General features: G+C 40.9%; 4 protein-coding genes and 4 long non-coding RNA genes across 9 annotated transcripts; all 8 read left to right on the plus strand.

Annotated features, from left to right (window-relative positions):
- Positions 1-1,362: 1,362 nt before the first annotated feature.
- On the plus strand, positions 1,363-5,239 carry LOC117497646 (E3 ubiquitin-protein ligase TRIM7-like). The gene is made up of 3 exons (XM_034149647.1): positions 1,363-1,412; positions 3,547-3,651; positions 4,814-5,239. The coding sequence occupies exons 1-3, from the start codon at positions 1,363-1,365 to the stop codon at positions 5,151-5,153; spliced, it is 495 nt and encodes a 164-aa protein (XP_034005538.1). The 3' UTR covers positions 5,154-5,239.
- A 3,914-nt stretch (positions 5,240-9,153) lies between these two features.
- LOC117497654 (protein NLRC3-like) lies at positions 9,154-30,291 on the plus strand (the record flags this gene model as incomplete). The annotated part of the gene is made up of 3 exons (XM_034149656.1): positions 9,154-10,460; positions 29,649-29,807; positions 30,276-30,291. Coding segments are annotated over 3 exons (1,482 nt in total), but the record flags the coding sequence as incomplete, so codon positions are not given.
- Positions 13,731-18,109, plus strand: LOC117495286 (NACHT, LRR and PYD domains-containing protein 12-like). 2 transcript variants are annotated; one of them, XM_034146460.1, is made up of 5 exons: positions 13,731-14,404; positions 14,799-14,972; positions 15,390-15,433; positions 15,593-15,620; positions 17,548-18,109. In XM_034146460.1, the coding sequence occupies exons 1-4, from the start codon at positions 14,220-14,222 to the stop codon at positions 15,604-15,606; spliced, it is 417 nt and encodes a 138-aa protein (XP_034002351.1). In that variant the 5' UTR covers positions 13,731-14,219; the 3' UTR covers positions 15,607-15,620; positions 17,548-18,109. The 2 variants fall into 2 exon arrangements, with proteins under 2 accessions (XP_034002351.1, XP_034002361.1); XM_034146470.1 differs by having other exon boundaries at positions 17,551-18,109.
- Positions 23,335-26,782, plus strand: LOC117495299. Its single transcript, XR_004557171.1, has 3 exons — positions 23,335-23,496; positions 23,889-24,023; positions 26,725-26,782. It is a non-coding gene; the product is annotated as an uncharacterized LOC117495299 (long non-coding RNA).
- A 1,146-nt stretch (positions 30,292-31,437) lies between the features above and the next one.
- Positions 31,438-39,065, plus strand: LOC117495295. The gene is made up of 4 exons (XR_004557170.1): positions 31,438-31,592; positions 36,109-36,152; positions 36,312-36,339; positions 38,504-39,065. It is a non-coding gene; the product is annotated as an uncharacterized LOC117495295 (long non-coding RNA).
- Positions 39,066-43,356: 4,291 nt separating this feature from the next.
- LOC117495305 lies at positions 43,357-46,806 on the plus strand. Its single transcript, XR_004557172.1, has 3 exons — positions 43,357-43,517; positions 43,934-44,068; positions 46,749-46,806. It is a non-coding gene; the product is annotated as an uncharacterized LOC117495305 (long non-coding RNA).
- A 270-nt stretch (positions 46,807-47,076) lies between these two features.
- LOC117497661 (protein NLRC3-like) lies at positions 47,077-54,389 on the plus strand. The gene is made up of 4 exons (XM_034149666.1): positions 47,077-47,093; positions 47,160-49,001; positions 49,699-49,844; positions 54,370-54,389. Exons 1-4 carry the CDS (start codon positions 47,077-47,079, stop codon positions 54,387-54,389), a joined length of 2,025 nt encoding a protein of 674 aa, XP_034005557.1.
- Positions 54,390-56,301: 1,912 nt separating this feature from the next.
- On the plus strand, positions 56,302-57,321 carry LOC117495310. Its single transcript, XR_004557173.1, has 3 exons — positions 56,302-56,416; positions 56,835-56,878; positions 57,040-57,321. It is a non-coding gene; the product is annotated as an uncharacterized LOC117495310 (long non-coding RNA).
- The last annotated feature ends 14,170 nt before the right edge of the window (positions 57,322-71,491 follow it).

Here is a 71,491-nt window from a genome sequence, read left to right on the forward strand (position 1 = left end):
TCAAAACCCAGCTTAATTGCACTCGGTTTACTATAATTTCTAAAAAGGGAAGAACATTACGTTACATCTGAGGTAGGCTATCCTGTACGTCTGGTGACGGGCACACCTCGGTGTGCAACTATACGTTTCTGTGATTAAAAAAGCTTGCATGGTCTAAAATCAATTATGGATAATAACTTTTAACAGTAGTAGGCTGCAACAAGGGTTAACACAGATTCAGCTTTAGGTGCCTTACATACCATATAGAGTAAAAAGGAAGCCATATAACTAGTTTTAATATTCATTATGATTATGACGAATCTTCGTCTTATTATGTTTTTTTGGCGTCCACCTTAATGTCTGACCACTTCTTTTTTATTTCAGCGACAGTGCGACCCTGTGCTGATGCAGAGTTGACAGCATCTGCCACATGCTGCCACTCTGTTGCCTTTTTGGCATTCGTTACGCCAATACTATGGCCACCAAACAAAATGTTTTGCCTTGTCTCTACTTCTCCGACAAGGAATTCAACTTCACAATTTGTGAAGTTTCTTTTCTTGCCTCTTTTTTCTGTCTTTGCCATGTTCATTTTTGCCTGAAATCGGTTTGATGAATATTCATTATGGGCGTATCAACGACTATTTATGGGCAAATATGGGTGTGACGGGAAGCCCGCAAAAGCTGCGCCGCATTTCGAGTTGATTGTGATTTCTAAAGGGAAACAGGCGTAGGAAGTGCCGTACGCACTTCCCTCGCCGGTACGCAATGTTTAGTGAATCGGAAAATGTCGGAACATTTCTGTACCTATTTTTTTGCTTTGTACTACGTAAGCAACCTTCCCACGTGAATCCTACGCAAGGCTTTATAAATGAGGCCCCAGAAGAGGATTCAGTTTTTATAATCTAATATATGAAACTGTTCTTTATTGAAATCATGTGAGCAGTTTGTAAAGGGAAAACGCAGCAGAGTACAGCAAGCTAACATTATCTGAGGATATTTCAATATGCAATTATATTATCATTGTATCTGTGTATAAAATGGTTTTAAAGAGCAAGAATGTTGATCATCTAAACTGTTTAATGAAACCCAGTAGAGTACATTAACAAAGTGTAATTGAACTCTTGCTTCTTGTCATCATCAGCAATAGTAAATAATCTACTAGTGAGATCATCCTCACTCTCTACATGTTGGACTTCAATGAATTTTAAAAACAGAAACCCAAAATCACGACTCAAAAACTCTACAAATCTTTAATCAGGTGAACAGTCATAGATCAAAAGCTGCTCTTTAGATGAACTAATGATGTTTAAAACTTGTTGTTTCCACAGACAGAGAGCAGGGTCTCCAGTCCCCAGCTGGCTGTCTCTGAAGAGTGACCGGTCTATGTGGGAACCTCCATACTTCAGTAATGAACCTGGACCCTCAGACACAGAGTAAGAGTTTCTACTGTAACCTGACCTGAAGAGGATTCAGCATTTTGTATCTGATCATCTAAACTAGGGGTGGGGAACCTTTTTCCTCTCAAGGGCCATTTCAATTTTTTCAACATCCTCCGAGGGCCGTACAAATTATTGACCTCTGCTTAGATCTATGGATACATCTCTCAACACGATATGAAACAGAACTGGAAGCAGATTTATTTTTCTTTATGGATATTTTACAAATCACTCCCCTTTCAAACTGTATTCTTGTTTATTAATAACAACTTTTTTTTACTGTCATATAGTATTTTATACCTGTTTACTTTATTCTCTTATTTTTTTATAATAACTGTAATGATCATATAAAGATGTGCTTTTACCTCACTGGTTGTAGAAAAAGCTTCTTATATTCGTTAGCATAGCTAGCTAACCAGATGCTAATAACAACAAAGTTATTGACTGTATGATCAGTGTGACAGATGAACAGATCTCCACTGGGCTTTCAACTAAAGACACAGCCACGCAAACACTGCGGCATGTGTACGGCTCCTTATGGGTACTGACATTTATAGAAGTGCCGGAGCGGCGTTCTGGTGCTCTCCTTCAGCATGTGTCAGACGAAACATATACCACGTGATTAGAGATGGGCGAGTCCTGATTCATCCGGATCATTAACCCGGATCCTAGAAATGAGCTGGTCGTGACGAGTCTCCCCTCTCCATTAACCCGAGTCCTTGAGTCCCACACTTGGTGTGACGTACAAATTAAAACTATAAATTGCGTCACTCGCTACTCTCTTTATAACATGTAAAATCACATTACAACGTACCCCAGTCCATCTGCCTACCCTTTAGCAAGTAGGATAGCTGCCTGCCAGAAGTGATCGTTTGGCTCAGGGGAGGGGACGCGGATCAGTGAAACTTCCTGCAGACTCGTGGGGACTCAGAGGAGCCGACGGCTCCTAACCGTAATAGCATAGCAGATCCAGCGATCCATACTCGTCATGTGCACGAGCATAGCCCCTCCTCCAGCACCCGGCTCCCGCGCTATCAACAGCAGACTCGCAGACTCGCAGATTCGCAAATCCCGACTCGCTGCAACACACAGCAGAGCAGACTCGTGCGGACTCGGAGCCGTATATAGCAGCAGATCCAGAGATCCAGCAGACTCGTCCTCATGCACGAGTCAACAGCAGACTCAGATTCGCCAAATCGCAAAATAACCCTTTTTTTTGTGATCAACATTTTTTATTAAAGCAAAATACACTGTGTAGCGGAGGTTAATATAACGTCAGTTTAATAGATAGATAGATAGATAGTACTTTATTGATCCCAAATTGGGAAATTGTTGTTGTTACAGCAGCATAAAAGGCATTTTACAATAAAACAAAACTACAAAATATACAAGAATAGAAAGAAAAATAAAATAAAATATAAAATATACATGTCGAAATAGAAAATATACATGCAGATATTATATATATATATATATACAAATATATATATATATTCCAAATATATGGAATAATAATATGCTCGTGAAATGCATCAACTTTTCGGTTTCACCGATAGGATTTCTACGGTCTTGGTGATGCTGACTCATATGACTCGTATGATCCGGATCTCTTCAATGACTGACTCAGAAGACCCTGAGTCCGTAAAAGGATCCGGATTTGCCATCTCTACACGTGATGACACGTTAGGCTCGTGTTGTGTTCAAGGACCCTGACCGTGGACAGGAAAAACAGGCACTCGTTTGTTTAATTTTTTTGCGGTCTAGATTTCTTAAATTTCTTTCTTTTTTGCGTGTGTTTATAAATGACCTCGAGGGCCGTACCAAATGGTCTCGCGGGCCGTATACGGCCGGAGGTTCCCCACCCCTAATCTAACCTGTTTAATGAAACCCAGTAGAGAACATTAACAAAGTGTAATTGAACTCTTGCTTCTTGTCATCATCAGCAATAGTAAATAATCTACTAGTGAGATCATCCTCACTCTCTACATGTTGGACTTGAATGAATTTTAAAAACAGAAACCCAAAATCACGACTCAAAAACTCTACAAATCTTTAATCAGGTGAACAGTCATAGATCAAAAGCTGCTCTTTAGATGAACTAATGATGTTTTAAAACTTGTTGTTTCCACAGACAGAGAGCAGGGTCTCCAGTCCCCAGCTGTCTGTCTCTGAAGAGTGACCGGTCTATGTGGGAACCTCCATTCTTCAGAAATGAACCTGGACCCTCAGACACAAAGTAAGAGTCTCTCCTGTAACCTGACCTGAAGAGGATTCAGTTTTTATAATCTAATATATGAAACTGATCTTTAATGAAATCATGTGAGCAGTTTGTAAAGGGAACACGCAGCAGAGTACAGCAAGCTAACATTATCTGAGGATATTTCAATATGCAATTATATCATCATTGTATCTGTGTATAAAATGGTTTTAAAGAGCAAGAATGTTGATAAATTCTGATTTAAAAAAAGAATGATATCGTCCAAAACATTATTTAACTACTTGGGCATGTCTATGATATGTCTTTTTAAGATGTTTATTAATAATAGTGATAACCTGGTGAGCTGGTTGTGTTTAGCATTAGCAGATAAAACAGAGTTTTGTGATATCACATGTAGAGTCAAGACAAAGACCCAGATCTGTGCCTGGCAACAGGAAGGAAGTTAAGATGTTAAATTCATATCACCTGCGTATTCGTGCAGCGAGAAACATTTCAACTTGAGTGTAAAGTTAGTGACGCTCTGTTACAGAAACCTGTCAGAGTTGAGATTGAGCTCCTGTGGTCTCTGACGGTCTGAGGGGAATCAGAGAGGAGAACAGAGCTCTACAGCAGCTCATATTCAATCAGGGTTATTCATGTTCCTGTATAAACCAGAGACTGTCTGTGGTGCTAACAATATAGACACTGCTGTACTTATGACTACATGAAGTTACTCTGAGTGAGGATGGAGCAGCTAATGTTAGCCTAGCTTTAATCAAACCCATCTCTTTAGAAAAAAACATTTTAAAATGTGTTCATGCTCATTGTGTTGGAGACAGACCTGACAAAGCATTAACTCAGGCTTTTTACACATCAGTTTCATTCTGTTGTTATTTAGGCATCCTTTCCATATGTTTATTGCTATGAATTCACAGCAGATTCTATGTTGGGTTTATAAAGCACCAGGTTCATACAGCTGTGTGTAGATACAGGGAACATGTGCTCCTCTGGGTCAGGAATCCAGACAGGATGCTCTCTGGTTTTATGATCATGTGAACTGTAAGCTATCTACCTGATCACAAGGGTATATTATATAGACCTTTTTTATATATCAAACTAGAATCTTCCCCCTTGTTGTACCTTTGGTGAGAATCAGCTCCACTAATGTAAAGTGCTATAAAGGATGTGTTCATCTCCACAGAGGGAAGAGGAAGAGTGGTGTTCCTGTGGAGGAGCAGCTGTCCAGCTGTGCGCTGTGTCAGGACGTCCTGAAGGATCCAGTCTCTACCAGCTGTGGACACTGGTTCTGCAGACAGTGCATCACCTCATACTGGGAGCAGAGACCTCCATCAGGAGACCCCTCCTGTCCCCAGTGTGGGAAAAGATCCAGAACCAGAGCTGGCCTGCAGACAGCCAGTCAGACCAGCTCTGTACGAGGTAAGAGGCCGAACTCATGCAGCGTCTTATTCTTCTTCCTGGTTCCTTTGCTTTTTTTTATTAGGTATTCTGTTGAAGAGCATAGACATTACAATGTTTATTAAACATTTAAACTTTTTTTAAATTAGTTTTATTTAGGGCTGTCAGTCGATTAAAATAGTTAATCGTGATTAATCGCAAATTAATCGCACATTTTTTATCTGTTCTAAATGTACCTTAGAGGGATATTTTTCAAGTTTTTAATTCTCTTATCAACATATGAGTGGACAAATATGCTTTATATGTTTGTTTATTATCATTTGAACAATGACAAATATTCTCATGAATATTAAACACAACAACCTGAACATTACAAATATTCACCTCAATTCAACCTGGAACCTCTCTCATACAATACAAAGTGTGTGTGTGTGTGTGTGTGTGTGTGTGTGTGTGTGTGTGTGTGTGTGTGTGTGTGTGTGTGTGTGTGTGTGTGTGTGTGTGTGTGTGTGGTGTGTGTGTGTGTGTGTGTGTGTGTGTGTGTTGTGTGTGTGTGTGTGTGTGTGTGTGTGTTGTGTGTGTGTGTGTGTGTGTGTGTGTGTGTGTGTGTGTGTGTGTGTGTGTGTGTGTGTGTGTGTTGTGTGTGTGTGTGTGTGTGTGTGTGTGTGTGTGTGTGTGTGTGTGTGTGTGTGTGTGTGTGTGTGTGTGTGTGTGTGTGTGTGTGTGTGTGTGTGTGTGGTGTGTGTGTGTGTGTGTGTGTGTGGAGACACTGTGATGGATCGTTGGAGCTATGTGCAGCTCAAGGCATATATGCTCGAACGGGGAGCTGCCTGGACGCTGCAATCATGTTGCGCGCACTATCCGTGCTGAGTGTGCTGACTTCTCGTACAATGTCCCACTGTCTGGCTACCTGCATCAAGTCAAGTGCTCTGCGCAGTTGTCGGCGAAATGTCGCTCCTCTGTTTTCATTGAAAACAGCTCCTTATATCCGTTAGCGCAGCTAGCTAGCACCAGATGCTAACAACAACAACAACACGTAAGGTGTGCCTCGCTCGCGCCACACATACACACACCCTCCCGGTCCTCCCGATAGACAGTCCGGGCCTGCCGGTGAGCGTGGAAGTGTGGTCTGCCACAAGCGGGCGGCAGGAGCGGGGCTGTCAGCATCAGCTTGTAGATTCAGGGGTGGGCATTTTACGGCCCGCGGGCCACATCCGGCCCGTTGGCCGGCCTTGGCCGGCCCGTGTGAGGTTGATCATAAATTATAACATAATGAAAAAAAACAGCAACCTTTTCAAAATAAAAGCAACACAGTTGTATTGCTTGCATGGCGTAAATACTTTTCTAACTGTGTTGCTTTTATTTTGAAAAGGGCGCTGCTGTTTTTTTAATTTATTTACGTAAACGCTTATGCCGTGAACAGCTACGAGTGATGCTGGCCGGCTAGTCCTCGAAATGTCCGCTAAGGAAAAAAAAAGAAAGATCGATACTGAATGCCGCGTTTTCAACAAGACATGGACCGCTAAGTATTTATTTACAGAAGTGAAAGGTAAAGCTGTGTGTTTAGTTTGTGGTGCGCAGGTCGCTGTGTTCAAGGAGTACAATTTGAGTCGCCACTATGCTACCAAACACGCAGATAAATACAAGAACCTGTCTGAGGAAGAGTGGGCAAAGGGGTCGGATGCTTTGCTAGCTAAGCTGCAAAGCCAACAACACATTTTCACAAAACATTCCACATCCAGAGATGCAGCTGTCAAGACGAGTTATGTCTTAAAAGTTAACCGTTTTCGGAGGGAGAGTTCATTAAGGAGTGTTTGTTGGACACTAATATGCCCGGAGAAAAAGGAGGCATTTGAGAAAGTGCCGCTTTCCCGACGCACTGTTACGAGGAGAATTGAGGACATCGCGGGAAATCTGGAGCTTCAGCTGCAGAACAGAGCGGTCAACTTTGACTTTTTTTCCTTGGCTTTGGATGAGAGCTGCGATGTACGTGACACTGCCCAGCTACTCATCTTCCTACGTGGGATAACTACAGACTTCAAAATCACGGAGGAGCTGGCAGCCATGCAGTCAATGAAAGGGACAACAGCGAGTGATTTGTTCACGGAGGTAAATGCATGTGTGTAAAAAAGTTGGGACTGAAATGGGACAAGCTGGCAGGCGTGACAACGGATGGTTGTCCAAATCTGACAGGGAAAAATGTTGGACTATTGAAGAGAATGCAGGATAAAGTGACAGAAATTAACCCTGAGCAGAAATAGGTATTTTTGCATTGCATTATACATCAGGAAGTGTTGTGTAAGTCAGTGTTAAAAATTAACCATGTTGTTGATGTTGTAACTAAAATAGTTAACTTCATCAGGGCAAGAGCATTGAATCACAGACAGTTTGTTGCACTTTTGGGGAAAGTGAGACTGAACATCGTGACATACCCTACCATGCAGCTGTCAGGTGGCTCAGCCTGGGCAAAGTGCTGAAAAGAGTATGGGACCTGAGAGAAGAGATTCAAGACTTCTGTGTGAAGAAAGGAAACGACATCCCACAGCTTTCAGATGCAGACTGGATGGCAGACCTTGGTTTTGCTGTAGATGTGACTGCACTGAGTGAACTAAATGTCAAACTGCAAGGCAAGGGCCTTTTTGTGCATGACATGTACAGTGCAGTGAAGGCTTTCATGAGAAAGCTGCAGCTTCTCTCAAGCCAAATGGAGGACAACATTCTCACGCACTTGCCAACACTGAAGGAAGCCACACCATCAGCTGATCACCTCCAGAGGTACTCATCCATGTTAGAAGCACTGCATGGTGACTTTTCAAGGCGATTTAAAGACTTCAAAACAGTTGAGAATGAAATGAACATGATCTTTTCCCCATTTACATGCCATGTGGATGATGCCCCCAGTGATGTTCAGCTTGAACTCATTGACCTGCAGTCTGACACACTTCTGTCAGAGCACTTTAGGTCAGTCTCACTGCCTGAGTTTTACTCTTCCCTGAAAGAGGAGAACTTTCCACACATCAGGAGACGTGCTCAGAAGATGATGGTCCTCTTTGGATCTACCTACATATGTGAACAGACATTCTCAGTGATGAAGTTCAACAAATCCAGATACAGATCCTCTATCACTGATGATCACCTCTCAGCTGTCCTTCGCATATCCACCTCAGACATTGAACCAGATTTCCGTGCACTTGTTCAAGCCCAAGACAGACTGGATTTTTCTCACTGAACAAGTCAAATGAACTGAAAAACAAAAATCAAAAGCACTCATTTCTTTTTGTATAAAGCTGATTCATTTCTTATCTTTAACATACTGTAAAACACCTTTTCAGTATTGGTATATTGAGCAGAATTAAGTTCAACTTATTATTGATTCGGCCCCCCAACACAGCTCGAGTTTCTGAAGTGGCCCCTTGTAAAAAATAATTGCCCACCCCTGTTGTAGATGGTATTTTAAACTCGATGCGCTCTGAAACTACGGGGCGCCCGAGGACAAAAAATACACATGCGTTAATTTTTTTTTGCGTTAATTGCGTTGTTAACGCGTTAACTTGACAGCCCTAGTTTTATTGCTAGATTCTCAAAAGCATTTCCTGATTCTCTCCTGTTTCTTCTCTTTCAGCAGATAGTGGTCTGCAGGAGGTTTTAGATGAACATAGGCTCAGTCTGAGGAGGAGATGTGAACGTGTGACTGAAGGAACTGATCAAAGTCAAACCCTCCTCAACAGGATCTTCACTGAGCTCTACATCACACAAGGCCTGAGTGAAGAGGTTAATACCCAACATGAGGTGAGGCAGCTGGAGACATCTTCCAAGAAAGAGACCCTCCATGAAACTCCAATCAAGTGCCAGGACATCTTTAAAGCCTTACCTGACCAACAGACTCTCATCAGAGCGGTCCTGACCAACGGAGTCGCTGGAGTTGGAAAAACCTTCTCAGTGCAGAAGTTCACTCTGGACTGGGCCGAGGGTTTGGAAAACCAAGATGTCAGTCTGGTGATCCCGCTCTCCTTCAGGGAGCTGAACCTGATCAAAGGGGAGCAGTACAGTCTTCTCAGGCTGCTCCATGTTTTCCATCCAACCTTACAGAAGGTCACAGCAGAGCAGCTGGCTGTCTGCAAAGTGCTGCTCATCTTTGACGGCCTGGATGAAAGCAGACTTTCTCTGGACTTCAGAAACAATGAGGTTGTGTCTGATGTCTCTCAGCAGTCCTCAGTCAACGTGCTGCTGACAAACCTCATCAGGGGGAAGCTGCTTCCCTCGGCTCTCGTCTGGATAACTTCCAGACCTGCAGCGGCCAATCAGATCCCTCCTGAGTGTGTGGACAGGGTAACAGAAGTACGAGGCTTCACTGACGCCCAGAAGGAGGAGTACTTCAGGAGGAGATCGAGTGATGAAGACCTGTCCAGCAGAATCATCTCTCACATCAAGAGCTCCAGGAGCCTCCACATCATGTGTCTGATCCCAGTCTTCTGCTGGATCACTGCTGCAGTTCTGGAGCACATGTTGACTACAGACCAGAGAGGAGAGCTGCCCCAGACCCTCACTGACATGTACTCACACTTCCTGCTGGTCCAGACCAAGAGGAAGAAGCAGAAGTATGAAGAGGGACATGAGACGAGTCCACAGCAGCTGACGGAGGCTGACAGGGAGGTTCTTCTGAAGCTGGGGAGGCTGGCGTTTGAACATCTGGAGAAAAGAAACATCATGTTCTACCAAGAAGACCTGCAGCGCTGTGGCCTTGATGTCACCGAGGCCTTGGTGCACTCAGGAGTTTGTACACAGATCTTCAAAAGAGAGAGAGTGATCTTCCGGAAAACAGTCTACTGCTTTGTTCATCTGAGCGTTCAGGAGTTTCTGGCTGCAGTCTACATGTTGCACTGTTACACCAACAGGAACACAGAGGTACTGAAGGACTTCCTGAAGAAAGACTGGCCCTATGAGAACAGTAACAGCAGTGATCAGGAGTACCCATCCCTGGATGTCTTTCTAAAAGGAGCCATGGAGAAATCCCTCAGAAGTAGAAATGGCCATCTGGACCTGTTTGTCCGCTTTCTCCACGGCCTCTCTCTGGAGTCCAACCAGAGACTGTTAGGAGGCCTGCTGGGTCGCACAGACACCAGTCCAGAAGTCATCCAGAGAGCCATCAGCAACCTGAAGGACAAGAGAACAAAAATCTCTCCTGAGAGGAGCATCACCATCTTCCACTGTCTGACAGAGATGAAGGACCACTCAGTGCATCAGGAGATCACAGAGTTCCTGAAGTCAGGGAACAGATCAAAGAAACTCTCTGAGATCCACTGCTCTGCTCTGGCCTACATGCTGCAGATGTCAGAGGAGGTTCTGGATGAGTTTGACCTGAGTCAGTACAAAACATCAGCTGAGGGGAAACAGAGACTGATTCCAGCTGTGAGGAACTGCAGGAAGGCCAAGTAAGTCCAGATGTGATTCACTTTATAAACTAATGTGGATCAGGAGTTTAATTATTCAAATAAACACGATAACATTTCTGCTGTTTAAATACTGAGAGGCGACATGTCAAACACATGAAGGACTTTAGAGGTTCCTCAGCATGTGATCACACCACACAGCAGGACTTACAGTTATCAGTTATTATTACTTTCTAGTAGTTTCTTTATCATTAAACACACACGATTTGATCACAATGTGTTAGAGTTTAAAATCAGATCTATATAATCTCCCACCAATAACAGAGTTATGTCTTAATGCTCATATAGTGAGAACATCTGATGGTATTCAGTTTAAAATATTGAAACTTTATTGGTTTGTTAACTGTGTTTGTGTGCGCAGTACATTTCCAGATGCTCAGAGAAGACAAAACATCCATCATTCACATCCAAATATTAATTAACATTTAAATATGTACATCTCTAATATTGTCAATTGATTTATTTAATTTCTGTTTCTTTGGTAACAGTCAGTGACAGCAGGAGCGCAGACATGTGATCAGATCACACTGACAACACATTACACTCTATTATTATATATTATATAAAATGGAAAAACAGCAAATCTCAATCAGAACATTTCAAATATTTATTCATCAAATGCTTCAAGTTAATATGTTTCCTCTTTTTAACACATGTTGTAATATATGTGTTATTATAGACTGACTAACTGTAGACTCTCAAAGACTCACCGTGAAGTCGTGGCCTCAGCTCTGAAGTCTGACCCCTCCCATCTGAGAGATCTGGACCTGAGTCGGAACGCTCTGAAGGATCCAGGAGTGGAGCTGCTGATATCTGGACTAAAGAGTCCAAACTGCAGACTGGAGACTCTCAGGTCAGTTCACTGACTGAACTTCATCTGTTTGTATTTATGATTTTCTGAATTTGAACAAATACATTTAAATTATTTGTTCCACTTTTGCTAATGACTGCATATTGATCAGAGTAACAGAGAGAAGGTGAATGTGTGAGGGAGAGAGTTTGAGCTTCCACAGACTCACTCTGTGCTCCATGAGTCAGTGGAGATGCTGTCAGTACTGATGAGCTGTGAGGGAGATGAAGGAGTTGATAAACATCTGATCAAAGTTAAAGTTCCAGATTATCAGTGGATTGTTTCTAAATCATCTCTGACATTAAAACCCTGTTTAACTCTGATCAGATTATTAAACCTGGAGTTATTTCAAACAGGAACATTGTTTTCTAAAGTTACATCATGTTTTCTTTATTCAGTCTGTGGAGCTGCAGTTTGTCAGAGATCAGCTGGTCAGCTCTGATCTCAGCTCTGAAGTCCAACTTTCATCTGAGAGATCTGGACCTGGGTAAGAACGATCTGCAGGATTCAGGAGTGGAGCTGCTGAGAGATCTTCTGGAGGGTCCAGACTGCAGACTGCAGACTCTCGGGTCAGTTCACTGACTCTCTGTTACTGCTGGAGATCTCATGTTTCATTAGATATTCATCCTGATTCTTCTACATCATTAACTTACATCCATTCAGTTGTAAATGTTGTTTTATTCATATTTTCATTTGTAGCTACTAAAGTAAGAACTGCAGACTTAGATGTTGTCTGATTCTTGAAGGAACTGGAATAGATGTTAGTTGTAAAAAGTAAATCTAGGTTTTTAATATTTAGTAAACAATAACGTCTGAATAAAGTTCATCTGAAGTAATATTAGTTTTACATTAATAAAGTTTACTTTCTGAAGAAGACATTTTGTTTTTGTTGCCATTCATTTAAATGTTGAGTAACATCTGATTATAAACTGATTTGTATCTTCATCATGTTTTCTTTATTCAGACTGAGGAACTGCAGGTTGTCAGAGATCAGCTGTTCTGCTCTGATCTCAGCTCTGAAGTCCAACATCCATCTGAGAGATCTGGACCTGAGTCTCAACGCTCTGAAGGATTCAGGAGTGGAGCTGCTGAGAGATCTTCTGGAGGGTCCAGACTGCAGACTGCAGACTCTCAAGTCAGTTCACTGACTCTCTGTTACTGCTGGAGATCTCATGTTTCATTAGATATTCATCCTGATTCTTCTACATCATTAACTTACATCCATTCAGTTGTAAATGTTCTTTTGTTCAAATGTGTATTTCTCTAAATGTAGTCTGCAGTCATAACAGTTGATTGTTGCCTAAAGAAACTCTTATTCTTCCTGTTAGTTGTTAAAGTAAATGTATGTTTTCTTTAGTAAATGGTCTGAATAAAGAAGATCCTCTGAACTCATATTAGTTTTACATAAAGTTTACTTTCTGACATAGAAATGTTTATGTTCCCAATCGTTTAGATGTGAACAGAAGGCTGATATAAAGATGATCCGGTCACTGTTATTCAGGGGAAAGTTCATTGATTAGGACGCAGTAATGATGAGCTGCACATTTCAGACTTGAACATCTCATTGGATTAAAGACTGATCTTTATCCTCATCATGTTTTCTTTATTCAGACTGGAGCGCTGCAGTTTGTCAGAGATCAGCTGTTCTGCTCTGGCCTCAGCTCTGAAGTCCAACATCCATCTGAGAGATCTGAACCTGAGTCACAACGCTCTGAAGGATTCAGGAGTGGAGCTGCTGAGAGATCTTCTGGAGGGTCCAGACTGCAGACTGCAGACTCTCAGGTCAGTTCACTGACTCTCTGTTACTGCTGGAGATCTCATGTTTCATTAGATATTCATCCTGATTCTTCTACATCATTAACTTACATCCATTCAGTTGTAAATGTTCTTTTGTTCAAATGTGTATTTCTCTAAATGTCGTCTGCAGTCATAACAGTTGATTGTTTCCTAAAGAAACTCTTATTCTTCCTGTTAGTTGTTAAAGTAAATGTATGTTTTCTTTAGTAAATGGTCTGAATAAAGAAGATCCTCTGAACTAATATTAGTTTTACATAAAGTTTACTTTCTGACATAGAAATGTTTATGTTCCCAATCATTTAGATGTGAACAGAAGGCTGATATAAAGATGATCCGGTCACTGTTATTCAGGGGAAAGTTCATTGATTAGGACGCAGTAATGATGAGCTGCACATTTCAGACTTGAACATCTCATTGGATTAAAGACTGATCTTTATCCTCATCATGTTTTCTTTATTCAGACTGAGGGACTGCTACTTGTCAGAGATCAGCTGTTCTGCTCTGATCTCAGCTCTGAAGTCCAACATCCATCTGAGAGATCTGGACCTGAGTTACAACAGAGAGATGAAGGATTCAGGAGTGGAGCTGCTGAGAGATCTTCTGGAGGGTCCAGACTGCAGACTGCAGACTCTCAAGTCAGTTCACTGACTCTCTGTTACTGCTGGAGATCTCATGTTTCATTAGATATTCATCCTGATTCTTCTACATCATTAACTTACATCCATTCAGTTGTAAATGTTGTTTTGTTCAAATGTGTATTTCTCTAAATGTAGTCTGCAGTCATAACAGTTGATTGTTTCCTAAAGAAACTATTATTCTTCCTGTTAGTTGTTAAAGTAAATGTATGTTTTCTTTAGTAAATGGTCTGAATAAAGAAGATCCTCTGAACGAATATTAGTTTTACATAAAGTTTACTTTCTGACATAGAAATGTTTATGTTCCCAATCGTTTAGATGTGAACAGAAGGCTGATATAAAGATGATCCGGTCACTGTTATTCAGGGAAAAGTTCATTGATTAGGACGCAGTAATGATGAGCTGCACATTTCAGACTTGAACATCTCATTGGATTAAAGACTGATCTTTATCCTCATCATGTTTTCTTTATTCAGACTGGAGCGCTGCAGGTTGTCAGAGATCAGCTGTTCTGCTCTGATCTCAGCTCTGAAGTCCAACATCCATCTGAGACATCTGGACCTGAGTCTCAACGCTCTGAAGGATTCAGGAGTGGAGCTGAGAGATCTTCTGGAGGGTCCAGACTGCAGACTGCAGACTCTCGGGTCAGTTCACTGACTCTCTGTTACTGCTGGAGATCTCATGTTTCATTAGATATTCATCCTGATTCTTCTACATCATTAACTTACATCCATTCAGTTGTAAATGTTCTTTTATTCATATTTTCATTTGTAGCTACTAAAGTAAGAACTGCAGACTTAGATGTTGTCTGATTCTTGAAGGAACTGGAATAGATGTTAGTTGTAAAAATAAATCTATGTTTTTAATATTTAGTAAACGATAACGTCTGAATAAAGTTCATCTGAAGTAATATTAGTTTTACATTAATAAAGTTTACTTTCTGAAGAAGACATTTTGTTTTTGTTCCCATTCATTTAAATGTTGAGTAACATCTGATTATAAACTGATTTGTATCCTCATCATGTTTTCTTTATTCAGTCTGAGTGAATGCAGGTTGTCAGAGATCAGCTGTTCTGCTCTGGCCTCAGCTCTGAAGTCCAACATCCATCTGAGAGATCTGGACCTGAGTTACAACAGAAAGATGCAGGATTCAGATGAGAAGCTGCTGAGAGATCTTCTGGAGAGTCCAGACTGCAGACTGAAGACCCTCAGGTCAGTAAGGGGTCTCTGCTGGTTCAGCAGTATTGTATGAACCACAGGGAGGTGTTTCTCTCACTGGGGAAACAGATCAGTGATGTTACCCACTGACTGCAGGCTCTCTCATTCTTCCATCAACTATAGAAGGCCAGCTGAACATGCAAAGCCACACTTTAGTAATCCACTCTCTAACAGACGGGGTTTTACAGAAGAGTGGGAAAGGTGGTCTGTTCTTATGGGATGTTTTTAGTTCCTTGACTAATGACTGTTACTTCCTGTCATGCAGCTGAGAGCTGTGGCAGGACGTCGTAGTGTTTGCAGAGAAGATATGATGGGATGTAAAGCATGAGATCAGGACTCTGAAGCTGACTCAAAGAACTAACACTTATTTAAACTGGATCTAAAGCTGTTGGATTGTGTTCATCTCTACAGGATCGGAGGACGAGAGCCGATCAGAGCCACGATCCAGAAGACCTGTGAGTACTGAAACCATATCCTCCATTCATCAAGATACTAAACTCTTTAATGGAGCATGACCTCAGAGGAAAACAACACTCTTCTTTCTCTCTTCATCATTCTGTCTGTTTCTCTTAGTTTTATTATCATCATTATTCTCTCTCTCTCTCTCGTCTCAGGTGACAGGAAGTGAAGACACACAGAAAGGTGAGAGGTCGTGCCAAGTGAAGTTTATTTATTGAGGTTTCACCATGGAATAAATGTAGTTATAGTTCAGGGATTCCAGACAAACCCATGAACCCTAAAACGTGTAATTAAAATGTGTGTTTTATATTACATACATATTACATTATATTACATGCAGAGCCTTTCTGTTCAATTAAAACCCAAGGAGATAAACATTTTCAAGGTTAGGTGTTTACAAATGCTTGCTGTTTAATAACCAAATAACAATTACAACAAAAAGCGAGTCAGAAATGTTTGTAAATACATGAAAACACCCAAAAAAATTGGATAAAAAAAATCAGAAACACAGGAGAGCTCCGACATAAAGACGGTACGACTCAGTTCCTAAAGTCTGACTCCATTATTACTTTGTTTGGTGACGTTTCATTATTCTAGATCTTACTGATTATAATTATCCATATTTCTTTTAATAAAGTCCTATGAATAATATATTTTCCCTTTTATCGTATTTTCGACTTCATCCAGATCTCAGGTTCCAGCATCACGTGATTTTTGGTGCAGATACTTGAATTTGGAGTTTTCATGATGTGTCTAATGTCAAAGTAGCGCGCCGTTACTGAATAAGGCATACAGTACATTACATTACATGACATGTCATTTGTCAGGTTGTGGTTAAAAGATCAAAGGGTGGCCAGTGTTTCCCCCCCCCAAAAGGCAAAGGTCCCTTAACCTATTCGGGTGGCCCAAGCATCAAATAAGAAAATACATGCGAGTTCATGGCTACTGTAGACAACATTCTTGTTGCTCTGTGTTGCGTTGTTAATGAGTGAGACACACCGGAGTTGAGGATCTGTGGGGTTTATTCTCCCAAAAATATAATTTACAATTTAGGCATTTAGCAGACGCCTTATTCCAAAGCGACTTACAATGACCAATTACAGGGACATTCTCCCTGGAGTAACTGAGGGCTGAGTGCCTTACTCAAGGGCACACTAGTAGTGGTGTTCCAGGCGTGATTTGAACTCGCAACCTTCTGATCATCAGCCCACCTCACTATCCATTAGACCACCAAAATAAAATCTCATGAACATTTTTTTTTTATGGGATCCAGTTGTGGCGGACTATTTAATTGTGGCGACCCGCCACAAATAAATCAATGTATGGGAAACACTGGTGGCTGAACACGCCTTGAAATGGGTAATAATTCGCTCTAACCAGGGACGTGCACAGACATTTTGGGGGCCAGGGGCTCAAGTGAGAAAAAGGGCACATCCCATAATAATTTATTAAAAAAAATGTAAAACTAAAAGTTAAATAGTTGCACATCTCTGGCTTACCGACCAATTCATTTTAATACCCTCACACTCACGCAATTGTTTAACACTCAACATAATTCTACAAAATAATCAGTTAACACAGAGACAATGGTCTTCTTTAGTATTCACTACGCACAAGAGCAGACAACAACAGAGGAAACTATGCCACAATGTGCATGTTTTCTATGCTACTAGTTAAAATTGCTATAATAATTAGTTTATTTTAGCACAACATTAAGTCCTTTGAATTATTTTTGTGGTATTAAAATAAATAACACTTCAAAATCAACAAAAATCTTCACACAAAACTGAAAAAGGCTGTTCTCTACATAAATACGCAAACCAACCTACACTCCAAACTACAAGTAGGCCTACGTTTAGTTGCAACAATTACACTTAGTGCATTCTGCTCTCCTCTCCTACTCATTTACATCATTTAATTGGACAAAAATATTTATTAAGAACATGCAAAAATACTGCAACTTTACTGAAATTATTTTAAAATGTTTTGAAATCTGAAATTAAATATTTTGTTACTAACTTTCTTTGTATCTTGTATCTTTCTTTGCACTTGGAAGTTGTTAAATATGTTTTGGTGTCTTCACTTGTTGTCTCTCCTTCCTCCCTTACAGCAGCAACCTTCTGGGGGCCAGTGTTTATTACTTCACTGTGGATAACAGGAATGTCCTTCTCAATAGCGAGGAGGAGGAGATCAGAAAGCCTCTCTTCTGTACATTGGCTTCTGAGTGTGTCTTTCACACACTGGCAGCTTAGTCATTTGTTCATCACCACTCACCTTCCAAATAAGCCAAGAAAAGCCGGTATAATGTGGGACAGTAAAGTGGGAGGTGCTGCTACCTGTCTGTCTGAAGGGACTGCCGATGTCCGCACCGCTGTGCGCGAGACGTGGAGGGAGGGAGAGCAGCGGAACTTCACTGTCTAATCTCCCGACCTGATATTTTTATTTTTTATTCAATCAATATATTTTTGGAAAGTGTGCGCAAACAGCAGTAGATACATATTCATTTATTTAAAAAAATAAAAAAATAAAAAGCACCCCATAAAAAGGGCACTTTCTCTGGAGGAAGAAAAAGGGCAGGGGCTCAAGCCCACTTTGAGGTCTATGTGTGCACGTGCCTGGCTCTAACGAAGAGTGGGTTTAAAGGAACAATAAATATGCCATTTTGTGTTTTTGGTGGTCTTTGGTTGTCAACCATTTTTGTTTGTGAAATGTTGAAGTGATCCTACTGTATCTTTATTTCTTCTGTTTTTGTTTTGTTTTTGTCTGTGATGGGAATGTCATCTCCTATATGTTATTGTTATGTCCATGTTTGTGTCTTTAGCCTGTACAAAATAAAAATTCAAAAAATGTGGCGGCCCACTTGCAATGCCTTCACGGACCACTAGGGGGCCGCGGCCCACAGGTTGGGAACCGCTGCTCTAGAGTTTATGGTTCATAGAGTCTCAACAATTTGTCAAACGATAGACACTATAAGACACCAGTTATATTGATTAATAACACTCGGTCCCTTTAGAGCTGAACGTACTCAGTCTGATTGTTTTCTATGTTCCTCCTCTCTTTAACAAACAACCAAACAGAGCCAGAATCAATAACAGAAATACTTAATAATCACAGAGGGACATTGGTTCTAGTAACAGTCAAATAAAACCTTATCTATAATATATATGATGCATGTTTTAGGGGTATTTTTAGTGCACTGCCTAGAGACACTACATACTGATATACACCTGAACATCAGCAGGAGAGGACTCTTTAAAGTAGAGACACTCAGTGGCGGCCGGTGGTCTTTTTTTTTGGTGGGGCTCTTGACGTACCGTAAGTGACCTACCCGGGGGGTCCGGGGGGTTTTCCCCCGGAAACTTTTTTCGAGAAATGACCCCTTAAATGATGACTTCTGGTGATGTTAGAGGGGGGGGGAAAGGAGAAATCGAGGCTTAAAAATATGAGAAGACTGATCAATACCTCCATAATCTTCAGTGTGGAAAATATTATTTATCAACCTGAACATCTACTACTTTACCAGGAATTTGTGTTCTCAGAACTGGTCTGTTTTTTTCTTTCTTAAAACTGTTCATGTTTTATGAACCAACACCTTCACCAAGTAGCTTTACAGTGAACTGCATGTGAGATATCAAATTAATAGCATCTTTTCAGTAGCATTAATTATAAATATTTAAGTGGTTCAATACAAGTCACTACAGCATTTCAAACTGAACTGTGAATAAATGCAATTTAAAAAAAAATAACCACAGCACAAAATGTCATAAATTGTGTTTTTTCTTTGTTTCTCTGAGGATTATTTACAAACAGGCTTATTTACATATAGCAATAACTCAGAAATGAAAAAGCTACATCGTCTAACACGAACAACCACTTAGCATAATGATAATATATGTGTTATGTACAATGTAACTGGCAAGGCTAGAGCAAGAAAGAACATAAAGTTTGCAAAAGGTTTAAATAACTTCAAGTATCTGTCTTCAGATTACGTGGAGGTTTTAGTCCGATGGGAAGCAGATTTTAAGCGACACCGAAGATAAACCAAAAATGTGGTGGAGCTGCAAACCGTGTAGTGTTGCTGGGACAGAACAGGAGCTATAACCGTTGGAAAATACATCACAGACAATGCAACAAACGTGGAGACAGAACAATCACTTCTGTGATAAATGCCCACTTATTAATAAACTTCTAACAACCATGGGAAACCTCCTCTCTACATATAAAGTGATATCCAAGCATGGGAAACAAAAGACAGCATTTACCTGTTTGCATCCAGCTAGCCAAGCCTTTCTTGTGTACCAGCTACTTGTGAAGCCTCGTGTATAAATGTTGTCTTTTTCACGAGATTGCTGCGATATATTCAAATCGGGTTGGTCCGGTGCAAGGTCTTTAAGCAACAATTTATCTGCCAAACTTCTCCTTTCGAAAGGATTGGAGATTAGCTCTTGAACAGAATTAGCCGGGGACCGAGGTCCGGAGACTCCACCTGCACACGAAGCCATCCTCATCAACTACTGCGTCAACCGGATACGAGTCACTGTCCAAACTACTCACAGACTGCACTGGGCGCTGACATTGGCGCCCGGTGACCGTCATCTTTGACGACGCTGATTGGCTGAAATTATATTTTCGCGGCATAGTTTACACGTTACAGATAGCAACAGTCAGCTGCTGGTGGCTGCTGCTGCACTGGTTGAAGGCTCCTCTCTTAGCGCCCAGACGAGAGAAGGTGCATGGGCAAGGCCAGGCAGGAAACATGTGACTTATCAGTAACTTTAGACATCGTAACACAATTTTAAACGAGATTTTATTGTAGATTATACATTTTACTGATACCAATTATATAATATTTACCTTGTTCATTAAAAATAAAAATAAAAACATATATATTTTTTTAAACATATATTTTTTTTTAATTTTAATTTTAATTATTATTATTATTTTTTTTTTTCAATATGGGAAGAGGTGGGGCGGCGCCCCTAGCGCCCCTATGGACCGGCCGCCACTGGAGACACTACATACTGATATACACCTGAACATCAGCAGGAGAGGACTCTTTAAAGTAGAGACACTACATACTGATATACACCTGAACATCAGCAGGAGAGGACTCTTTAAAGTAGAGGCACTACATACTGATATACACCTGAACATCAGCAGGAGAGGACTCTTTAAAGTAGAGACACTACATACTGATATACACCTGAACATCAGCAGGAGAGGACTCTTTAAAGTAGAGACACTACATACTGATATACACCTGAACATCAGCAGGAGAGGACTCTTTAAAGTAGAGGCACTACATACTGATATACACCTGAACATCAGCAGGAGAGGACTCTTTAAAGTAGAGACACTACATACTGATATACACCTGAACGTAAAGTCCATAGTAACGCTTTCGGTGTCAAAACATAAAATACTGCTTTAATAAAGTTTCAATTTAAACTGAATCAGATTTTATATCGGAGGAAAACGCTGCCATCAAAATGATTAAACCCCGCGAAGATATATAAATATTTTTTGCTGTGAACACATTTCTGCTTCCTCTCTTTTTTCCGACCCCTTCGCTGTCGTTCTCTGTAATAACTCACTCTGCCAGGCCATGAATAGTTAATACTCTGGAGGTGGGAAGAATCTCAAACAGAGCGGGCAGATGCTGCTGTACCACAGAGCCTCTGATGAATTAGGATAAGCTTTTGACATGTTAAACGCACACTGGAGAATACCTCCATCCGTCTTAGTAATACCTCGTCTTGTGAAAACATTGCCATGCTACAGTTTAGTTTAGTTTATTTGTTTATAGTGTCGTGGACAGTCCCCATTGATCAGCTGTCACAAAAAACAGTAAATGTTGCAGCTTTAGCCGACATTGCTAATTTCCAGTTGCTGTCCACGACCAGATGATAATAGACACCTTTTTAAAATACATCAACAGCATTAGTTATAAAGAAAGGATGAAAGACAAGGAGATACAGGCGAAAGGATAAAAGAGAGCATTAAACAACTCACGTTACTACATACAGTACATGTCACATATAGCACAGCAGAAACATCCTGTCCGTGCATCCTCACAACATAAATATCATATTCTTTTTTCCATCGGGTTGCAGTCGGGTGAAAGAAGTCTTATCTTTTGTGTTGTCTGGCTGTCTGCATTTCAATTTTACACCCCAGTGGGCTCTGTTAAACCAATGCAGACACAGAGAGACCTTTTGAAAGAAGTCTAAATGCCGTTAGAAGAGGGCTGGCTCCCGGTGAGATTATGAAAACTTCACGATGTGATTGCTCAGAGTCTGTATATCGGTGGGAGGTCTCATCGTGTGTTCATCAGGGAGATAAAAAACACTTGCATACAAACACAGACACATTACAGAAACACAGGAGCGTTGTTATTCACTCACTCTTATGAGTCAAAGCAGGAACAGGTGATTCCCTCGTCTCCTCCGTAAGATACACAGACTCACGCTCTGTTGCTATGGCACCAAGAAAGTGAAAGAAAGCTCTATACATGAAGATACTCAGTCATCGAGGTTATGGGATGTCTAGAGGGTAAGGTATTTGTTCTTCCTCCTAGAAAACGTATGAACATCTCTAACAAGTGTGCTCGCTTTTGACTTTGAAAAAAGACTGAAGTCGTACTTCTTCGTGTTCAAATCTATTCATCTTATTTAGCCCTGTCCCCTTTTCCACTTCTGTTTCATATGTGTAAGTTTGTCTGGTTTAGCACTAGCTGCAATGTAAACAATACTTTTGATTTGGGATCATTCTCAGATACACTGCGGCGATAGGATGGTTTTACAGCATCCATATTCTGTAAGTGACTGCAGGATGACATATGGAAAAGGCCAAAAATCACATATGTTTATTAACTCTGTTGTGTCTTTTAGTGTAGATGGCTCCGTTATGATGAGCTACGAACGTTTATAATAACTCTCACTGCCAGAAGAGGACACAACGGCCAACAAAACAATGTAATAAAAACAAGTTAACCTACAGATCAAACTATAGTGTGATATCTACTAACTAGCAAATGTTAGCTATCTATCCAATAAGCTGGCTAGCGAACTCTATATATCTATCCATCTTGCAAACATTAGCTGCTGTATCTACTTCACAAGCTAACTAACTAACTAACTAACTAACTAACTAACTAACTAACGAGTAATTATAAAATCATGGTGACGTGTTTTATTTAAGCCAAACGAGCCGCTTTCATACAGCAGCAGCTCCAAACATCGCCCTAAATTCTGAAATGTACATGTAACCCTAACCCTAACCCTAACCCTATAATTAACTTTCGTTTTAAGTATTCAACCTAATATGGAGATCTCAACAGTGGCGAACCGTGTCTATCACAACTGGACCTTCTGTAGACACACACACCCCCCCCGCCGCCGCCGCCCTGACGGTTCGCCACTGGATCTCAACACCCTTTAGTGGGGTATTTACAGACGGAGAATTAAAATCTGTTCAGCTTGTGTTAACCATAGAACCATATGAGGCTTACAACCAAAACACATTCAGACAACCATTGACTTTCAGACAGGAAGTGGTGGAATGCTAAGTCTTTTCCAGGGTTTTCAGACTCATTCTTGCACCTCTCTATTGCCAGACACTCAGGGTTCGTACGGGTGCTGGAAATCCTTGAAAATGCTTGAAATTTAAAGTGGACCTATCATGCTATATTTGAATAATATAGTGTAGGACCATACCTATATAAGGCATATTTATACTTTTTTTCCTGTCTGTCTGTAACTTTGTGTGGTAGTGTTACCACTGACAGGTCTCTCTTGAAAATGAGACCTTGTGTCTCAATGGGATTTTACACCTGTATAAATAAAGGCTAAATAAAAATAAAAATAAAAATGTCTTTTATTTTATCTCACTGAACAAAGTCCCTGTGTGTGAACTGCTTCAGCTGAGGAGGCTGGATATGAAACAGAGGGGGGAGCTGCAGAGAGAAAGGGAAGTTGAAAAGGAAGTAGGAAGAATGAAGTCATACTTGTCAGACTGCCAGACACCATTTTACAGCTCGGAGCAGGAGGACAACAACAGGGTGAGTGTTAACACCAGGATCTGCTTTCTAACACATTCATTATTTACTCTGTTTTACTGGATGTCAGAAAATAATACTTCTTGGTTAAAAATCTGCGTCCTAGAGTCCATTGAGACTTCTGCAAGTGTTGTAAACTTTTATTATTTCCTTTTTCATGAGTCATCAGAGTTACATAACATGTGACAGCCCAGCGCAGACAAAATGGAGAATGGCCTGAAGTCTCATACATTTCATGTATTTGAACCAAGTTTATTATTAAGGTGTGTGTGTGTGTGTGTGTGTGTGTGTGTGTGTGTGTGTGTGTGTGTGTGTGTGTGTGTGTGTGTGTGTGTGTGTGTGTGTGTGTGTGTGTGTGTGTGTGTGTGTGTGTGTGTGTGTGGTTTATCACTCAGACTGGAGAAGATGAGTGATTTAAAAGTTGAGGAAGAGGACAAATCTCCAGTCCCCAGCTGTCTGTCTCTGAAGAGTGACGGGTCTATGGGGGACCCTCCAGACTTCAGTAATGAACCTGGACCCTCAGACACAAAGTAATAGTTTCTACTGTAACCTGACCTGAAGAGGATTCAGTATTTTGGTATCTGACATAGCCGTGGGAACATGTTTGAAATGGGGGTGCTGTGGGGATGACACCAGGGCCGGTTCTGACCAGTTTGCTGCCCTAGGCAAGATTTCAGCTGGCAATGAAAAACCTCTACAAAAGACCAACACACTACAAACAGAGAAACCTATTGACATGGTGGACAGCTTATATAAAAAGGCTTCAAATGTATTTAGTATTGTATGAACATGTTTTAATTGGGGGGTGGACCTCACATCCTCTAGGGGGGTCCGGGGGTATGCCCCCGCCCCCCCCCCCGGGAAGATTTTAAAAAACATTTAAAAGTAAAATGGTGCACTTTGAGCGCCCAATCACTAGAGACCTGATCTAGGGGGTACAACTTTAAACACCCATATGAAAAAGATCGGTTTGCATTTAATATTAATAATCAAATAAGTATGTGAACATAACCAATAATCTACCATAGCCAATAACAAATAAATGTAACTTATTTTATTTTTGTGGTTCATTTATATCTTATTTTACCAGTTAACATTTATTTATGCATATTTGTTTATCTCTCCAGTTTTAAACGATATGTCTGGTTTACTGTCCTATAGTATACACTGGAATGATTTCAAACCTGTTTTTATTTATCCCAATAATTATAAAGGAGTGCCTTGGAAATATTTGTTTACATGAATTGTGATCAAACCGTTTGAGAGCCACTGAGATAACTTAGACTAAAGTGAACTATCTGACACTGAGAGTCCTTCACCTCACTGAGCCTCAGTCTGACAGGAGAGCTCTCCCTCCACATCATTGTAGAAACAGCTTCTTATATCCGTTAGCGCAGCAGAAGCTAACAACAATCCCGGCCGGTACCGGTGCGCCCTCTCTCTCTCTCTCTCACTTTGCCTGTGAGCTGCGGGCGCCTGATAAGCCAACATCCCCCACTTTCATCACTTACAGCGCCTATCGTACAGGGAGAATGGAAAATGTAACCGGGGGGAAAAGGGTGCTATCTTTAATTAATTATGAATGTTGTTACATCAAAGCTAAACATTCGTATTTTTTGTATTATATTTCTATTTAATCTTGTGGACGTGCAGATTCCCTGTCCTCCATCAGAGGATGCTTCAGCACCCTCAGCACCCCTACTTCCCACGGCCATGGTATCTGATCATCTAAACTAGGCGTGGGGAACCTTTTTCCTCTCAAGGGCCATTTCAATTTTTTCAACATCCTCCGAGGGCCGTACAAATTATTGACCTCTGCTTGACCTGTTACGCACCGCCCCCCCGGTACCGGGCGGATAAACGCGTCATTTGCAGGAAACAACGTCTAAGGAATCTTAATATTTAATAAACTATGAATGTTTTATATCCATGTAACGGGAAGAAACTCAGCTAACTGATCTTTTTAATTTTTTTTTCTCCAAAAAAACCCCAAATGCCTCTGAATTAGCCACCCGTGAAAAAATGTAACCTAAAACTGCACCTAAACTCACTCATAACTCCCTTATTACTTATCCTAGATGCACAGCCAACCACCCGTTTTGCATCTCCTGGAGACACAGAATCTGGGGGTGCCCACCTCAACACTCAGTGATAAACATTTGCGACGCTAGAAACGAAAGCGTACATCATAACATGTGGAGCTAGGTAGCTAGAAACGCTAACATGGCTTACCTTGGTCAAAACTGGTCTTCAATGGCATTAAAACGATAAAAAACGATGCTGCAGTTAATCCATAGGTTAATCCAATGTGTCTGTGCCCTCTTTGAAATGATTTCTGATAATCCATAAGCAATAAAACTGCTTTTTTGTTTCCAAATGTCAGAGCGAGAGATCGGTCCACTCTGCTGCAAAATTACATGCGCGAAGCCCCCACCGCTTGTTTTCATAACGAGTGTGTGTGGGGGCCTCCCCCTTCGATTCTATTGGCTCTAACGGTCAGAAAGAGGTGTCAACCATCAAAATCGACCAAGGGGGGCCAGAGATATGGGAAAAAAAACATTTTCACCCAAATCACCTCAGAGTTGGGGTGGTTTTGGCTAAACCTCTCTAAAAAGGTCAAATGTCACTTGTTTTGCATCAATCTTGATACAGGGTACTTATTATATGTTGTACTTTGGATTCCTAAAGCTTTTAGTCTACTAACCCATCATCCAAGGGTAGTTTTCACTATAAGTAAAAAATAATTTTTGGACGGACACTATAATTTACAGTTCTTTACTATGTAAAATCTGAATTTTCTTTAAAATAAAAAACATCTATATTGATTCTGACACTTCTACATCCAACTCACAGATGTAACCTTGCTTTGATAAAAGAAATTATGCATATAACCCTTTTAGAAGTTAAGTTGTAGTCATTTGTTTTGGGCATGTCATTTTCGAGCCTGAAACATGAAAAACAGGCTTGGTGCTTAACAGGTTAAAAATACTACGTGCACTGTGTGGCATGACCACCAAAACAGAAAGATATGGACACAAGATGTGTGCAAATGTATTTAGTTTCCTATCCATGTGGACATGATTTAACTGTAAGCTATCTACCTTATCACAAGGATATATTATATAGACCTTTTTTTAAATATCAAACTAGAATTTTCCCCCTTGTTGTGCCTTTGGTGAGAATCAGCTCCCCTAAAGTAAAGTGCTATAAAGGATGTGTTCATCTCCACAGAGGGAAGAGGAAGAGTGGTGTTCCTGTGGAGGAGCAGCTGTCCAGCTGTGCTCTGTGTCAGGACGTCCTGAAGGATCCAGTCTCTACCAGCTGTGGACACTGGTTCTGCAGACAGTGCTTCACCTCATACTGGGAGCAGCGCCCTCCATCAGGAGACCCCTCCTGTCCCCAGTGTGGAAAAAGATCCAGAACCAGAGCTGGCCTGCAGACAGCCAGTCAGACCAGCTCTGTACGAGGTAAGAGGCCGAAAACATGCAGCGTCTTATTCTTCTTCCTGGTTCATTTGTTTTTTGTATTAGGTATTCTGTTGAAGAGCATAGACATTACAATGTTTATTAAACATTTAAACTTTTTTTAAATTAGTTGTATTGTTAGATTCTCAAAAGCATTTCCTGATTCTCTCCTGTTTCTTCTCTGTCAGCAGATAGTGGTCTGCAGGAGGTTTTAGATGAACATAGGCTCAGTCTGAGGAGGAGATGTGAACGTGTGACTGAAGGAACTGATCAAAGTGAAACCCTCCTCAACAGCATCTTCACTGAGCTCTACATCACACAAGGCCAGAGTGAAGAGGTTAATACCCAACATGAGGTGAGGCAGCTGGAGACATCTTCCAAGAAAGAGACCCTCCATGAAACTCCAATCAAGTGCCAGGACATCTTTAAAGCCTTACCTGACCAACAGACTCACATCAGAGCGGTCCTGACCAACGGAGTCGCTGGAGTTGGAAAAACCTTCTCAGTGCAGAAGTTCACTCTGGACTGGGCCGAGGGTTTGGAAAACCAAGATGTCAGTCTGGTGATCCCGCTCTCCTTCAGGGAGCTGAACCTGATCAAAGAGCAGTACAGTCTTCTCAGGCTGCTCCATGTTTTCCATCCAACCTTACAGAAGGTCACAGCAGAGCAGCTGGCTGTCTGCAAAGTGCTGCTCATCTTTGACGGCCTGGATGAAAGCAGACTTTCTCTGGACTTCAGAAACAATGAGGTTGTGTCTGATGTCTCTCAGCAGTCCTCAGTCAACGTGCTGCTGACAAACCTCATCAGGGGGAAGCTGCTTCCCTCGGCTCTCGTCTGGATAACTTCCAGACCTGCAGCGGCCAATCAGATCCCTCCTGAGTGTGTGGACAGGGTAACAGAAGTACGAGGCTTCACTGACGCCCAGAAGGAGGAGTACTTCAGGAGGAGATCGAGTGATGAAGACCTGTCCAGCAGAATCATCTCTCACATCAAGAGCTCTAGGAGCCTCCACATCATGTGTCTGATCCCAGTCTTCTGCTGGATCACTGCTGCAGTTCTGGACCACATGTTGACTACAGACCAGAGAGGAGAGCTGCCCCAGACCCTCACTGACATGTACTCACACTTCCTGCTGGTCCAGACCAAGAGGAAGAAGCAGAAGTATGAAGCGGGACATGAGACGAGTCCACAGCAGCTGACGGAGGCTGACAGGAAGGATCTTCTGAAGTTGGGGAGGCTGGCGTTTGAACATCTGGAGAAAAGAAACATCATGTTCTACCAAAAAGACCTGCAGCGCTGTGGTCTTGATGTCACAGAGGCCTTGGTGCACTCAGGAGTTTGTACACAGATCTTCAAAAGAGAGAGATTGATCTTCAAGAAAACAGTCTACTGCTTTGTTCATCTGAGCATTCAGGAGTTTCTGGCTGCAGTCTACATGTTGCACTGTTACACCAACAGAGACACAGAGGTACTGAAGGACTTCCTGAAGAAAGACTGGCCCTATGAGAACAGTAACAGCAGTGATCAGGAGTACCCATCCCTGGATGTCTTTCTAAAAGGAGCCATGGAGAAATCCCTCAGAAGTAGAAATGGCCACCTGGACCTGTTTGTCCGCTTTCTCCACGGCCTCTCTCTGGAGTCCAACCAGAGACTGTTAGGAGGCCTGCTGGGTCGCACAGACACCAGTCCAGAAGTCATCCAGAGAGCCATCAGCAACCTGAAGGAGAAGAGAACAAACATCTCTCCTGAGAGGAGCATTAACATCTTCCACTGTCTGACAGAGATGAAGGACCACTCAGTACATCAGGAGATCACAGAGTTCCTGAAGTCAGGGAACAGATCAAAGGAACTCTCTGTGATCCACTGCTCTGCTCTGGCCTACATGCTGCAGATGTCAGAGGAGGTTCTGGATGAGTTGGACCTGAGTCAGTACAAAACATCAGATGAGGGGAAACAGAGACTGATTCCAGCTGTGAGGAACTGCAGGAAGGCCAAGTAAGTCCAGATGTGATTCACTTTATAAACTAATGTGGATCAGGAGTTTAATTATTCAAATAAACACTATAACATTTCTGCTGTTTAAATACTGAGAGGCGACATGTCAAACACATGAAGGACTTTAGAGGTTCCTCAGCATGTGATCACACCACACAGCAGGACTTACAGTTATCAGTTATTATTACTTTCTAGTAGTTTCTTTATCATTAAAACACACAATTTGATCACAATGTGTTAGAGTTTAAAATCAGATCTATATAATATCCCACCAATAACAGAGTTATGTCTTAATGCTCATATAGTGAGAACATCTGATGGTATCAAGTTTAAAATATTGAAACTTTATTGGTTTGTTAACTGTGTTTGTGTGCGCAGTACATTTCCAGATGCTCAGAGAAGACAAAACATCCATCATTCACATCTCAATATTAATTAACATTTAAATATGTACATCTCTAATATTGTCAAGTGATTTATTTAATTTCTGTTTCTTTGGTAACAGTCAGTGACAGCAGGAGCACAGACATGTGATCAGATCACACTGACAACACATTACACTCTATTATTATATATTATATAAAATGGACTAACAGCAAATCTCAATCAGAACATTTCAAATATTTATTCATCAAATGCTTCAAGTTAATATGTTTCCTCTTTTTAACACATGTTGTAATATATGTGTTATTATAGACTTACTCACTGTGAACTCTCAAAGACTCACTGTGAAGTCGTGGCCTCAGCTCTGAAGTCTGACTCCTCCCATCTGAGAGATCTGGACCTGAGTGAGAACGCTCTGAAGGATCCAGGAGTGGAGCTGCTGATATCTGGACTAAAGAGTCCAAACTGCAGACTGGAGGCTCTCAGGTCAGTTCACTGACTGAACTTCATCTGTTTGTATTTATGATTTTCTGAATTTGAACAAATACATTTAAATGATTTGTTCCACTTTTGCTAATGACTGCATATTGATCAGAGTAACAGAGAGAAGGTGAATGTGTGAGGGAGAGAGTTTGAGCTTCCACAGACTCACTCTGTGCTCCATGAGTCAGTGGAGATGCTGTCAGTACTGATGAGCTGTGAGGGAGATGAAGGAGTTGATAAACATCTGATCAAAGTTAAAGTTCCAGATTATCAATGGATTGTTTCTACATCATCTCTGACATTAAAACCCTGTTTAACTCTGATCAGATTATTAAACCTGGAGTTATTTCAAACAGGAACATTGTTTTCTAAACTTACATCATGTTTTCTTTATTCAGACTGGAGCGCTGCTGGTTGTCAGAGATCAGCTGTTCTGCTCTGATCTCAGCTCTGAAGTCCAACATCCATCTGAGAGTTCTGAACCTGAGTGAGAACGCTCTGCAGGATTCAGGAGTGGAGCTGAGAGATCTTCTGGAGAGTCCAGACTGCAGACTGCAGACCCTCAGGTCAGTTCACTGACTCTCTGTTACTGCTGGAGATCTCATGTTTCATTAGATATTCATCCTGATTCTTCTACATCATTAACTTACATCCATTCAGTTGTAAATGTTGTTTTGTTCAAATGTGTATTTCTCTTAATGTAGTCTGCAGTCATAACAGTTGATTGTTTCCTAAAGAAACTCTTATTCTTCCTGTTAGTTGTTAAAGTAAATGTATGTTTTCTTTAGTAAATGGTCTGAATAAAGAAGATCCTCTGAACTAATATTAGTTTTACATAAAGTTTACTTTCTGACATAGAAATGTTTATGTTCCCAATCATTTAGATGTGAACAGAAGGCTGATATAAAGATGATCCGGTCACTGTTATTCAGGGGAAAGTTCATTGATTAGGACGCAGTAATGATGAGCTGCACATTTCAGACTTGAACATCTCATTGGATTAAAGACTGATCTTTATCCTCATCATGTTTTCTTTATTCAGACTGAGGGACTGCAGGTTGTCAGAGATCAGCTGTTCTGCTCTGATCTCAGCTCTGAAGTCCAACATCCATCTGAGAGATCTGGACCTGAGTGACAACGCTCTGAAGGATTCAGGAGTGGAGCTGCTGAGAGATCTTCTGGAGGGTCCAGACTGCAGACTGCAGACTCTCAGGTCAGTTCACTGACTCTCTGTTACTGCTGGAGATCTCATGTTTCATTAGATATTCATCCTGATTCTTCTACATCATTAACTTACATCCATTCAGTTGTAAATGTTCTTTTATTCATATTTTCATTTGTAGCTACTAAAGTAAGAACTGCAGACTTAGATGTTGTCTGATTCTTGAAGGAACTGGAATAGATGTTAGTTGTAAAAAGTAAATCTATGTTTTTAATATTTAGTAAACGATAACGTCTGAATAAAGTTCATCTGAAGTAATATTAGTTTTACATTAATAAAGTTTACTTTCTGAAGAAGACATGTTTTTGTTCCCATTCATTTAAATGTTGAGTAACATCTGATTATAAACTGATTTGTATCCTCATCATGTTTTCTTTATTCAGACTGGAGAACTGCAGTTTGTCAGAGATCAGCTGTTCTGCTCTGATCTCAGCTCTGAAGTCCAACATCCATCTGAGAGATCTGGATGTGAGTGCCAACTATCTCAAGGATTCAGAGAAGCTGCTGAGAGATCTTCTGGAGAGTCCAGACTGCAGACTGGAGACCCTCAGGTCAGTAAGGGGTCTCTGCTGGTTCAGCAGTATTAGGCGCGTTCACACCAAGTACTTTTCCCACAGTAGTTCCTGAGAACTTAAGTTCATGAGAGTTCTTTTAGTTCTGACGAACTAAAGCAGATCGCGTTCACACCAAAATGAGTTCCTGGGGGTGGATTAGGCAAATGAGCCGCTGACGTCACTTCTTCTTCTTCTGCTTAGCTTTTCCTGGCAGGCCGCAAACAACTTCACGGCGAGTACAGTAGGTGGCGTTATGCACCTTAAAGTTGCAATCCGCCAAAAAACCGAGAGAAGAAGAAAAAAAACTTCCGCTTCCGCTGTATGCTTGTGTTTACCTTCCGACCTCAGTCAGACACACTATGGAGTTGACTGAAGTTGTGGTTTTGGTGCTGAGTTATTTAAGCCAATAACTCAGCCACAAATACAGATCGCGGTTAAGAAGCCTTAACAAAAGGACTGGACGGCGACAAGCACACGCTATGGACATGTTTCGTCAGCTGAGGATGATGACCGTTATCACGCCCAAAGAACAGCAATGGTACGTTCAGTAAATCACATTAATACTATCTAATGCAGGATTTATGGAGTTATGTAGGGCTAATTTGTGTCTTTGTATGTATTCCAGATATGCGAATACTACGGAACGCGTCGTGTCCCGCGCTCTCTCTGGGTGAACCTCGGCCTGGTGCACACCAATGTGCAGTGGATCAAAGTGGATCTTTTCAACTCCTCTGTATTCGCCTGGAAGCAACCATTGGGGAGACGCAACCTAAACAAATCGCCACGGGGCAAGACACGCGCACAGCCCTTGAGGCATCTGAACAGCATGGAAATTGTAAATTGACAATAAAGCTGATCTTTTGTACTGTGCATTTGGTTCTCTCTTTTATTTACCACAGTCAACAGACACAATTACAATAGTGCAGACACACCTTTGTGCAAAGATGAAATGTCAGTATCAAAACAGTACTCATACTGTATATTTGTATATTAATATGAGTATATTATTATGTTAAATGTGTGTTAAAGACAATGGGATGAGGTTGAAAGCTCTTTAAAAAGCTTTTGTATACCATCTTTACTGTGATAAATACATACATGTTAAGCATACACATCTGAAGAACTACGTTACACACACACACACACAGGTTAATCTGTGTACCGCTGCACTGCTGCTGGTTTAAACAAAGACAGTCATGATGCTAGTGCCGTGCATGTAGGTTCTCTTTTATTTATCAGAAGCAGATCAATAAGTGTCAGTAGTATCAAAACAATATAATAACAGTGGCAATATATATATAATCACAATAATACAAAATTAACTGTCCCAGGTGTAGGCAATTTGGGGTGAAGTGTCTTGCCCAGGGACACAACGACATCCTGACTGCAGTGGGGTTTGAACCTGTGCTCCCCTGATCCGAACACCAACGCACCAGACCACTGCATCACACGCCTCCCAACAAGTCATTGTACAGTTTATCAACGACAAGTTTTTCTTAATTTTTGTATTGAAGGCCTGTTGGATTTAATCAGCTCGCTTAGCACTGCCAGAAGCCCAGCCTGAAAGGTATTTTGTTGCTCCAGCTCGATTCCTGGGCCTTGTGTGAATGCAGCAGCCGTTCGTCGTGCATCTCCTTGGCACGCAGGTCCTCATTCTCCTTGCTGACCATGGCACGGCAGTCCATGGTGTCAAGGAAGCTGTCATCGCGTGCCCACTTTCCTAAGGTGAAATATGCAAGATACAAGATCAGTTTAATCGCAACAACGACACAACATTGTCCAAATACCAGAAGGGGAGCAGCCCATAACAGAGAGCCCCCCACGTCAGAGTCATCACTGTGGGCGATCTCCACCTCTGAGGCCCAATCCCAAACCACTCCCTCGACCCTACCCCTCCGTGACGGAGTGAACTCCGTCTGTAGCCACACTCGCAGCTCAACGAGGCTCCCTCCTGTCAGATGGAGGGAGTAAATACAGCGGCAAGCTTTGGGACAAACTCCCCTCTCTCCGGCAGAAACAGGAAATGCCGTAACTGTATGTAACAACGGTTTCAAATCAGCTTCTCTTAGACAAAAAATGTAAATTAATAACTCAAATAAAACTCCAAACATCTTTCATTGTGTTACTTTTTTGTAAAGCTCTTTTAGTTTTAAACCTGATGTTTATAAGCTTCTTAGTTTTTGCAACAGTCGGTAAATATACACAACTTTATAATAAAATGCACACATTTACCTTTTTCTAGACTAACCACAGGTATGATCCTAAGTTAAAAAAATATGAGGTTATCATGAGGTTGTTAACATCGCAATTTATCAGTGGATGTTTGCTGGAACTACTTTTTAACAGCGTGTTTCCTGACGGACACACACAGCGTGACTCCGGTCAGGTAGAGACCGGTCTCAAGTCAGCACCGATGCAGACTCGCTGTTTGAGGGCTTGATAGCCCACTCCCCCTCCACACCTCTCCACACTCGTTGGTTTGGAACAGCACTTAATGTGGCGGACCCTCCGCGCGAACAGAGGGGTAGTGTGTAGGGGTAGGGTGTAGCATGTCGTTGTGTCCCCGAGACACTTCACCCCAAAGTGCTCCTGTGGGGATTGCCCACAGTATTGAGTAGGTAAGCTTTGGATAAAAGCGTCTAACAAGTGACATGTAATGATTCAAAAAGCTTTTGGTGGCCATATTGAATAACAAACCAATGTGGTTTACTTGTTATCCACAGTTTAGCTGCTAAATGTTACCTTTACAAAGCTACGCTGAAAACACAGCAAAGTTCATATAACGGTATTAGGTTAGTTGAAACTAATATTTTTATAGTTAAACTCAACACTTTTCTTTGTGCTCCACATATCTAAATGTATAAAGTGTGTTTTCACCTCCGTTCCCTCCTGTTTGCTGCAGTATGGCAGCAGCGGTCAGGATGGGATCCTCTGTGATCAGATAGTGGTCCTGATGGTGTCCGCTGACCGGGCGCAGGCTGCCTACTCTCAGCAGGGGGGAACTGAACGTGGAAACTGTGTTTCTCTGAGGGATCCTCCATGTAGTCTGAGAAGCCTTCTGAGGAAACAAGGTCAAACTATTTAGGATAATACTATGAGAAGGAACAATGTTAAGCCAGTAAATAGAATTTCAATTACATTTCTACTTAAATGTGCAAAAATATTAGAACATCAGTCTTTGTGGCATGCAGGTAATCAACTGTTTAAGCTTTTACCATTAACATGTAGAATGAATGTTGCAAATTACTTGAAATTAGAGCAACTACAATCTATTGTTTACCTCAGTGTAGCCACACAGGTCCAGCTAGCATGCTAATTGCTAACGTTATATTATCGAGTTATCCCGGAGGGGAAAACTAGTTTCTAATCCTGAGAGAAACACCTCGCCTGAAACACACGATTAGTGCCATGAGTTAGTGAAGCAAATTACAGAACATTGCACACTTATTCACAAGTCAAAACGTGTTCATAGCGGGCATGGATGAGAATAGCTAGCTAGCTAGATGTTATTAGCCTGTTTGGACCTAACGTTAGCAAGTTCTACCGTGGCTAGCTCGATCTACTGAGCAAATAAAAGTACATCTAAGACCAGTATTGTGCAGATTAAAACAGTGCAGTGCATGTATTTTATTTTACCTTGGTAGTCGTCCCGACATGACTTTGCCAGGTCTGCTAACTTTGCAGAGCCACAGCAGAAACTGCATTCAGTAGAAGCTTCTGAATGTGGCGCTTCGCGTCCTCCGAGTCAATCGCCAGAAGCGCAGACACATCCTCATCCTCATCACTCCACCGCTCCAATTGATTTATTTAGTGTTGCTATAATAACTGCTTTCACAAAAGGAATCTCTTCGTGTGTGCTGCGAAGCGAGGAAATACAATGGCCGCTTACAACAAAAAATTCTGAGTCAAACGGGCGTGGTTTGCATTCCGCACAGCCAATCAGACGTAGGAACTACTTTCTCCCACGAAAGACCCTGCTCTGTGGCAGGGACTGAAAAGCGAGTCTCGCGAACTAAGTTGAGCTACTTTAGTTCCTGGGGCTTTTTGGTGTGAACGCAAATATATCGTAGTTCTGATGAACTATTGTGGGAAAAGTACACCAAAGTACTCCGGTGTGAACGCACCTATTGTATGAACCACAGGGAGGTGTTTCTCTCACTGGGGAAACAGATCAGTGATGTTACCCACTGACTGCAGGCTCTCTCATTCTTCCATCAACTATAGAAGGCCAGCTGAACATGCAAAGCCACACTTTAGTAATCCACTCTCTAACAGACGGGGTTTTACAGAAGAGTGGGAAAGGTGGTCTGTTCTTATGGGATGTTTTTAGTTCCTTGACTAATGACTGTTACTTCGTGTAATGCAGCTGAGAGCTGTGGCAGGACGTCGTAGTGTTTGCAGAGAAGATATGATGGGATGTAAAGCATGAGATCAGGACTCTGAAGCTGACTCAAAGAACTAACACTTATTTTAAACTGGATCTCAAACTGTTGGATTGTGTTCATCCCTACAGGATCAGAGGAGGAGAGACGATCATAGCCACGATCCAGAAGACCTGTGAGTACTGAAACCATATCCTCCATTCATCAAGATACTAAACTCTTGAATGGAGCATGACCTCAGAGGAAAACAACACTCTTCTTTCTCTCTTCATCATTCTGTCTGTTTCTCTTAGTTTTATTATCATCATTATTCTCTCTCTCTCTCTCGTCTCAGGTGACAGGAAGTGAAGACACACAGAAAGGTGAGAGGTCGTGCCAAGTGAAGTTTATTTATTGAGGTTTCACCATGGAATAAATGTAGTTATAGTTCAGGGATTCCAGACAAACCCATGAACCCTAAAACGTGTAATTAAATTGTGTGTTTTATATTACATACATATTACATTATATTACATGCAGAGCCTTTCTGTTCAATTAAAACCCAAGGAAATAAACATTTTCAAGGTTAGGTGTTTACAAATGCTTGCTGTTTAATAACCAAAGAACAATTACAACAAAAAGCGAGTCAGAAATGTTTGTAAATACATGAAAACACCCAAAAAAAAAGAAAAAAAAAGATTGGATAAAAAAAATCAGAAACACAGGAGAGCTCCGACATAAAGACGGTACGACTCAGTTCCTAAAGTCTGACTCCATTATTACTTTGTTTGGTGACGTTTCATTATTCTAGATCTTACTGATTATAATTATCCATATTTCTTTTAATAAAGTCCTATGAATAATATATTTTCCCTTTTATCGTATTTTCGACTTCATCCAGATCTCAGGTTCCAGCATCACGTGATTTTTGGTGCAGATACTTGATTTGGAGTTTTCATGATGTGTCTTATGTCAAAGTAGCGCGCCGTTACTGAATAAGGCATACAGTACATTACATTACATTACATGTCATTTGTTAGACGCTTTTATCCAAAGCGACTTACATACATTCAGTTCTGTGGACAATCCCCACAGGAGCAATTTGGGGTGAAGTGTCTCAGGGACACAACGACATGCTGACTGCAGTGGGACTTGAACTTGGTACCCCCTGATCCCAAGTCCAGCACTCTATCTACTGCCTATAGATCAAAGTGCAACTAAAAATATTGATTTGCTTCTAAATAAGGTTGTGGTTAAAAGATCAAAGGGTGGCCAGTGTTTCCCCCCCCCCCAAAAGCCAAAGGTCCCTTAACCTATTCGGGTGGCCCAAGCATCAAATAAGAAAATACATGCTAGTTCATGGCTACTGTAGACAACATTCTTGTTGCTCTGTGTTGCGTTGTTAATGAGTGAGACACACCGGAGTTGAGGATCTGTGGGGTTTATTCTCACAAAAATATAATTTTCAATTTAGGCATTTAGCAGACGCCTTATTCCAAAGCGACTTACAATGACCAACTACAGGGACATTCTCCCTGGAGTAACTGAGGGCTAAGTGCCTTACTCAAGGGCACACTAGTAGTGGTGTTCCAGGTGGGATTTGAACTCGCAACCTTCTGATCATCAGCCCACCTCACTATCCATTAGACCACCAAAATAAAATCTCATGAACATTTTTTTTTTATGGGATCCAGTTGTGGCGGACTATTTAATTGTGGCGACCCGCCACAAATAAATCAATGTATGGGAAACACTGGTGGCTGAACACGTCTTGAAATGGGTAATAATTCGCTCTAACCAGGGACGTGCACAGACATTTTGGGGGCCAGGGGCTCAAGTGAGAAAAAGGGCACATCCCATAATCATTTATTAAAAAAAATGTAAAACTAAAAGTTAAATAGTTGCACATCTCTGGCTTACCGACCAATTCATTTTAATACCCTCACACTCACGCAATTGTTTAACACTCAACATAATTCTACAAAATAATCAGTTAACACAGAGACAATGGTCTTCTTTAGTATTCACTACGCACAAGAGCAGACAACAACAAAGGAAACTATGCCACAATGTGCATGTTTTCTATGCTACTAGTTCAAATTGCTATAATAATTAGTTTATTTTAGCACAACATTAAGTCCTTTGAATTATTTTTGTGGTATTAAAATAAATAACACTTCAAAATCAACAAAAATCTTCACACAAAACTGAAAAAGGCTGTTCTCTACATAAATACGCAAACCAACCTACACTCCAAACTACAAGTAGGCCTACGTTTAGTTGCAACAATTACACTTAGTGCATTCTGCTCTCCTCTCCTACTCATTTACATCATTTAATTGGACAAAAATATTTATTAAGAACATGCAAAAATACTGCAACTTTACTGAAATTATTTTAAAATGTTTTGAAATCTGAAATTAAATATTTTGTTAATAACTTATTTTGTTACTAACTTTCTTTGTATCTTGTATCTTTCTTTGCACTTGGAAGTTGTTAAATATGTTTTGGTGTCTTCACTTGTTGTCTCTCCTTCCTCCCTTACAGCAGCAACCTTCTGGGGGCCAGTGTTTATTACTTCACTGTGGATAACAGGAATGTCCTTCTCAATAGCGAGGAGGAGGAGATCAGAAAGCCTCTCTTCTGTACATTGGCTTCTGAGTGTGTCTTTCACACACTGGCAGCTTAGTCATTTGTTCATCACCACTCACCTTCCAAATAAGCCAAGAAAAGCCGGTATAATGTGGGACAGTAAAGTGGGAGGTGCTGCTACCTGTCTGTCTGAAGGGACTGCCGATGTCCGCACCGCTGTGCGCGAGACGTGGAGGGAGGGAGAACAGCGGAACTTCACAGTCTAATCTCCCGACCTGATATTTTTATTTTTTATTCAATCAATATATTTTTGGAAAGTGTGCGCAAACAGCAGTAGATACATATTCATTTATTTAAAAAAATAAAAAAATAAAAAGCACCCCATAAAAAGGGCACTTTCTCTGGAGGAAGAAAAAGGGCAGGGGCTCAAGCCCACTTTGAGGTCTATGTGTGCACGTGCCTGGCTCTAACGAAGAGTGGGTTTAAAGGAACAATAAATATGCCATTTTGTGTTTTTGGTGGTCTTTGGTTGTCAACCATTTTTGTTTGTGAAATGTTGAAGTGATCCTACTGACTATCTTTATTTCTTCTGTTTTTGTTTTTGTCTGTGATGGGAATGTCATCTCCTATATGTTATTGTTATGTCCATGTTTGTGTCTTTAGCCTGTACAAAATAAAATTTAAAAAAATGTTGGCGGCCCACTTGCAATGCCTTCACGGACCACTAGGGGGCCGCGGCCCACAGGTTGGGAACCGCTGCTCTAGAGTTTATGGTTCATAGAGTCTCAACAATTTGTCAAACGATAGACACTATAAGACACCAGTTATATTGATTAATAACACTCGGTCCCTTTAGAGCTGAACGTACTCAGTCTGATTGTTTTCTATCTTCCTCCTCTCTTTAACAAACAACCAAACCATCATCAGAGCCAGAATCAATAACAGAAATACTTAATAATCACAGAGGGACATTGGTTCTAGTTACAGTCAAATAAAACCTTATCTATAATATAATATGATGCATGTTTTGGGGGTATTTTTAGTGCACTGCCTGGAGACACTACATACTGATATACACCTGAACATCAGCAGGAGAGGACTCTTTAAAGTAGAGACACTACATATACTGATATACACCTGAACATCAGCAGGAGAGGACTCTTTAAAGTAGAGACACTACATACTGATATACACCTGAACATCAGCAGGAGAGGACTCTTTAAAGTAGAGACACTACATACTGATATACACCTGAACATCAGCAGGAGAGGACTCTTTAAAGTAGAGGCACTACATACTGATATACACCTGAACATCAGCAGGAGAGGACTCTTTAAAGTAGAGACACTACATACTGATATACACCTGAACGTAAAGTCCATAGTAACGCTTTCGGTGTCAAAACATAAAATACTGCTTTAATAAAGTTTCAATTTAAACTGAATCAGATTTTATATCGGAGGAAAACGCTGCCATCAAAATGATTAAACCCCGCGAAGATATATAAATATTTTTTGCTGTGAACACATTTCTGCTTCCTCTCTTTTTTCCGACCCCTTCGCTGTCGTTCTCTGTAATAACTCACTCTGCCAGGCCATGAATAGTTAATACTCTGGAGGTGGGAAGAATCTCAAACAGAGCGGGCAGATGCTGCTGTACCACAGAGCCTCTGATGAATTAGGATAAGCTTTTGACATGTTAAACGCACACTGGAGAATACCTCCATCCGTCTTAGTAATACCTCGTCTTGTGAAAACATTGCCATGCTACAGTTTAGTTTAGTTTATTTGTTTATAGTGTCGTGGACAGTCCCCATTGATCAGCTGTCACAAAAAACAGTAAATGTTGCAGCTTTAGCCGACATTGCTAATTTCCAGTTGCTGTCCACGACCAGATGATAATAGACACCTTTTTAAAATACATCAACAGCATTAGTTATAAAGAAAGGATGAAAGACAAGGAGATACAGGCGAAAGGATAAAAGAGAGCATTAAACAACTCACGTTACTACATACAGTACATGTCACATATAGCACAGCAGAAACATCCTGTCCGTGCATCCTCACAACATAAATATCATATTCTTTTTTCCATCGGGTTGCAGTCGGGTGAAAGAAGTCTTATCTTTTGTGTTGTCTGGCTGTCTGCATTTCAATTTTACACCCCAGTGGGCTCTGTTAAACCAATGCAGACACAGAGAGACCTTTTGAAAGAAGTCTAAATGCCGTTAGAAGAGGGCTGGCTCCCGGTGAGATTATGAAAACTTCACGATGTGATTGCTCAGAGTCTGTATATCGGTGGGAGGTCTCATCGTGTGTTCATCAGGGAGATAAAAAACACTTGCATACAAACACAGACACATTACAGAAACACAGGAGCGTTGTTATTCACTCACTCTTATGAGTCAAAGCAGGAACAGGTGATTCCCTCGTCTCCTCCGTAAAATACACAGACTCACGCTCTGTTGCTATGGCACCAAGAAAGTGAAAGAAAGCTCTATACATGAAGATACTCAGTCATCGAGGTTATGGGATGTCTAGAGGGTAAGGTATTTGTTCTTCCTCCTAGAAAACGTATGAACATCTCTAACAAGTGTGCTCGCTTTTGACTTTGAAAAAAGACTGAAGTCGTACTTCTTCGTGTTCAAATCTATTCATCTTATTTAGCCCCGTCCCCTTTTCTACTTCTGTTTCATATGTGTAAGTTTGTCTGGTTTAGCACTAGCTGCAATGTAAACAATACTTTTGATTTGGGATCATTCTCAGATACACTGCGGCGATAGGATGGTTTTACAGCATCCATATTCTGTAAGTGACTGCAGGATGACATATGGAAAAGGCCAAAAATCACATATGTTTATTAACTCTGTAGTGTCTTTTAGTGTAGATGTCTCCGTTATGATGAGCTACGAACGTTTATAATAACTCTCACTGCCAGAAGAGGACACAAAGGCCAACAAAACAATATAATAAAAACAAGTTAACCTACAGATCAAACTATAGTGTGATATCTACTAACTAGCAAATGTTAGCTATCTATCCAATAAGCTGGCTAGCGAACTCTATATATCTATCCATCTTGCAAACATTAGCTGCTGTATCTACTTCACAAGCTAACTAACTAACTAACTAACTAACTAACTAACTAACTAACTAACTAACGAGTAATTATAAAATCATGGTGACGTGTTTTATTTAAGCCAAACGAGCCGCTTTCATACAGCAGCAGCTCCAAACATCGCCCTAAATTCTGAAATGTACATGTAACCCTAACCCTAACCCTAACCCTATAATTAACTTTCGTTTGAAGTATTCAACCTAATATGGTCAACTGTGGCGAACCGTGTCTATCACAACTGGACCTTCTGTAGACACACACACCCCCCGCCGCCGCCGCCCTGACGGTTCGCCACTGGATCTCAACACCCTTTAGTGGGGTATTTACAGACGTAGAATTAAAATCTGTTCAGCTTGTGTTAACCATAGAACCATATGAGGCTTACAACCAAAACACATTCAGACAACCATTGACTTTCAGACAGGAAGTGGTGGAATGCTAAGTCTTTTCCGAGGTTTGAGGACTCATTCTTGCACCTCTCTATTGCCAGACACTCAGGGTTCATACGGGTGCTGGAAATCCTTGAAAATGCTTGAAATTTAAAGTGGACCTATCATGCTATATTTGAATAATATAGTGTAGGACCATACCTATATAAGGCATATTTATACTTTTTTTTTTCAAAATACCAAACAGATCATGCATTTTAGCCATGCCTCATTTTGCTCAATTTGAAAAATGTTAGCTCTGTTTTTGCAAGGGCAGATTCAGTGAGAACAGCACCACCTACAGGCCTGGCATATGTACTACAGCGTCTCCAGCGCTTTCGAACGGCAATGGCCGTGGCTGTCTCCTCCTGATTGGTGGAGTTGGCCCAATAGCCGTAGCGCCACCGTCCTGACGTCAGGACAGTGTTCAAATCTGGATCAGTTTTTATCAGATCCGTTGCAGCCCCTTTTTTAGAGATTTGGGTATGGAGGAAAATAGAGAGGGTTGTGTTTTCTGACACTTGGTGAGTTCCCTGGAACACCGGGGACACATATTCATGTATAAAAGACGTACAAAAGTGCATTTTGCATGATAGGTCCCCTTTAAATAAAAACATCTATTTTGATTCTGGCTTTTCTCATCCAATAAACCGTCACGGTAGCATTACCTTACTGATCCCTCTTATAATAGAAAAAAACACGTTACTTTACCAGCAGAGAGAAGATGGATTATTACATTATTAATGTGACTAATAAAGAGCACTTTGATTATTAAGTATTATTCTGTTGATGGATGTCATTACATTTGGTGAAAAGCTCATAATGACTTGTTTAAGACTCGTTTTTTCAAAGTTTAGGACTTGGACTTGACTTGAACTTGCCCATCCTGACTTGAGACTTGACTCGGACTTGAGTGCAAGACTTGAGACTTACTTGTGACACACACATCTTGTAAATTAGTAGCTTTGTGTTTTTATTTAAGTCGCTGTTCATAGTTTTTTATATAAAGCAGATTTAATGATATCCTATGGTCGTTGATGTGTGGATGCGGTGTCGTCTTTTGATAACTTTGTTGAGCTTGTTTTTAGCTTGCCTCTGTGTTTAGTGTCCTGTCTGTCTGTAACTTTGTGTGGTAGTGTTACCACTGACAGGTCTCTCTTGAAAATGAGACCTTGTGTCTCAATGGGATTTTACACCTGTATAAATAAAGGCTAAATAAAAATAAAAATAAAAATGTCTTTTATTTTATCTCACTGAACAAAGTCCCTGTGTGTGAACTGCTTCAGCTGAGGAGGCTGGATATGAAACAGAGGGGGGAGCTGCAGAGAGAAAGGGAAGTTGAAAAGGAAGTAGGAAGAATGAAGTCATACTTGTCAGACTGCCAGACACCATTTTACAGCTCGGAGCAGGAGGACAACAACAGGGTGAGTGTTAACACCAGGATCTGCTTTCTAACACATTCATTATTTACTCTGTTTTACTGGATGTCAGAAAATAATACTTCTTGGTTAAAAATCTGCATCCTAGAGTCCATTGAGACTTCTGCAAGTGTTGTAAACTTTTATTATTTCCTTTTTCATGAGTCATCAGAGTTACATAACATGTGACAGCCCAGCGCAGACAAAATGGAGAGCGGCCTGAAGTCTCATACATTTCATGTATTTGAACCAAGTTTATTATTAAGGTGTGTGTGTGTGTGTGTGTGTGTGTGTGTGTGTGTGTGTGTGTGTGTGTGTGTGTGTGTGTGTGTGTGTGTGTGTGTGTGTGTGTGTGTGTGTGTGTGTGTGTGTGTGTGTGTGTGTGTGTGTGTGTGTGTGTGTGTGTGTGGTTTATCACTCAGACTGGAGAAGATGAGTGATTTAAAAGTTGAGGAAGAGGACAAATCTCCAGTCCCCAGCTGTCTGTCTCTGAAGAGTGACGGGTCTATGGGGGACCCTCCAGACTTCAGTAATGAACCTGGACCCTCAGACACAAAGTAATAGTTTCTACTGTAACCTGACCTGAAGAGGATTCAGTATTTTGGTATCTGACATAGCTGTGGGAACATGTTTGAAATGGGGGTGCTGTGGGGATGACACCAGGGCCGGTTCTGACCAGTTTGCTGCCCTAGGCAAGATTTTAGCTAGCGATGAAAAACCTCTACAAAAGACCAACACACTACAAACAGAGAAACCTATTGACATGGTGGACAGCTTATATAAAAAGGCTTCAAATGTATTCATTATTGTATGAACATGTTTTAATTGGGTCACATCCTCTAGGGGGGTTAAAAACATTTTAAAGTAAAATGCTTCAATCTGGTGCACTTTGAGCGCCCAATCACTAGAGACCTGATCTAGGGAGTACAACTTTAAACACCCATATGAAAAAAATCGGTTTGCATTTAATATTAATAATCAAATAAGTATGTGAACATAACCAATAACCTACCATAGCCAATAACAAATAAATGTAACTTATTTTATTTTTGTGGTTCATTTATATCTTATTTTACCAGTTAACATTTATTTATGCATATTTGTTAATCTCTCCAGTTTTAAACGATATGTCTGGTTTACTGTCCTATAGTATACATTGGAATGATTTCAAACCGGTTTTTATTTATCCCAATAATTATAAAGGAGTGCCTTGGAAATATTTGTTTACATAAATTGTGATCAAACCGTTTGAGACCCACTGAGATAACTTAGACTAAAGTGAACTATCTGACACTGAGAGTCCTTCACCTCACTGAGCCTCAGTCTGACAGGAGAGCTCTCCCTCCACATTATTGTAGAAACAGCTTCTTATATCCGTTAGCGCAGTAGAAGCTAACAGCAATCCCCGCCGGTACCGGTGCGCCCTCTCTCTCTCTCTCTCTCTCTCACTTTGCCTGTGAGCTGCGGGCGACTGATAAGCCAACATCCCCCACTTTCATCACTTACAGCGCCCATCGTACAGGGCAAATGGAAAATGTAACCGGGGGAAAAGGGTGCTATCTTTAATTAATTATGAATGTTGTTACATCAAAGCTGAAAATTCGTGTTTTTTGTATTATATTTCTATTTAATCTTGTGGACGTGCAGATTCCCTGTCCTCCATCAGAGGATGTTTCAGCACCCTCAGCACCCCTACTTCCCACGGCCATGGTATCTCATCATCTAAACTAGGGGTGGGGAACCTTTTTCCTCTCAAGGGCCATTTAAATTTTTTCAACATCCTCCGAGGGCCGTACAAATTATTGACCTCTGCTTAACCTGTTACGCACCGCCCCCCCCGGTACCGGGCGGATAAACGCGTCATTTGCAGGAAACAACGTCTAAGGAATCTTAATATTTAATAAACTATGAATATTTTATATCCTTGTAACAGGAAGAAACTCAGCTAACTGATCTTTTTAATTTTTTTTTTCAAAAAAAACCCACAATGCTAACACTCAGCCTCTGAATTAGCCACGAGCGAAAAAATGTAACCTAAAACTGCACCTAAACTCACTCATAACTCCCTTATTACTTATCCTAGATGCACAGCCAACCACTCGTTTTGCATCTCCTGGAGACACAGAATCTGGGGGTGCCCACCTCAACACTCAGTGATAAACATTTGCGACGCTATAAACGAAAGCGTACATCATAACATGTGGAGCTAGGTAGCTAGAAACGCTAACATGGCTTACCTTGGTCAAAACTGGTCTTCAATGGCATTATAACGATAAAAAAACGATGCTGCAGTTAATCCATAGGTTAATCCAATGTGTCTGTGTCCTCTTTGAAATGATTTCTGATAATCCATAAGCAATAAAACTGCTTTTTCGTTTCCAAATGTCAGAGCGAGAGATCGGTCCACCCTGCTGCAAAATTACATGCGCGAAGCCCCCACCGTTTGTTTTCATAACGAGTGTGTGTGGGGGCCTCCCCCTTCGATTCTATTGGCTCTAACGGTCAGAAAGAGGTGTCAACCATCAAAATCGACCAAGGGGGGCCAGAGATATGGAAAAAAAAACATTTTCACCCAAATCACCTCAGAGGTGGGGTGGTTTTGGCTAAACCTCTCTAAAAAGGTCAAATGTCACTTGTTTTGCATCAATCTTGATACAGGGTACTTATTATATGTTGTACTTTGGATTCCTAAAGCTTTCAGTCTACTAACCCATCATCCAAGGGTAGTTTTCACTATAAGTAAAAAAGAATATTTGGACGGACACTATAATTTACAGTTTTTTACTATGTAAAATCTGAATTTTCTTTAAAATAAAAAACATCTATATTGATTATGACACTTCTACATCCAACTCACAGATGTAACCTTGCTTTTATAAAAGAAATTATTCATATAACCCTTTTAGAAGTTAAGTTGTACTAATTAGTTTTGGGCATGTCATTTTCGAGCCTGAAACATGAAAAACAGGCTTGGTGCTTAACAGGTTAAAAATACTACGTGCACGGTGTGGCATGACCACCAAAACAGAAAGATATGGACACAAGATGTGTGCAAATGTATTTAGTTTCCTATCCATGTGGACATGATTTAACTGTAAGCTATCTACCTGATCACAAGGGTATATTATATAGACCTTTTTTTAAATATCAAACTAGAATTTTCCCCCTTGTTGTACCTTTGGTGAGAATCAGCTCCACTAATGTAAAGTGCTATAAAGGATGTGTTCATCTCCACAGAGGGAAGAGGAAGAGTGGTGTTCCTGTGGAGGAGCAGCTGTCCAGCTGTGCTCTGTGTCAGGACGTCCTGAAGGATCCAGTCTCTACCAGCTGTGGACACTGGTTCTGCAGACAGTGCTTCACCTCATACTGGGAGCAGCGCCCTCCATCAGGAGACCCCTCCTGTCCCCAGTGTGGAAAAAGATCCAGAACCAGAGCTGGCCTGCAGACAGCCAGTCAGACCAGCTCTGTACGAGGTAAGAGGCCGAACACATGCAGCGTCTTATTCTTCTTCCTGGTTCATTTGTTTTTTGTATTAGGTATTCTGTTGAAGAGCATAGACATTACAATGTTTATTAAACATTAGTTTTATTGTTAGATTCTCAAAAGCATTTCCTGATTCTCTCCTGTTTCTTCTCTGTCAGCAGATAGTGGTCTGCAGGAGGTTTTAGATGAACATAGGCTCAGTCTGAGGAGGAGATGTGAACGTGTGACTGAAGGAACTGATCAAAGTGAAACCCTCCTCAACAGGATCTTCACTGAGCTCTACATCACACAAGGCCAGAGTGAAGAGGTTAATACCCAACATGAGGTGAGGCAGCTGGAGACAGCTTCCAAGAAAGAGACCCTCCATGAAACTCCAATCAAGTGCCAGGACATCTTTAAAGCCTCACCTGACCAACAGACTCACATCAGAGCGGTCCTGACCAACGGAGTCGCTGGAGTTGGAAAAACCTTCTCAGTGCAGAAGTTCACTCTGGACTGGGCCGAGGGTTTGGAAAACCAAGATGTCAGTCTGGTGATCCCGCTCTCCTTCAGGGAGCTGAACCTGATCAAAGAGCAGTACAGTCTTCTCAGGCTGCTCCATGTTTTCCATCCAACCTTACAGAAGGTCACAGCAGAGCAGCTGGCTGTCTGCAAAGTGCTGCTCATCTTTGATGGCCTGGATGAAAGCAGACTTTCTCTGGACTTCAGAAACAATGAGGTTGTGTCTGATGTCTCTCAGCAATCATCAGTCAACGTGCTGCTGACAAACCTCATCATGGGGAAGCTGCTTCCCTCGGCTCTCGTCTGGATAACTTCCAGACCTGCAGCGGCCAATCAGATCCCTCCTGAGTGTGTGGACAGGGTAACAGAAGTACGAGGCTTCACTGACGCCCAGAAGGAGGAGTACTTCAGGAGGAGATCGAGTGATGAAGACCTGTCCAGCAGAATCATCTCTCACATCAAGAGCTCCAGGAGCCTCCACATCATGTGTCTGATCCCAGTCTTCTGCTGGATCACTGCTGCAGTTCTGGAGCACATGTTGACTACAGACCAGAGAGGAGAGCTGCCCCAGACCCTCACTGACATGTGCTCACACTTCCTGCTGGTCCAGACCAAGAGGAAGAAGCAGAAGTATGAAGAGGGACATGAGACGAGTCCACAGCAGCTGAAGAAGAAGAAGAAGAAGAAAAAGACGAGTCCACAGCAGCTGACGGAGGCTGACAGGGAGCTTCTTCTGAAGCTGGGGAGGCTGGCGTTTGAACATCTGGAGAAAAGAAACATCATGTTCTACCAAAAAGACCTGCAGCGCTGTGGCCTTGATTTCACCGAGGCCACGGTGCACTCAGGAGTTTGTACAGAGATCTTCAAAAGAGAGAGAGTGATCTTCAAGAAAACAGTCTACTGCTTTGTTCATCTGAGCATTCAGGAGTTTCTGGCTGCAGTCTACATGTTGCACTGTTACACCAACAGAGACACAGAGGTACTGAAGGACTTCCTGCAGAGAGACTGGCCCGATGAGAACAGTAACAGCAGTGATCAGGAGTACCCATCCCTGGATGTCTTTCTAAAAGGAGCCATGGCGAAATCTCTCAGAAGTAGAAATGGCCATCTGGACCTGTTTGTCCGCTTTCTCCACGGCCTCTCTCTGGAGTCCAACCAGAGACTGTTAGGAGGCCTGCTGGGTCGCACAGACACCAGTCCAGAAGTCATCCAGAGAGCCATCAACAACCTGAAAAAGAAGAGAACAACAATCTCTCCTGAAAGGAGCATCACCATCTTCCACTGTCTGACAGAGATGAAGGACCACTCAGTACATCAGGAGATCACAGAGTTCCTGAAGTCAGGGAACAGATCAAAGAAACTATCTGAGATCCACTGCTCTGCTCTGGCCTACATGCTGCAGATGTCAGAGGAGGTTCTGGATGAGTTTGACCTGGAGAAGTACAACACATCAGATGAGGGGAAACAGAGACTGATTCCAGCTGTGAGGAACTGCAGGAAGGCCAAGTAAGTCCAGATGTGATTCACTTTATAAACTAATGTGGATCAGGAGTTTAATTATTCAAATAAACACGATAACATTTCTGCTGTTTAAATACTGAGAGGCGACATGTCAAACACATGAAGGACTTTAGAGGTTCCTCAGCATGTGATCACACCACACAGCAGGACTTACAGTTATCAGTTATTATTACTTTCTAGTAGTTTCTTTATCATTAAACACACACGATTTTATCACAATGTGTTAGAGTTTAAAATCAGATCTATATAATCTCCCACCAATAACAGAGTTATGTCTTAATGCTCATATAGTGAGAACATCTGATGGTATTCAGTTTAAAATATTGAAACTTTATTGGTTTGTTAACTGTGTTTGTGTGCGCAGTACATTTCCAGATGCTCAGAGAAGACAAAACATCCATCATTCACATCTAAATATGAATTAACATTTAAATATGTACATCTCTAATATTGTCAATTGATTTATTTAATTTCTGTTTCTTTGGTAACAGTCAGTGACAGCAGGATCGCAGACATGTGATCAGATCACACTGACAACACATTACACTCTATTATTATATATTATATAAAATGGAAAAACAGCAAATCTCAATCAGAACATTTCAAATATTTATTCATCAAATGCTTCAAGTTAATATGTTTCCTCTTTTTAACACATGTTGTAATATATTTGTTATTATAGACTGACTAGCTGTAGACTCTCAAAGACTCACTGTGAAGTCGTGGCCTCAGCTCTGAAGTCTGACTCCTCTCATCTGAGAGATCTGGACCTGAGTCAGAACGCTCTGAAGGATCCAGGAGTGGAGCTGCTGAGCTCTGGACTAAAGAGTCCAAACTGCAGACTGGAGACTCTCAGGTCAGTTCACTGACTGAAGTTCATACAGATCTGTTTGTGTTTGATGATTTTCTGAATTTGAACAAATACATTTAAAGTGGACCTATCATGCTATATTTAAATGATATATTGTAGGGCCATACCTATACAAGGTATATTTATACGTTTCTGTTTTCAAAATACCAAACAGATCATGCATTTTAGCCATGCCTCATTTCGCTCTATGTGCTGTTTGCTGTCTACGGGTCTGATTCTGCTGACCACGCCCCCCTGCAGGAGAGGGGAGACGTGCTCTGATCAGCTGCTGGGCTGTCAGAAGAGGGGGAGAAAAAGAGTCCTCCGTGTTTTATTATATACAGTCGTTATTCATTTGTTTTAAAGCTCAATAAATAACAAAGAAGACCTTTGACCGGCACTTTTCGAATTTTGTCCGGAAGATTTAAACTTTAACGGACATCTTTACCGGCAAAAGTAACTGAAACTGAAACTCTGCCGCACGGTCCCCTCGTTCCTTGGAAGAGGCGGAGAGGTGGGTGTTTGTCATCTGCTGGTGGACTAACCGGAGAGAATTACAGTGCTTGCCTCGACGGGGAGGGATTGCATTGAATTAAAGCAGCGGGAGCAAACGCTTGCCTCGGGGAGGGAGAAAAAAAGCCACAGCGGAGAATAAACAAAAGGGTAACCATGGTAACTATGGGCGGGAAGTCTTCTTCGCTGCTTTTGTGGCAGACTACAGCGCCACTTACAGGCCTGGCATATGTACTACAGCGTCTCCAGCGCTTTCGAGCGGCAATGGCCGGCCGTGGCCCAACCCCACATTCCCCTGATAGGTGGAGAGTTGGCGCAATAGCCGTAGCGCCACTTCTGTGACGACATAGAAGTGTTCAAATCTGGATCAGTTTTTATCAGATCCGTTGCAGCCCCTTTTTTTAGAGATTTGGGTATGGAGGAAAATAGAGAGGGTTGTGTTTTCTGACACTTGGTGAGTTCCCTGGAACACCGGGGACACATATTCATGTATAAAAGACGTACGAAAGTGCATTTTGCATGATAGGTCCCCTTTAAATTATTTGTTCCACTTTTGCTAATGACTGCATATTGATCAGAGTAACAAAGAGAAGGTGAATGTGTGAGGGAGAGTGTTTGAGCTTCCACAGACTCACTCTGTGCTCCATGAGTCAGTGGAGATGCTGTCAGTACCAGTGGCGGCCGGTGGTCTTTTTTTTTGGTGGGGCTCTTGACGTACCGTAAGTGACCTACCCGGGGGGTCCGGGGGGTTTCCCCCCGGAAACTTTTTTCGAGAAATGACCCCTTAAATGATGACTTCTGGTGATGTTAGAGGGGGGGGGGAAAGGAGAAATCGAGGCTTAAAAATATGAGAAGACGGATCAATACCTCCATAATCTTCAGTGTGGAAAATATTATTTATCAACCTGAACATCTACTACTTTACCAGGAATTTGTGTTCTCAGAACTGGTCTGTTTTTTTCTTTCTTAAAACTGTTCATGTTTTATGAACCAACACCTTCACCAAGTAGCTTTACAGTGAACTGCATGTGAGATATCAAATTAATAGCATCTTTTCAGTAGCATTAATTATAAATATTTAAGTGGTTCAATACAAGTCACTACAGCATTTCAAACTGAACTGTGAATAAATGCAATTTAAAAAAAATAACCACAGCACAAAATGTCATAAATTGTGTTTTTTCTTTGTTTCTCTGAGGATTATTTACAAACAGGCTTATTTACATATAGCAATAACTCAGAAATGAAAAAGCTACATCGTCTAACACGAACAACCACTTAGCATAATGATAATATATGTGTTATGTACAATGTAACTGGCAAGGCTAGAGCAAGAAAGAACATAAAGTTTGCAAAAGGTTTAAATAACTTCAAGTATCTGTCTTCAGATTACGTGGAGGTTTTAGTCCGATGGGAAGCAGATTTTAAGCGACACCGAAGATAAACCAAAAATGTGGTGGAGCTGCAAACCGTGTAGTGTTGCTGGGACAGAACAGGAGCTATAACCGTTGGAAAATACATCACAGACAATGCAACAAACGTGGAGACAGAACAATCACTTCTGTGATAAATGCCCACTTATTAATAAACTTCTAACAACCATGGGAAACCTCCTCTCTACATATAAAGTGATATCCAAGCATGGGAAACAAAAGACAGCATTTACCTGTTTGCATCCAGCTAGCCAAGCCTTTCTTGTGTACCAGCTACTTGTGAAGCCTCGTGTATAAATGTTGTCTTTTTCACGAGATTGCTGCGATATATTCAAATCGGGTTGGTCCGGTGCAAGGTCTTTAAGCAACAATTTATCTGCCAAACTTCTCCTTTCGAAAGGATTGGAGATTAGCTCTTGAACAGAATTAGCCGGGGACCGAGGTCCGGAGACTCCACCTGCACACGAAGCCATCCTCATCAACTACTGCGTCAACCGGATACGAGTCACTGTCCAAACTACTCACAGACTGCACTGGGCGCTGACATTGGCGCCCGGTGACCGTCATCTTTGACGACGCTGATTGGCTGAAATTATATTTTCGCGGCATAGTTTACACGTTACAGATAGCAACAGTCAGCTGCTGGTGGCTGCTGCTGCACTGGTTGAAGGCTCCTCTCTTAGCGCCCAGACGAGAGAAGGTGCATGGGCAAGGCCAGGCAGGAAACATGTGACTTATCAGTAACTTTAGACATCGTAACACAATTTTAAACGAGATTTTATTGTAGATTATACATTTTACTGATACCAATTATATAATATTTACCTTGTTCATTAAAAATAAAAATAAAAACATATATATTTTTTTAAACATATTTTTTTTTTTTAATTTTAATTTTAATTATTATTATTATTATTTTTTTTCAATATGGGAAGAGGTGGGGCGGCGCCCCTAGCGCCCCTATGGACCGGCCGCCACTGGTCAGTACTGATGAGCTGTGAGGGAGATGAAGGAGTTGATAAACATCTGATCAAAGTTAAAGTTCCAGATTATCAGTGGATTGTTTCTGCATCATCACTGACATTAACCTGTTAAGCCCTGAGCCTGTTTTTCAGGTCTCAGGCTCGAAAATGACATTCCCAGAACAAATGACCATATCTTCCCTTCTAAAAGGGTTAAATTAATAATCTTTTTTCTCAAAGTAATGATAAACCTGTGAGTTGGATGTAGAAAAGTCAGAATCAATATAGATGTTTTTTATTTTAAAGAAAATTCAGATTGAACATAGTAAAAAATTGTAAATTATAGTGTCCGTCCAAAAATTCTTTTTTACTTATAGTGAAAACCACCCTTGGATGATGGGTTAGTAGACTAAAAGCTTTAGGAATCCAAAGTACAACATATAATAAGTACCTTGTATCAAGATTGATGCAAAACAAGTGACATTTGACCTTTTTAGAGAGATTTAGCAAAAAGAAACCACTTCTGGGGTCATTTGGGTGGATTTTCCATATCTCTGGCCCCCCTTGCTCGATTTTGATGGTTGACACCTCTTTCTGACCGTTAGAGCCAATACAATCGAAGGGGGAGTCCCCCACACACACACGTTGTGAAGAGAAAAGATGGGGGCTTCGCGCATGTCATTTTCAATCAGAGTGAACCTATCTCTAGCTTTGACATCTGGAAACGGAAAAGCAGTTTTAATGCTTATGGATTAGACTACAGAGCCAAGGTAAAAATGTTAGCATTTTTAGCTACCTAGCGTCACCTGTTTTGATGTCCGTCTTTGCTTATAACGTCGCAAATACGTATAATTCAGTGGTAATGTCGGTGTCAATAGATTCTGTGTCACCTCACGATGTGAATCGATGTGTTGGATGAGGTGAAAAGATAAATAATAAGGTTTTGTGAGTGATTTTCGGTGCAGTAAGGTGTTAGCATTTTTCGCTCGTTGCTAATTCAGAGGCTCAGTGTTAGCATTGTGGGTTTTCTTTTGAAAAAAAAAAAAAAAATGATCAGTTAGATGAGTTTCTTCCCGTTACATGGATATAAAACATTCATAGTTTTATTAAATGAACATGCCCTCAGACACTGTTTCCTGCAAGATGTTGCGGCAGTGCCCCGGTACCGGGGTCTCTCGGGCTTAACAGGTTAAAACCCTGTTTAACTCTGATCAGATTATTAAACCTGGAGTTATTTCAAACAGGAACATTGTTTTCTAAAGTTACATCATGTGTTCTTTATTCAGACTGAGGGACTGCAGTTTGTCAGAGATCAGCTGGTCAGCTCTGATCTCAGCTCTGAAGTCCAACTTTCATCTGAGAGATCTGGACCTGGGTAAGAACGATCTGCAGGATTCAGGAGTGGAGCTGCTGAGAGATCTTCTGGAGGGTCCAGACTGCAGACTGCAGACTCTCAGGTCAGTTCACTGACTCTCTGTTACTGCTGGAGATCTCATGTTTCATTAGATATTCATCCTGATTCTTCTACATCATTAACTTACATCCATTCAGTTGTAAATGTTGTTTTGTTCAAATGTGTATTTCTCTTAATGTAGTCTGCAGTCATAACAGTTGATTGTTTCCTAAAGAAACTATTATTCTTCCTCTGTTAGTTGTTAAAATAAATGTATGTTTTCTTTAGTAAATGGTCTGAATAAAGAAGATCCTCTGAACTAATATTAGTTTTACATAAAGTTTACTTTCTGACATAGAAATGTTTATATTCCCAATCGTTTAGATGTGAACAGAAGGCTGATATAAAGATGATCCGGTCACTGTTATTCAGGGAAAAGTTCATTGATTAGGACGCAGTAATGATGAGCTGCACATTTCAGACTTGAACATCTCATTGGATTAAAGACTGATCTTTATCCTCATCATGTTTTCTTTATTCAGACTGAGGGAATGCAGGTTGTCAGAGATCAGCTGTTCTGCTCTGATCTCAGCTCTGAAGTCCAACATCCATCTGAGAGTTCTGGACCTGAGTGGGAACGCTCTGCAGGATTCAGGAGTGGAGCTGAGAGATCTTCTGGAGAGTCCAGACTGCAGACTGCAGACTCTCAGGTCAGTTCACTGACTCTCTGTTACTGCTGGAGATCTCATGTTTCATTAGATATTCATCCTGATTCTTCTACATCATTAACTTACATCCATTCAGTTGTTAATGTTCTTTTATTCATATTTTCATTTTTAGCTTCTAAAATAAGAACTGCAGACTTAAAGGGGACCTATCATGCAAAATGCACTTTTGTACGTCTTTTATACATGAATATGTGTCCCCGGTGTTCCAGGGAACTCACCAAGTGTCAGAAAACACAACCCTCTCTATTTTCCTCCATACCCAAATCTCTAAAAAAGGGGCTGCAACGGATCTGATAAAGACTTATCCAGATTTGAACACTTCTGTGTCGTCACAGAAGTGGCGCTACGGCTATTGGGCCAACTCTCCACCTATCAGGGGAATGTGGGGTTGGGCCACGGCCGGCCATTGCCGCTCGAAAGCGCTGGAGACGCTGTAGTACATATGCCAGGCCTGTAAGTGGCGCTGTAGTCTGCCACAAAAGCAGCGAAGAAGACTTCCCGCCCATAGTTACCATGGTTACCCTTCTGTTTATTCTCCACTGTGGCTTTTTTTCTCCCTCCCCGAGGCAAGCGTTTGCTCCCGCTGCTTTAATTCAATGCAATCCCTCCCCGTCGAGGCAAGCACTGTAATTCTCTCCGGTTAGTCCACCAGCAGATGACAAACACCCACCTCTCCGCCTCTTCCAAGGAACGAGGGGACCGTGCGGCAGAGTTTCAGTTTCAGATTCTTTCGCCGGTCAAGATGTCCGTTAAAGTTTAAATCTTCCGGACAAAATTCGAAAAGTGCCGGTCAAATGTCTTCTTTGTTATTTATTGAGCTTTAAAACAAATGAATAACGACTCTATATAATAAAACACGGAGGACGGAGATCTCTTTTTCTCCCCCTCTTCTGACAGCCCAGCAGCTGATCAGAGCACGGCTCACCTCTCCTGCAGGGGGGCGTGGTCAGCAGAATCAGACCCGTAGACAGCAAACAGCACATGATGGCATGTGGCATGGCTAAAATGCATGATCTGTTTGGTATTTTGAAAACAGAAACGTGTAAATATACCTTATATAGGTATGGCCCTAAAATATATCATTTAAATATAGCATGATAGGTCCACTTTAAATGTTGTCTGATTCTTGAAGGAACTGGAATAGATGTTAGTTGTAAAAAGTAAATCTATGTTTTTAATATTTAGTAAACAATAACGTCTGAATAAAGTTCATCTGAAGTAATATTAGTTTTACATTAATAAAGTTTACTTTCTGAAGAAGACATTTTGTTGTTGTTCCCATTCATTTAAATGTTGAGTAACATCTGATTATAAACTGATTTGTATCCTCATCATGTTTTCTTCATTCAGACTGGAGTACTGCAGGTTGTCAGAGATCAGCTGTTCTGCTCTGGCCTCAGCTCTGAAGTCCAACATCCATCTGAGAGAGCTGGACCTGAGTGCCAACGCTCTGAAGGATTCAGATGAGAAGCTGCTGAGAGATCTTCTGGAGAGTCCAGACTGCAGACTGGAGACCCTCAGGTCAGTAAGGGGTCTCTGCTGGTTCAGCAGTATTGCATGAAACACAGGGAGGTGTTTCTCTCACTGGGGAAACAGATCAGTGATGTTACCCACTGACTGCAGGCTCTCTCATTCTTCCATCAACTATAGAAGAACAGCTGAACATGCAAAGCCACACTTTAGTAATCCACTCTCTAACAGACGGGGTTTTACAGAAGAGTGGGAAAGGTGGTCTGTTCTTATGGGATGTTTTTAGTTCCTTGACTAATGACTGTTACTTCCTGTAATGCAGCTGAGAGCTGTGGCAGGACGTCGTAGTGTTTGCAGAGAAGATATGATGGGATGTAAAGCATGAGATCAGGACTCTGAAGCTGACTCAAAGAACTAACACTTATTTTAAACTGGATCTAAAGCTGTTGGATTGTGTTCATCCCTACAGGATCAGATGGGGTGAGCCGATCAGAGCCACGATCCAGAAGACCTGTGAGTACTGAAACCATATCCTCCATTCATCAATATACTAAACTCTTTAATGGAGCATGACCTCAGAGGAAAACAACACTCTTCTTTCTCTCTCTTCATCATTCTGGCTGTTTCTCTTAGTTTTATTATCATCATTATTCTCTCTCTCTCTCTCGTCTCAGGTGACAGGAAGTGAAGACACACAGAAAGGTGAGAGGTCGTGCCAAGTGAAGTTTATTTATTGAGGTTTCACCATGGAATAAATGTAGTTATAGCTCAGGGATTCCAGACAAACCCATGAACCCTAAAACGTGTAATTAAAATGTGTGTTTTATATTACATACATAATACATTATATTACATGCAGAGCCTTTCTGTTCAATTAAAACCCAAGGAAATAAACATTTTCAAGGTTAGGTGTTTACAAATGCAGAAAAAGCTTAATATTTAAAAGAAAAGGTTTATAAAAAGGTATAAACAACAACATGTATAGCCTTGATGTCCTGAAATAGCTGAATAATGTAATAGTTGAATGGTTTCTGCAGCTGAAAATAGGCTGAAGGAGTTAAATATCAGATGTAAGTAGTAGTGAATGAATTTGTATTAAGATGAGAAAAGAAAGTAAAAAGGCTTGGGAAAGCAGCAGAATATTTGAACTGCAAACTTTTGAACTAACTTGATGGTGAATTATCTGTCGCCATGGCAACGGCATTTGATGACACCCCATAATACGCTTAGATGTGTTGATGGCTGCATCGTTACCAAACCTGTGAAGTTTTGGGCCATTTCGAGCATTTTGACTGAAGTTATGAGAAAACCGTGTTTCATGGTGAGCATTGTGTTGCCATGGCAACGGCATTTGAAGAAATCTCAAAACTGTCTCGTAGATGTCTTCACGGCTGGACTGTTAGCACACATGTGAAGTTTGAGCACTTTTTGAACATTTTCAAAGGAGTTATACATTACATTAGGAGGTTACATTACTCTCTCTCTTCTCTTGATCACCCTCTCAATCTTCTATCGCCCTCTCTCTCTTCTCTTGATCGCCCTCTCTCTCTTCTCTCTCTTCTCTTGCTCGCCCTCTCTCTCTTCTCTTGATCGCCCTCTCTCTTCTCTTGATCGCCCTCTCTCTCTTCTCTTGATCACCCTCTCACTCTTCTATCACCCTCTCTCTCTTCTCTTGATCGCCCTCTCTCTCTTCTCTTGATCGCCCTCTCACTCTTCTATCACCCTCTCTCTCTTCTCTTGATCGCCCTCTCTCTCTTCTCTTGATCGCCCTCTCTCTCTTCTCTTGATCGCCCTCTCTCTCTTCTCTTGCTCACCCTCTCTCTCTTCTCTTGATCGCCCTCTCTCTTCTCTTGATCGCCCTCTATCTCTTCTCTTGATCACCCTCTCACTCTTCTATCACCCCTCTCTCTCTTCTCTTGATCGCCCTCTCTCTCTTCTCTCTCTCTTCTCTTGCTCGCCCTCTCTCTCTTCTCTTGATCGCCCTCTCTCTCTTCTCTTGATCGCCCTCTCTCTCTTCTCTTGATCACCCTCTCACTCTTCTATCACCCTCTCTCTCTTCTCTTGATCACCCTCTCACTCTTCTTTCACCCTCTCTCTTTTCTCTTGATCACCCTCTCTCTCTTCTCTTGATCGCCCTCTCTCTCTTCTCTTGATCCCCCTCTCTCTTTTCTCTCTCTCTTCTCTTGCTCGCCCTCTCTCTCTTCTCTTGATCGCCCTCTCTCTCTCCTCTTGATCGCCCTTTCTCTCTTCTCTTGATCGCCCTCTCTCTCTTCTCTTGATCACCCTCTCACTCTTCTATCACCCCCTCTCTCTCTCCTCTTGATCGCCCTCTCTCTCTTCTCTTGATCGCCCTCTCTCTCTTCTCTTGATCGCCCTCTCTCTCTCCTCTTGATCGCCCTCTCTCTCTCCTCTTGATCGCCCTCTCTCTCTCCTCTTGATTGCCCTCTCACTCTTCTATCACCCTCTCTCTTCTCTTGATCGCCCTCTCTCTCTTCTCTTGATCACTCTCTCTCTCTTCTCTTGATCGCCCTCTCTCTCTCCTCTTAATCGCCCTCTCTCTCTTCTCTTGATCATCCTCTCACTCTTCTATCACCCTCTCTCTCTTAACTTGATCGCCCTCTCTCTCTTCTCTTGATCGCCCTCTCTCTCCTCTTGATTACCCTCTCGCTCTCTCCTCTTGATCGCCCTCTCTCTTCTCTTGATCGCCCTTAATTGTTACAGCTCAAATGCATTGCAATGACTTCCATGTTAAAAAAAAGACTTTAAAAAGCTGAATGTTTTAAAAAGTATAACATATTTTGAAAAAGTTGAAAGTTTCCCATCATGTGCTGAAAAGGCTGAATAGTTTGATATTTGAATGGTTTCTGTAGCTGAAATTAGGCTGAAGGAGTTAAATAAAGATATTAAATGTAAGTAGTAGTGAATGAATGTTTACAAACACATGTGTGTGTAAACCCAGAGATGAAAGGTTACCATGGTGACGACTTATGACGATTTACCAACTGCAGCACTGAGTCCCATTAAGAATGCATTGAGGATTATATCTGACAATTTTGCCACCTGTTCAAAAACTATGGCTCCTATCAAAAAATTACCAGACCGTGATTATCAGGGAACCCCAATAAACTGATATATGTTGTTTTTTTTGGTTTTGTGTGTAAAATGTGGAGATGGGAGCAGTTTGTCTAAAGTATACTTCTCTCTGTTCTGAAGAAAGTTCCGGAAAGATTTAACATGGGAATCAATTGGGAGCTAGGTGGACTTGTTGTCTCTTCATGCCCTCAAGAGGCATTTTGTTTAATATTTTTTCTTAATTTTTTTTTATTTTCCAACCTAGGAGAGGTTTTCCTACGTTTTTCATGAAAAAATATGTCTGAGGAGTGTAGGGTTTGGGAATGATGGCAAGTTTAAAACATTTTTTGGGGAGAATTTGAAGCAGGCTAAGTGCCTTACTCAAGGGCACACTAGTAGTGGTGTTCCAGGCGGGATTTGAACTCGCAACCTTCCGATCATCAGCCCACCTCACTATCAATTAGACCACCAAAATAAAAATCTATTCCATTTGTGGCGGACGATATTTAATTGTGGCGACTGGTGGCTGAACACGCCTTGAAATGGGAAATAATGAGCTCTAACGAAGAGTGGGATTAAAGGAACAATAAATATGCCATTTTGTGTTTTTGGTGGTCTTTGGTTGTCAACCTATTTTTGTTTGTGAAATGTTGAAGTGATCCTACTGACTGTATCTTTATTTCTTCTGTTTTTGTCTGTGATGGGAATGTCATCTCCTATATGTTATTGTTATGTCCATGTTTGTGTCTTTAGCCTGTACAAAATAAAATCTAATATTTTAAAAATGTTGGCGGCCCACTTGCAATGCCTTCACGGACCACTAGGGGGCCGCGGCCCACAGGTTGGGAACCGCTGCTCTAGAGTTTATGGTTCATAGAGTCTCAACAATTTGTCAAATGATAGACACTATAAGACACCAGTTATATTGATTAATAACACTCCATTCAAAAGCTTAAAAACGGTTTCTTTGGCAATTAAATGTTGATAAAGACTGCAACGCTATGCAAAGGAAAAGCAATCTCCCTTCAATCAGAAGTACTAACACATTATACGGTAATGTAGAAGCGCCCTAGAGCCGGCGAAGCGTGAGGAGAATATGTCAGGACTTGTGCGTACATCATTTGTTTTGATCAGGGTTGAAATACTTTGCTCAGTTTGCATTTGAGAGACGGGCAAAGTTCACAAAAACAACAGTACGCCTGAGTGAAGGCACTTCACTTGGCAGCCAGTGAGTAGGATGATATGTGGAAGTGTGTGTTTGGTGAGGAACAGCATTAGTATTATCAGTCTTTCTGTTATTTAGTCCACACTGGTGCCCTCCACCTCCATCAGCTTAAAGGATGTTTGCACGCGCCACTTTGATGTGCATGTCGGCAGCGTTTTATCACACACTGAGAGAGCTTCTGGTCTGAATTCCCTTGAAGAAACATTACAATATGAATGAGATCTATTGCACGGTAACAATATGTGCTTGATTACCCCGCCTGATGATCAGAACGACGGGAACACAGCGGGATTTCAAAGTTCCCTAACAAAGATTTAGAGCCGCCTAAAAAAAGAACCGCGTTGACCCAACCTCTGAGAGTGAAACAGGAGCATGCAATCGAGCCCATATGTTAGCACCACAACAACAAGTCTCTGGGGGGGGGGGGGGGGGAGGCTTTGTTTTGCATGCTATTGTTGCAGAGCATTCATATTCAGGAGATGCTTGGCAGACTCTGAGCAAGCTAGATGGCCCTAAAACCCCATTACGCACAGTGAAAACATGACTTGTGTGTTCCCGAGATGCAATATTCTGTGCAGCTTGTTGCTATGGTTTTCTGTGAATGTGGTGCCTGTGTTTCTATTTTGCAAACTGTATTAACATCAGTCATTACTTGGAGTAAGGTCCAACAACATGATGCCATTTCACTCTTGGCTTAAGCATGTTGTTCTTTAATTAGAAGAAGGAACATTTGATCTGCCTGCAAACCGAGCTGAGAGAATCACACGATGCTGAACATGTCTGTGGTAGCTTTTTCAGTTTTAAATAAATTGTCCAGTGCAGTGGTAACCATGTTCTGGCTGATTACTAGTTAGCTTCTACTTCTGCTGTTCTTGCTGTGTTTTAGAGACTCAAACTGCATTGAATACATATAGTAAGAAATCATATCTGTCTGGTAAGAAGCCAAAAACAACTAGCGCTGTTGATATAAATGAATGACAGAGCAGTAAACATAATATATAAACCAGGGATTTGTATGTAATCAGACTTTAATACATGGGGTTTTCTTAGATTATGTTAAGCATATACATATATATATTTTGTGCTTCATGTTTATTGATTATCTACAGGCTCTGGGATTACATGTAATTATGTAATCAGGATACAAATAAGGGTAACTGTACTCCCTTACATGACTAATACTCTGTTAGAGTACATTTTAAAATAAAGATTAATATATTATAGGCCCAAATTTGGATTTCATTTAGGCTTCTTTCATTCCTCTTTTATCTAATTTTAACGCACTAGGTCGACACCTGATTTATAAAACAAAAATACTGTGTTTTTCTAAGGTTGCATTGTTCTGTTGTCTTAATAAATAAAACACATATTTTGTCTCAATTTGCATTACTGTGATATTAAGGTTATACAAAAGCAATGGAAAGTAATAATTACTTACATTTTTGTTTGGGTAACAAGTCATTTTAACGGAATAAATGTCATAACCCTTATTTTATTTGTAATTGTTAGCTCTATTCCACTTTTTAAGTATTTGTATTTTAATGTTGAACACACTGGTCCTGTAACAAAATAATTTCCCAATTAGGGATTAATACTGGGCATAAAATACACAGTTTTCACACACACATGTATATAATATGTACCTTAGGCCGGTGGTTATCCACAATGAACCCATAGCTCAGGTCAGCTCCTATAAGCAGCTTGGTGTTCATATAGATAGTACACTCAGCTGGAAGGCGCATGTTGAAGGTCTGTGCTCTAGACTTCAACAGCGGTTGTACTTTCTGCGTCGACTCTGGGCTTTCGGAGTCGACCAGAAGTTCATGTTACTGTTCTATCATGCAGTGTTGGAGAGCATCATTAGGTATGGTATCACTGCCTGGTATGGTAACTTGACAGTGCAGTCAAAGTCACAGATCGCTCGCCTGGTACACACTTCTATGAAAATTATGGGGGTTAAAAAACACCCATCTCTCCCAAACATATATGAGCAGTCCATTATTAGACAGGCACAACCAATTGTGTCTGATCCCACCCACATACTCCACCCAGAATTCCAGCTCCTACCTTCTGGTAGAAGATTCAGGGTTCCCAAGAGCAGGCTGAACCGCTATAAGCACTCATTCCTACCTATGTCCATTAAGCTTCTTAACATTCACATGCAATGAAATGTACTTTTTAAATGTTGGCCATGAGGGTTGTGCAATAGGTCACCATTGTCAGTATGTGCATCGGTGTATTGTGTTTGTTCGAACGGTGTATGAGTGATGATATGTGTATGTCTCTTAATGTTTACTATGTTTGTACATGTACATGTATGCGGAACTGCAGGACGGAGTCCAGAACAAATGTCCTTACGGGGACAATAAAGTATATCGTATCGTATCGTACATATGACCAAATATTTATATATGTTCATTTGAATTAATTTCTTATTTTATAGTTATTTTATCATTTTTAATTTGTATCTTTGATTTTATCCTTAATTGTATTAATCTGTGCTGTCCTGTTTTTAATTTTTACCCTGTTGCTGTTAAACTACTGAATTTCCCATTTAATAAAAGGTCTATCTCATCTCATCTCATCTTATCTTATCTTAATAACGTATATATCTATCTATATAACCCTGATTATCAGTGATCCAGATTTCATACAGAGCTTTTTGGGAATATTTGACTGCTGGCAAACTCCAAGTTAGTGTGTATTTAGCACCTTTGTCTACACATGCCTTGGGTTTTTATTTAGCCGCAGCTGGTCAACGCCAACTCCTCTCCATCAGCCCACTTCTCACTTCTAACGTCCTCCTGGGCTGAGGCACTTAGCAACATGTTTTCACTGCCAGCAAACATAACATGCAGGAGACTTCAAATACATTCTCTGCAGGAAATGTCAAAAAATAACACAATGTTCTCAAAAGAGCAGAACATTACCCTCAAAGGTTTTTATCATTTTACACTCTTTGAATTAGATTAATTCACTTTAATAAAACGTTCAGATATTAAAAGTGGGGTTTAATGGCTGCCTAAGGAACTTTAATTATCATATTATGATTAAATAAGAGGGTGACAATGACCATATATATATCTCTCTCCATGCATATATTGTTTCAGCAGATTCTCAGCATGCCATGTTCAATCAGGCGGATTGCAATGTGCCGAGTGGGCAGATTCAAGAGGAGTGAGCGGTCCCATTAGCTAAAGCATGTTCATCGTGATCATGGAAATAAGTGTTGCGTGGTTGGTGGATCAGTCAGTGTGGGAATAGTATCAACAGAGAAGTGTGATTTTAAAGGAGGCTGCAAAGAGGGAAATGACCATGTGCCTTTTGCATGTGTTGGAAATAAACATCTAAGATAGAAAATGTTTTTTTATGCATCCAATTATTCAAATTATTGTTGCTATGTCAAACTCACATATTTGAATAGCACATAGGCTACATGTATGCAGTTCAAGATTAGAAATGTGCAGTTATGTTTAAACAATGGTTCCTTAATTCTACATAGAGTTATAAAGCAGGCTTACCAATTTTAGAGGCTGAAATAACAGGTTTTATTAGCTCTAGCTAGCTAATTATGCTAACCAATTAAGCTATCATGAGTTGTTTAATAACGCTGTCTTCAGTGGACTTCTTAAAAAATGGTTCCTCAGTTTTACACAGAGGTTAGACAAAAGGAGGCTTACCAATTTTAGCTGAAACTATACATTTTAGCAGCTGCAATAACAGGTTTTATTAGCTGTAGCTAGCTGGCTAATTAAGCTAACGTTAGCTTCATGAGTTGGTTAGAAATGCTGTCTCCATTTGACTTTTTATGTGCTTTACTTTTACATAAGGATAGACAAAAGGAGGCTAACCAATTTGAGCTGGAAACTGTTAATCATAGTGGCTGTAATGAGAGGTTTCATTAGCTGTAGCTAGCTCGCTAATTAAGCTAACTTAAGCTTCCTGGGTTGGTTAGAAACACTGTCTCTTGTGGACTTTTTTCAGCTCACTCAAGATTCTTTTCAAGAGTCTAAATATGCAGTTACATAAATCTTATATAGGTTAATTATATAAAGGAGGCTAAACCGTTCCAGAGAACATCTGTGAGATTATTTCATTGCATTTCCACCAAAAAATACAATGGAGCTAAATGGCACTTGGCTTGTGGTTCTAAAAGCCCACAATATAATATTTGAAAAACTCTACAGCAATGTTCCTCTGCAGAAAATATGACTCAGTTACCCAAAATAATCCAGAGACATCGTGAGAGCCGTGACATGTAGATACTATTTTAGAAGTGACAACTCACACCGAATCAATATAGATTCATAGCAACACAGAAAATATGGAGATGTGATTTTAGGGTGATCATTTTAGATTCACGGCTTTTATTGTCATTTGTACATAGCTACACCTAGGTCACAGGCTCCTCCAACAGTGCAACACAATAAAACAGACACAATAGTGCAAGTAGCACAAATAAAATAGAATATAGTAGAAATAGTGCAAGAATAGTCTATCATCATCTTCATCAGCTTTATTGAAGTGACTCAAGGTCCATTTTTAAAAGACATACAACACTCAAATCATATCATATTGATATAAGTTGCAAACAGATGAATGTTATGGATGTTCTTTCAAAAGTTCAGTTGTTTAACAGTCGTATGGCCTGTGGGATGAAACTGTCCCTGAGTCTGGTGGTTTTTTAACTAATACATTGAAGTCATAGATATATAACTGTTATGTGGTTTCCTCTGTTGGCCATTTGTGTGTGTGTGTGTGTGTGTGTGTGTGTGTGTGTGTGTGTGTGTGTGTGTGTGTGTGTGTGTGTGTGTGTGTCTGTCTGTCTGTGTGTGTGTGTGTGTGTGTGTGTGCGTGCGTGCGTGCGTGCGTGCGTGCGTGCGTGCGTGCGTGCTTACCTGCATCATTTACCATCATCAACACAGCAGGAGCTTTCAGACAGAGGATCAAATATGCATGGGACCACAAAGCATGGATGAGCACATGACAATCTTCAAAGCGATGTGATCATCATCGGTCTACTTGCATCGACCACGGTGTGAGAAACCAGTTCAAGTCTCATGCAGGTGCTCCTGGGAGATAAATGCTAAACCTGCAGGCATGCATCATCGCTTTAGCACACTTTCAGCCTCTGGGAATATAAGATGAACGCCACTAATGAACCGGACACTCATCACACAATTTTACAGCCTCAAATATTACATCCAGCTTATAAAATACTCAATAATAAAGCTTTATTTATACAGCATTTTTCATACAACACATGCAGCTCAAAGTGCTTTACAAAATGACACATCACAAGTTAAAAGAGATTCCCCTCAATCTTCCCCATTAAAGGTACATGCAGCAAAATATAACATTTTATTTTAATAGACACAAGGAGGTAAAATGTATGATAATGACAATAAAATAAATAATGGTTTCTCTCTGACAGATAAGACACAAGACAACTGAGTCGATGCAACAATATAAAACCCCATAAAACAAAGTGAACTTATAGGTACAACAGAAATACAAAGAAAAAGACTAAGACCTATAAAATAAATAAAAAGATAGGTACATAATAAAGATTAATTGAAGTGAACATTTAAAGTGGGGGGTCACTAATAAAAAGCTAATCTAAAAAGATAAGTCTTTAGCTGGCGTTTAAAAATGCCCACTGAGTTGGCCTCTCTAAAAACTAAACACCATTAATTCAGATCCTGTTTGCTCTCCTCTGTGCATTTTCTCTTCCCAGCTCTGTTTGATGGCGGTTCCCACTGACAGTGCTAAAAATAATCAGAGAAGCCACAACCCAACATGTCTTTCTCCTTCTTAGTAAGCCAGTAGGCGTGCAGAGCCTTTGAAAGGAATTCCCAGAGACGTCCGTACCCATGGGTTCTGCAGATAACTTCCCCATGGGAGCGACATAAAAGCAACATTTCTCCAGCGTCCCCCTCCCTCCTCTACATGCTACGTTCACTGGGAGAGAATCAATAGATTTCCTCAGGCATCTGCCAATGCATAAGTTCAGGTGAGGTCAACCTGGCGAGCTGCATGACTAAATCTCCCCCAGCTGTGGAGCTTAATTGAGATTTACGATGTCATTTAGAGCACCATATGTGGATTTATGTTTTGTCTCCTGAGCTGCAGCATTATCAGTCATCCTTGTATGTGTCTGTGTAATTGAAGGAGTCATCGTCATTTATCAGTATTGATTTCTTTATTTAAAAGGTGGTAATACATTTGATTCCCCGCTGAGCAATACACAATATAAAATCTCGAAATTTTGCAAGGATATTCGTCTAATATCTAGTCAGAACATGTCTCTCCACCTGATATAAGACACAATAACTTCAGAAGTAACACTGCAGTGAGATATCAGGTGTTGTTTTTAGACAAAGCATCATCTTGTTAAGTCAAACAATCTTATTTTGAGTCGTATCTCAGATGAAACACATACATATTTATTAGGAAATCACCAACTAACATCAGAAAACAGAACACATTTCAGCATTTGCGGATTATTCTGGAACACAACATCTCCTGATTCTGGTAAAATATAGTTCAAAATGAGTTCTCCTGATAATTACAAGATGTGATTTATCTAAATATCCCTTCTTATTCCAAGACATCTTACCAAGCTAATTTTCACTTGTTCTATTGGCAGATTTTTGTACTTATTTCAAGAGAAAACAGCTTTTTTTCATTATTGTTTAACTTGTTTTTGGAGCAGCCTTACGTATAAGAAAATCCACCTTTTGTAAGATAGATAGATCTGGATTCTAGATAATGTTGAATTGTCATGTCACTGACACAGTTTGTTCCATCTCACTTCATTTACAGATAATGGTTCCCACATTGCCTCCTTCCCTGTAGTCAGAGATCTTAATTAGCATCCGAGTGCTTTGTGTTTCCGACAATATATTCCACTTAAGTCCCGCGCTCCATCTCCTCCGTTACAATCATGATGCGATCTGTGTCCCGTGAAACTCATTTAGACGCACAGTGAGATTTGAATGTTTTTCAGCTCAGGTCTGCAGCGTGCAGCAGAGAGCGAATAAGCAAGGATGTGACAATAAAGTCCTAACATTTTATTATTGAATCAGATAATGTGCTAGTTGTGAGAAGCAAATGTACTGTACTGCAAAGTCAAATGATATTAGGGGCCATATTCTGATCATTATTCATGTGTATATCAGTATGTAGTGTCTCTACTTTAAAGAGTCCTCTCCTGCTGATGTTCAGGTGTATATCAGTATGTAGTGTCTCTACTTTAAAGAGTCCTCTCCTGCTGATGTTCAGGTGTATATCAGTGTGTAGTGTCTCTACTTTAAAGAGTCCTCTCCCGCTGATGTTCAGGTGTATATCAGTATGTAGTGTCTCTACTTTAAAGAGTCCTCTCCTGCTGATGTTCAGGTGTATATCAGTATGTAGTGTCTCTACTTTAAAGAGTTCTCTCCTGCTGATGTTCAGGTGTATATCAGTATGTAGTGTCTCTACTTTTTCCACCACTGGCTTTATTCTCATACTCTTGTTTCTACTTTTGCACAATGTCATGTTTTGGTATTTTTTAGTTTTTGTTGAATAAGTCAATAGATTTCAGTGTTCGGCCGCACTTCAGCAGAGCTCATGAATTAAAACATGAAAGAATGAACTTTAAAAAACCAGGTAAGCACTGTCCATCCCAGCTCTGTCCTGGGGCAAACAAAAATTGTTATCATCTCCTGCCTCCTCTGGAGTATTTCACAAATTCCAATTTTCAATTCTCTTACAATCACCTCTGTTCTTTGCCCTGAGAACCTGAATTAAAAAGCGAGCCAGGCGTCGAGCGGAGGGTGAGAAAGTGAGAGCGACACGCCACTCATCAGATCTGTGTACCAGGATCTTCTTTCTCACTGTCCTGCTGTGCCGTCGAATAAAACTGAGCGTCGCAGAATAACAAGTGGAACAACAGAGTCGACAGAAACAGAAACAGATTGAGTCCACTTTGTTGTAAAGATAAGAGAGACACAAACATGCACCACATGTCTCCAAAACATGCACTTTACCCATTGTGTTACCTGTTTGATGTAGAGCAGGGGTGTCCAAACTTTTTGCACCGAGGGCCACATATAGAAAAATATACGAAGGGCTGGCTAGAAGTATATTGCCTCATAAGTTCAGTTATGTAGGTAAATTATTCTTGATACTTGCTGTAACAAAAAAACAGCCTACACCACAGCTCTCCGTAGGGTTTCATTCATTTTGTTAGCAGCTCATTCCTTAAAACAGAAGCTTCATATTGCTGATAATAAGAGGAAATATGAAGGGTCTATTTCAAGGTTGTTATGTGAATTTGTTATTGGGCTTTTCTCTTATCAACTTATATTTGTTAGAACATGTTTTCAACTTCAATTGACTGAATTTATTTGAGAATTGGGCTTATTAACACATGAATACTACTGTGTAATCTATTTGAACATATATATTTAAGAAGTACAATATAAGACAAGCAGAGGTTTATTATACTTAAAGGGGACCTATCATGCAAAATGCACTTTTGTACGTCTTTTATACATGAATATGTGTCCCCGGTGTTCCAGGGAACTCACCAAGTGTCAGAAAACACAACCCTCTCTATTTTCCTCCATACCCAAATCTCTAAAAAAGGGGCTGCAACGGATCTGATAAAAACTGATCCAGATTTGAACACTGTCCTGACATCAGGACGGTGGCGCTACGGCTATTGGGCCAACTCCACCAATCAGGAGGAGACAGCCACGGCCATTGCCGTTCGAAAGCGCTGGAGATGCTGTAGTACATATGCCAGGCCTGTAGGTGGTGCTGTTCTCACAGAATCAACTCTTGCTAAAACAGAGCTAGAAATTGTCAAATTGAGCAAAATGAGGCATGGCTAAAATGCATGATCTGTTTGGTATTTTGAAAAAAAAAAAGTATAAATATGCCTTATATAGGTATGGTCCTACACTATATTATTCAAATATAGCATGATAGGTCCACTTTAATGCATTATACTTTTTGAATTTGCTGTCTGAGGGCCGATTCAAAATGGTCCGCGGGCCGCATTTGGCCCTCTGGCCGTAGTTTGGACACCCCTGATTTAGAGGCTAGTGCTAACAATGTAGGGATATCTTTGTTTACAGGTAAACTCTGGAGTGTAAGGTGTGCTATAGAACAATTTGAAAAAAGAGGTTACGATTACATAAGTAAAAACAATCTCTATTCATATTCAATGTTTAGTTTATTTGTTTATCGTAAACAGTAAAGGGGGCAGCTTTAGCCAACATTGCTAATGTGTTGTCTCCATGAAGAGGGTAGTGAACGAGTCTCAGTAAACACATGTTGTGAAGCTGCTGAAATGGCTTCTATTTCTGCAGCTCAAGCACAGGTTTTTAGTGCCTGAGGCGTCTGGATCTGATCCTAAATCAGTTCAACCGAGGAGCTGCGTTTGGATGCATGCTGTCGTCTTTAAAAACACGGATGGATGGATGGATGGATGGATGGATGGATGTGCTTCTTTGAACAGAAGCCGGCTCCCTCCTGGCTCTGAGATGTGGAGGCTGGCAGTGAGATAAAGGGATAAAACACACCAATGCCTGGGTATAAAAATGACCTCCAGCAGTTTGGCAATGACTGCCATAAGAAGGAGTTATTGTCAAAGCTATAAGAGTAAATTCTTTGCAGGCGTTTCGTGGTTTTTACAGAATATTCGACAGGTTGACTTTTAAAAAAAACACTTGTCGACACATGCCTCGATGGATTAAGGGTTTATTTTTTACAAAGAGAGTTTGCATGTGGAGATCGTGCATTTTTATATCTACCTTTTACGACCAAGCTGTTTTTTTTTAAAAGTGATCGAGCCGAGAGAATATCTCTAACCCTAGACAAGGCAATATTGGTTAGGTGGGTTTTTGTTGAGTTTCAGCCACATTTTAAATGAAGTGCCCCGCGGGGAGTCTGCCCTTAAAGAGCGATAACAGAGAAGTCAAAACACCTAGCCTGTGTTGTTTTTGTCACGTTTGAATGGAGCTTTTTTATGTTCGGGTGCTCTCTGGTTCGGGGAGTTTAAAGAGGAGATATTCTGCTCATGTTCAGTATGTAGTGTCTCTACTGGGACATGTCTCCATGCTTTCATGTTCAAAAAGCTCTTTATTTTTCTCATACTGCCTGTGCTGCACCTCTTATCACCCTCTGTCTGAAACCAGAGCCCAGTCTGCTCTGATGATGGACTAGCTTACTTGTTACTCCGTTCTTATGCTCTGTGTCGTGTGTGTGTGTGTGTGTGTGTGTGTGTGTGTGTGTGTGTGTGTGTGTGTGTGTGTGTGTGTGTGTGAGCACCAAAGCTCAATGACGTGTTTAAGGACTCATTTATTGTCACTTGTGCCATCCAAGGCGTCTGTAGAAAGAAAACACTGACACAAATACACATGATGGACCATTCAAAAAACTCCATTACACTTATGTCTGGGTTTTTTCAGATATGAACACAAGTATCCAAAAAGGTCCTGTGAGGGAGGTAATAATCCACATTTCTTAGCTTTTTTTAAACCTCTTTTGAACATGACAGTCACAACAAAAGGATGGTAAACGACACATTTCAGAAACACTTTTCCTGAGCTGGGTCACCACACAGAACGAGACCTAAGAGGGGCAGAGGGGAACTAATCAATCAGTCTCGGGCGATGTGAGAGCAGTGAGAAGTCGTATGAATCCTGAAGAAGTCAACCAGCTAGTCATGCGATTTATACATGAAAGAAGAGCAAATCTGCTTCACCAGAACTCATTTTAACATAGAGAATTATACCTGTTTCTGCCTATACTCCATGCATTTCAATATTTACAACCAC

Source organism: Trematomus bernacchii, unplaced genomic scaffold (genome assembly GCF_902827165.1).
Source record: "Trematomus bernacchii unplaced genomic scaffold, fTreBer1.1, whole genome shotgun sequence".
NCBI lineage: Eukaryota > Metazoa > Chordata > Actinopteri > Perciformes > Nototheniidae > Trematomus > Trematomus bernacchii.

What these genes read in the sequence shown, in the direction of transcription:
- LOC117497646 (XM_034149647.1), top strand. Translation starts at nt 1,363, where the DNA reads ATGTGGGAACCTCCATACTTCAGTAATGAACCTGGACCCTCAGACACA. An exon ending in CCTGGACCCTCAGACACAGA is followed by an intron (nt 1,413 to 3,546) that starts GTAAGAGTTTCT and finishes TTGTTTCCACAG; the next exon opens with ACAGAGAGCAGGGTCTCCAG. An exon ending in CCTGGACCCTCAGACACAAA is followed by an intron (nt 3,652 to 4,813) that starts GTAAGAGTCTCT and finishes TCATCTCCACAG; the next exon opens with AGGGAAGAGGAAGAGTGGTG.
- LOC117495286 (XM_034146460.1), top strand. Translation starts at nt 14,220, where the DNA reads ATGTTTTCTTTATTCAGACTGGAGCGCTGCAGGTTGTCAGAGATCAGC. An exon ending in TGCAGACTGCAGACTCTCGG is followed by an intron (nt 14,405 to 14,798) that starts GTCAGTTCACTG and finishes TTCTTTATTCAG; the next exon opens with TCTGAGTGAATGCAGGTTGT. An exon ending in TGCAGACTGAAGACCCTCAG is followed by an intron (nt 14,973 to 15,389) that starts GTCAGTAAGGGG and finishes TCATCTCTACAG; the next exon opens with GATCGGAGGACGAGAGCCGA.
- LOC117497661 (XM_034149666.1), top strand. An exon ending in AGGAACTGCAGGAAGGCCAA is followed by an intron (nt 49,002 to 49,698) that starts GTAAGTCCAGAT and finishes TTGTTATTATAG; the next exon opens with ACTGACTAGCTGTAGACTCT. An exon ending in GCTGAGCTCTGGACTAAAGA is followed by an intron (nt 49,845 to 54,369) that starts GTCCAAACTGCA and finishes CTCTTAATGTAG; the next exon opens with TCTGCAGTCATAACAGTTGA.